The sequence below is a fragment of the Amborella trichopoda genome, chromosome 4, assembly GCF_054954075.1.
Source record: "Amborella trichopoda isolate Santa Cruz 75 chromosome 4, AtrichopodaSantaCruz75HAP2 v2.0, whole genome shotgun sequence".
NCBI lineage: Eukaryota > Viridiplantae > Streptophyta > Magnoliopsida > Amborellales > Amborellaceae > Amborella > Amborella trichopoda.
This window is the reverse complement of record NC_142339.1, coordinates 36779241-36851329: the sequence shown is the minus strand read 5'-3', so window position 1 is coordinate 36851329 and position 72089 is coordinate 36779241. Positions and strand designations below refer to the sequence as shown.

At 37.0% G+C, this 72089-nt stretch overlaps 2 protein-coding genes and 1 long non-coding RNA gene across 5 annotated transcripts; 1 reads left to right on the top strand and 2 right to left on the bottom strand.

The window, feature by feature from the left end:
• Window positions 1-22: 22 nt before the first annotated feature.
• LOC18423852 (SGNH hydrolase-type esterase superfamily protein) lies at window positions 23-12142 on the top strand. The gene is made up of 5 exons (XM_006828447.3): window positions 23-377; window positions 505-632; window positions 4105-4344; window positions 6442-6691; window positions 11760-12142. Exons 1-5 carry the CDS (start codon window positions 128-130, stop codon window positions 11984-11986), a joined length of 1095 nt encoding a protein of 364 aa, XP_006828510.1. The 5' UTR covers window positions 23-127; the 3' UTR covers window positions 11987-12142.
• Window positions 12143-34256: 22114 nt separating this feature from the next.
• Window positions 34257-46267, bottom strand: LOC18423853 (O-Glycosyl hydrolases family 17 protein). The gene is made up of 4 exons (XM_011629878.3): window positions 45945-46267; window positions 38752-40005; window positions 38537-38564; window positions 34257-34847 (listed from the first exon to the last, which is right to left on the bottom strand). The coding sequence occupies exons 1-4, from the start codon at window positions 46003-46005 to the stop codon at window positions 34694-34696; spliced, it is 1497 nt and encodes a 498-aa protein (XP_011628180.1). The 5' UTR covers window positions 46006-46267; the 3' UTR covers window positions 34257-34693.
• A 7783-nt stretch (window positions 46268-54050) lies between these two features.
• On the bottom strand, window positions 54051-68068 carry LOC148782427 (uncharacterized). 3 transcript variants are annotated; one of them, XR_016053533.1, is made up of 4 exons: window positions 67585-68068; window positions 66215-66692; window positions 61875-62305; window positions 54051-54697 (listed from the first exon to the last, which is right to left on the bottom strand). It is a non-coding gene; the product is annotated as an uncharacterized LOC148782427 (long non-coding RNA). The 3 variants fall into 3 exon arrangements; XR_016053534.1 differs by having other exon boundaries at window positions 62223-62305; window positions 66215-66685; window positions 67585-68066; XR_016053535.1 differs by having other exon boundaries at window positions 62223-62305; window positions 66215-66665; window positions 67585-68065.
• Between the last annotated feature and the right edge of the window lie 4021 nt (window positions 68069-72089).

Genomic DNA, 72089 nt, shown 5'->3' with positions numbered 1-72089 from the left:
TCAATTACCAGCACAATGGTCCTGGTATAAAGATATCCAGTGGTATGAGCTCTATCAGAAGGTTGCTCTGCCTTGCTTTCATAGTCTCTTTCTGTAAGTGCTGTCACTCACTCACTCAGAGGTGACAATGGCGACTCCGTGCTATGTGTGGTTGTGGTTATTGGTCACTTTAATTGTGACAAAGGCCGTAGTACCTCAGGTAATGGCAGATGGGCCTGTGACATTTATTTTCGGGGACTCATTAACAGATGTTGGGAACAACAATTACCTTCAATTCTCTCTTGCCAAGTCTAATTTTCCTTGGTATGGAGTTGATTACCCAGGGGGCCGACCCACCGGAAGATTCACTAATGGAAGAACAATTGGTGATATCGTAGGTGAGTTTCTTAATGCGACTGTTCTATCCTTATTGCCTCTCTGTTAGTCCTGAACTCCAAGCCAATATTTTGATTCTCAGTAAGATATGAATTGTAGTATTGATTTTGATTTGTTTGGAAAATGCAGCTGAGAAGCTGGGGATTCCATCGCCTCCACCTTATCTCTCATTGTCTCCAAGTGATGATGCCATCCTTCGAGGGGTGAATTATGCATCCGGAGGCGGCGGCATTCTCAATGAAACTGGCATCTATTTTGTAAAACTCTATGCACTAGCCCAAATGTTTTAAGCACATCTTTAGTATAATGTACATTTATTCCCGAGGGTAAAAGTGAAAGAAGGACAGTGTGATCTAGCTGGAGTATATAATAATTTTTTTTCTTTCTTTTTCAATTATTTTTTATTTTTTTTGCAGTCTTGATCACTCACAAGTAGTCTTTTCATAATACAATAATTTCAAATAAACTAGAATAAAAAATACAATATGATCTCAAAGACTTGAAGTCATTCAAAAACCTTTCTTTCAATAACAAAAAAAGATACAATCTATGCTTGAAAATAAAAGATATAATAAATAAATATAGAAGAAACAAAAGATGGTGCATGAGATTACCTCAACCAAGCTTAGGACACTCCATGTCGAATCTCATTATTCCGATAGTGTTTAGGATTTTTGATCGGTCTCTTGATTTTTTCTTCTTACGACAAACCCAATCAATGCATATGGATCTCGATCTAGAACCATCCACCTAAAGCCTCCATGCTTAGGCCTAATTCAAGCCCCTTGGCTTGATCCTTATGAGGTATAAAAATCAAAAAAGGAAGAAGAAAACTACTAGCTAGAGATGATCCCTTTGCTGCCCACAAAATCACATAACTAAAACCTAGCTTGATTTAGAACTCATGTGAGAGATTCAATCTTAATATAGCATAGCTTGGGTGTGCGCCTTTTACAATAGTTTATGAGAGAGAGGGAGTAACCTATGTGGGGCGTGCCCATTAAAGAGGCAAGAGAGAGAGAGATTCTATTTTAGAGAGAGAAGAGAGAGTAAGTAAGAGGTGTAGAGACGAGAGGAGAATGATAACTTTTATAAATTTTTCATGCATTAGGGTTTGCCATAAAATTGTGGGAACAAATCTTGATTGTTGATCTAAAGTGACTTGTGGGATGAGAGATGTGAGCCATCCATTCCCCAGATCTACCATTAAGATGAGCTAAGAAATATGCTAGAACCTTATCTTCCATTCCTAAACATATTCCAATTAAATAAGTTAAATAAAAAAAATATTTATTTACGTTCTCTAATAGTAAAAATTCATTTCCTTTCTCAATCAAACCTTCTTGATTCTCAATATTTTAAAACCACATATTTCCACGTAGGCTTCTCTATAAAATGAAAGCCAACTAGCACGAGATGCCCCACGCAATATTTACCAAGAAAAGGCAATCCCCTGCCTATAGGGAATTGCCTTTTCTTAGTAAATATTGTGGGGCATCTCATGCTAGTTGGCTTTCATAGGCCCATGGGCTATGGGCCCCACCCAATTGTCCCACTCTTTGGTGGCTACTCATGGGCCCCACCCAATTGTCCCACTCTTTGGTGGCTACTCATAGGCCCCACACAATTGTCCCATGTGATTTAAATGGACATCCACTAATTATGGAGGGTCCCACATATTTTAGAAACAATAAAAATTGATTTTTAGATTTTTCAAACTTTTTAGTTTATTTAAAACTTTAGAAATGATTTTCTCTTGTTTTATAAATCCAAATGTTAAATTAAAACATCAGAAGATTCATAAAAATTCAAATAAACATTCTAAATATCAAATAACATAAAATTAATTAAATTTAATTGATTTTGATGGGAATTGGATCCGAATAGGTATAAGATTTAATCAACGCATAGGAGTACTCCACCTTCAATTATGGATCACGATCCACACTGGCTTTCTCAAACTGACCCAGTAGTTCTCATGACCCATAGTCCACTGCAGGGGTTCATGATTGGATCGTTATAGTCAATAAATGGGCTAGGGGATGTAATCTCAGTCTGTGCATAGGGCTAATCTCTCGCACATGTACACGCTTCACTCTCATTGATGGATTACTAGCTCAATACTGCTATCTGGGAACATGCCGTTTGATGATACAACAATGAGGTTTTAGTCATGTCTCTAAAGACTATTCATCACACATAAGGGTCATACTGTCTCTCGACTTTCATCTAGGTATACTCTGACCTCATCAAGGGCTAACCCACTAAACCCTTCTTGGTTTCATCTTTATGCCCAGGTACTTTGGGTTTTTCAACTCAGCTGGCCTAGCACGTCAAGCTAAGTTCTAGTATCGGTAAATTGCATTTGCCTAGTATAGTCCACAAGAGGACCACACTCCCTTTGAATTTATGTTTTATTATAATAGCCATATAAACCCAACAAAAAGACCTACTTAGGGAGAAATTTTTAATTGTGAAATCCGAGCAAAAAAAAAAGAAAGAATAGAAGGGTCAAATTTATAAAAATACAAATAAGAGATAAACAACATTTTACTTATATGTTTTGACTTAATTTTGAAATCCCACCAAAATACACTTGTACCAAATGTAAATGGCCTCATTATATACTTTCCTTTTTTTTATTTCTTCTAAAGTTTGTAATTGGTTTGAGGAGGCTACCATCCCCAATTTTAGCTCCTGGGAAGCATCTTAGACATGGGTTTACCCAATGAAGTGATTCTCCAAAATGCTCCAGCACGAGTGTAGGATAATTTGAATAATTTGGCTACATAAAATGAAGTTTCTACATTTTAGATCTATGCAATTCCATCAAAATTATGTTTTTGCTCATCTTTAGTACAAGCATCGACGTCTAGATGGCCTTTGAAAAAAAGTGCCCCATTTTCTAGAGTGAAATATTTTAAAAATTTCTATTTTTGGGATACATCCAATTCATATTAGTATATTGCATACTATAATCCCAATGATTATTTAAAAACTTATTGTCCACGTGGTGGATGGCGGTTAGGGAAAGGGAATGGAACCAGCTGGAATAATTTCTTGGTCATCTCCATCATCATCTATTCCTTAATGGTATCTATATATTCCACTAAAAGTATATTTTAGATCCCAAATTTTGGGAATGTGCTATCTGGCCATCAACCCTCAACCAAAAAAAAAAAAAAAAAGAAAAGAAAAAAAAAAGAAAAGAAAAGAAAAGAATATTAACTCACTTTCCATGTGCTTAAAAAGAATGCAGATTGCATTGGAACCATCCAAATTTTTGACGGCATGATCTATCTATTCAAACACTCAAAATCCAGATTTTTTTCTTTAAAAATAATCATCTACTTATTATTAGATAGATCTATAAATTTAAAATAATAATAAAAAAAAAGACGTAGTTTCTATGCTAGCGTGCTTGCACAGGCGGGCAACAGAGGTGATTGCTAGATGGATGGTGGTGATTGCAAGAGAATATCTTGCAATCACCGTCGTCCAACTTACATGGATATTGGATAACTTCTCCTGGCATGGCCAATGCCTGCCTGAAACAATTAATCTAAAAAAAATCAAGTGTTCTGCCCGAGGGAGTAAATATATAGTATGTTCCCGGAAATTTATTTGGCTAAATGAAAATATACAATTGATTTTTCTTAGTAAAATGGGCAAGCTAAGAGATAAAGAAGAGAAAAAGAAGTTGTAAGAGAAGCTCACCCATGTTTGCAGATACAGAAGATGTCATTTGATGATCAGATTAATAATTTTAAGAAGACAAAGAATGCAATGAAGGTCAAGATTGGGGAGGCGGCAGCCGAGACGCTCTGCAACAATGCTATCTACTTTGTGGGGATGGGGAGCAACGACTATGTCAACAATTTCTTGCAGCCATTCCTGCCCGACGCCCAGCAATATTCGCCTGACGATTTCATCGACTTGCTCACTGCTACTTTAAACCGACAACTCATAGTAACGCTCTCTCTTTGACTTAAATAGTTGGGATAAGACTCAGATGAGCGATGATGATATTTATACATATACATAGAAAACAATGCCAGCACACAAAAAAATTGAGAACTCAATCCTATCTTGCGTCTAGTGAAACTGAGAGTCGATCCATATCTATATGTGCATGAGAGAGAACACAAACACACACATAGGAAAAAGTTTACATAAGGTTGCAACCTTAAAATGTAGAATTATAAATGCACCTCAAAAATCTATTGAAAAAGGTTGTTTTAATGTTGAAAAAACCTCGAATTGATCATCTTGATGTATGAATATGAGAAGAAAAGAAAAAAAAAGAGATTTTGAGTCCTAGAAATAATGCATTTTGTAATACATTATCTAGACCTTCTATTTTCAAGATTTTCATAGGATTATAGATCTACTTGATTTTAACCATTTTTGGAGTTTAAAATTTTATAATTAGATATGAAAATAGATTTTGAGATAATCTTAAGAATTTTTTTCACCAAAATTACATATTATGATAAAATTTGGTGGTGCACCTTAATTGGATTGTTTAAAGTTACCTTATAGAAACCAATATATATATATATATATATATATATATATATATATATATATATATATATATATATATATATATATATATATATAATTTCTATTATTGATATTAATGTAGTGTTATTGCTCTTGGCATCAAGGCAAAATTATTGGATAATCATCCCATTGAAGCCTCTAAATAATTGTTTTGAGATGTTCCAAAATTTCAAAAGCTGCTGCCGCAATAATTTGCTTTCTATGCGGCGAGAAATGCCATCATTTTTCACACACACACATCGGGAAAGGGGTTGAGGTTGTGGTGGTAGCACACCCCATACCTTAGTTTCATGTTTAGCTTCCATTCCCACTGACAACTCTAAAAAAAACAACACTAACTAATTCAAAAACAGGTAGGGGCCTTTTTTCTCTATGGAATTAGCCCAGAAAAAAAATTTATTTTCCACATATTTCATAAAAAATAAATGCAACATGAATAGTAATTAATAAGGCTAGGTGAACTTTGATCCCTATGACCACATGAAATGTGTGGTTCTAAGGGTAAAATTGTCTTAAGGATTTTGTGTGTCATATAATAAGTCAGGTTTTGCTGGTTTAAGGCCTTTATTTTCATTAACTTAATGTCCTCCCCTTTTATTTGGTTTCTACGAGGGTTAAATGAAAGCCAAACTACTGTCCTTTCTCTATCTGGTTCATGTTTACTTGGCTATTGAATTTATTTGATTTCCTTTTCTCTATCTGGTTCATGTTTACTTGGCTATTGAATTTATTTGATTTCCTTTTTGCCCTCGTTCAGGAGGAAAACTCATTTGATTTCCAGGAATTAATCTCTTTCATTCTTTTTTTCCTAGGTTTTGAAGAAGCAAAGTTTTCATCCTTGCCACGGGCTTGGGGCTCAGGCCCGAGGCGAGCTACTTGGGCAAGTCTGAGCAGACTCGTCCAAGTTATGTGCTTTTTCTAGGGTATTTTAAAATTAATTAAAAAAATATGAGTAAGGTGTGTTCATGCCTCACGAGTAATTCGATAAATTTCCCTAACCCAAAATTGGGATTTTTGGTTTTGTTAATATAATATCAGTTGATTTCAAATTATTTTCTATTTTTATAACTTTTATAATATCCTATCCTATTTTCTTGATTTGACCTAATAATTCTATCTTTTCCAATGCAAAGGCATGTTGATGAAGGTTATGTCCATTTGGCTTTTGTCGACATTTTTTTTTTTTTTTCGGTTGAATCAGTGGGGAGAGGACCCCTACCTTTGATAGGAATTGAGCATAGGACGTAGCGCTGCAATTCGTCAAACACTAACCAATTAAGCCCGGGCGCAAATCATCAACCCATTAGCATCGAGGAGCAGCGCATAACTTGAAGTTGAAATTTGTTGAAAAAACAAATTAAAATAATTTATCTGTTTTTACATTTAACTTTTTTTTAGTAGTTCAATTGTTGGAATCGAACTTGCGACGTAGTTTTGGCAATGGTACCCACTAACCAATCAAGCCTAAGTACCAAATTTGTGAATGTTTTTGTTACACAGAGGCTGTACAATCTGGGAGCTCGAAAAGTGGTGTTTAATGGCATGGGCCCTTTAGGTTGCATACCTTCACAGAGAGTGAAATCTAAGAAAGGGGAATGCCTTGAGCGTGTTAATGAGTGGGCCATGCAATACAACTCCCAGGTGTCAACTCTGCTCCGTCGCCTCAACTCGCGCTTGCCTGCTGCCCGCTTCACATTCGCCGAAACATACCATGCAGTCCTCGATCTCATTCAAAACCCAGGCAAATATGGTAAGCCACCACCTGAGGTCTGTGGACCTTTCCTGCGCAAGATAAGTAGATAAATTTTTCTCTCTGTTCATTCTCCTCATGTTTGAGATTAAATTGGATGACCAATTTATTTTAATTCTCAGTAGCTCGTTACCAACCTTGTGTTCATAGTCCGAATGTTCTAGAGTCAACCTCCTTACAAACCTTGTGTTCGTAATCCGAATGTTCGAGAATCAACCTCGTTACAAACCTTGTGTTCATTTTAAGAAAAGTACTGAGCTCTATTATCAAGTTGAACGTGGTGTTTTTTACTATCTTATGCATTGGATAAGGGGTAATCAGGGGTTTAGAGTTCAAACTATAGTTAAGAAATCTATATTTCTCACCACAGATAAGACTTCACTAATAGTTAAGTGGTTAAGATGTTGTAACTAACCACAATTGAGGTGATATAACTGTCAGTTCCTCGATTAAAAAGTAATCCTGACAATTCAAAGAAATCCCTTAAACTTGGCTTTTGTGGGTCCGAAAGCCAATAATTTGAAGGTAATAGTTGTGAACGGTTAAGATTCATGAATCAAGATGTCCTCTGCTTGGATCAATTTTAAGGGACCTATTTATAAGATGGCAATACAAGGTTCTCTTTCTTCTTTACACATTAAGGCACATCCTGCTCCTCCTACTGCTAAAGACCTGTAATTACAGAGCCTTCAACTGATGTAAATGTCCACCCCTCAACTAATCAGGCTCAGGCTTCCTCCACAAATGATGATGCTCTAGCTTAATGGGAGGATGGTTACTAGAACTGTAGAAACACATCCTTAATGCCCTCAGTAACCAATTATTGGAGTTGTACTCTGGTATGCATCTGGTGAAAGATTCTTGAGAAGATTTGGAGAAAAAATAAACAGTTAGAGACACTAGAGGGAAGAAGTTTTTGGTCAAATATTGCCTTGATTTAGGTACTTCTATAGAGCTAAAATAGTTTTTATTACGAGCTCTTGCCGTTTAATTCGTTAAAACAATCTTCCTCTCCAAAAATCACTTATGATTTCTCAACTGTCTCTAACTATCTTTAATCCATAAGCAAGTTTCCTCTAACAAAATCTCCAAGAAATATGTTCCTTTTAAGTTCAATTCGATTCCAAACATATACTAACATAGCAGGTGAATTAGTATAAAGTTCTCTTTAGAAACTTCTCTGAGCATGCTAATTAGAGAAGAATTGCACTTTACAGGGCTTTAATTTTATTTTTAGGATATATTTGTTAAAGAAACTTGATTGCATTTTGGTGACCAAAATAGAGGGCATTTAATACCTTCAAAAAGTGCATGCCATGGCTCAGGCTCCACTGTCCACTTGTTGAAGCACAAGGTCTCTATATCTTTGAAAAGCTTGAGTTCTTGGCTCATTTTGGAACTTTGTATTCATACTTCAAAATTATGAGCTTTAAGCTCATTCTGAATCATTGTGTTCATTTTAGGAGAAGGTTTGAGCTCTATGCTCAAGTTGAAGACATTATACTTTTTTCCTTTTTTTGGTAGATCAGTTTGGGAAGGGATAGGTTTTTTTGGGTAGATTAATAGGGAATTAGTCATCTGCCCATGATAGGAATGGAATTCAAGCCATCACGTTGAATCCAATATACATACATTTATTATCACAAATAACACTTAACTATCATAGTTGAAATGATATAACTTACAACTCCACAATTAGTGTAATATGGATGTCAAAGAAAAAAACATTCATATTGAAAAAAAAATGCAATTTTTTTTCTTTCTCAATTGAGAAACATTATCGTTTTATTTTATTATGTTGGTAGACTGTTTGGATGCGTTGTAATTTTATTTTTTGCATATTCTTGATCTCCATAGAGCAGTCGAAAATGTCAGAAAAATAACTCGAAATATGAAATTTTAAAGAAATCGATAAGAAATCCCAAACCCAATTTACACAATTTCATAATTTAACTATATTGATTCATCTCTCTAGATCTGCAGTATATTCCTATAAATGTACAAGGCATAAATGTTTTGAGGTTGTAAAGCATCTTCGTCTGCAACCACTCCAATAAATTTAGATAGACAAACTCTATGTTACCAAGAAAAACTTCAATCTTAAGACTCGAAGAATCACGGTTCCTAGAGATATCGAGCAAAACCTTGAATTTCTAGAGAGAGTAAGAGAAGGGAATCTAAGAGTACAACCGCTCTCTAGCAACCCAGTCGAAATGCTAGGGAGAGCTTTGTGAAATTAGGGGTGCGGCTTTCTAGAGAGAGAAAGATGAAAATATTCATTTTTTAGAGAGAGAAAAAGTCAAATTAGTACTAGGAGATGGATCTGCCTAGAGAAGGATTAAAGATGAGAGAAAGAAAGAGCAGTGAAACCTGTTTGAGAGTGGGAAAGAGGTTTTGGTACAAGAAGGATTGAAGATGAGAGAAGGAAAGAGCTGTGAGATCTGCTTGAGAGTGGGAAAGAGGTTTTTGTAGGGGAAAGGCGTGAATAGAGAAGCGAAAAAAATATGCATAGTTGAAGATAAAGAAAGAAAAAGCTATGAGACTTGCTTGAGAGTGGAAGAGAGGCTTTTGTAAGTATGAGAGATGCTTTTGTAAGTGCGACTCAGAGCGGGAAGGTTTTTGGGCAAATTTGGCTTACTGTCATAATCTAATTTGTTGGGGAATAAAATCTAATGAGGTTAACCAAACGGTTCCCAGTTGTTATCTTAATCTTTTTTTCTTGTCATTTGAAACTATTGCAATTTTGGGTACATCCAAATTGGCCCTTAATGTTGACAATTGAGTATAGCATTTTGAAGTGCATCTTGATTTTTTAAAGTAGCACATTGCACACTGTATACAAGACATTGACTGGCCATAACTCATCATCATTATTTGAGCTTGTCTCAATTATTTGGGGTTCGCTATAAGAATCGGTTTTTTCCCTTTTGCTCTATAAGGGTCATAACCTTAGTCATATCCTAAGTCACCATATCTCATCTCACTACTTCCTTCGATGTCCTTTTGGGCATTTTCCTTGCCTTTTTAGAGTATTCTACTTGAATCCTATTGTCCCTTCTAACCGATGCTATATTAAATCTATACTACACATAGCAAGCCATATTGTACAAGCAAAATGGGTAGTGGAGATAAAGTATTGTACAAACATTGTGGATTTCGGATAATGCATCGTTATTGTCCATATCGAGAAAAAAAGATATGGGATAGCAGCTCTGTGCAGTGGACACTATGTTTTTTACAATTTTTTATGTCTAAATTCTATACAATGAGCTAGAAATTTTATTTTCTTTAGTGTGAGCAGTCTGAAATCAAGGAACTTCTTGGGTAAGATTAATAACTCTAGGTTTGGTTGTCTCCTTGGAGACCTTTATAGCACTTGCATAAAGGGAAAATACAAAATCCAAAAGCCCATGACCTCTCAAATTTGAATTCAAAATTCAACTAAGTATTAAATACTTTATGTTTGTATACAAACTTTGAGATTTTTTTAAAATTATAACAAAATTAGATAAAAATAAATGGCATCATCATCTTCATCAACATCAAAGCTTTTTTCCAATTAATACGGGTTGACTACATGAATCCTGATCCGTCATTTTGCTCTATTAAAGGCCGTACCCTCAGCGAGGCCATAAGTCATTATATCTTTTTTCACTACTTCCAACCATTTTAGGCTTACTCCTTGCCTTTTTTAGCATTCCACTTGAACTAACTTGTACCTCCTAACAAGTATTGTATTGGATCTGAGCCACATATGACTAGCCTACCTAAATTTACTTTTCCTAATCTCAACTATACTCATTCTATGGTATGTTGTTTCTTGACCCCATAACGTCTTGCCCTATATAGCAAAGTTGCTCTCACAACTGTCTTATAGAACTTGCCTTTCAGCTTCATTGGAATACGACGGTCACATAAAACTCCAGTTGCACATCTTTACTTTGTCCACCCAACTCTAATTTTATATGCGATATTTTCCTCAATCTCTCCCTGTTTTTGGATTATCGACCCAAGATATCGAAAGTGAGCTCTTGTTGGTATTTCTTGGCCATCAATCTTAACTATTTCTTCGTCTCTACTCCTATTATTATTAAACTTGTATTCCATAAACTCTGCCTTTGTCCAGCTAATTTTAAAATTTTTTTATTCTATAGCATCCCTCTAAAGTTCTAACTTTGTGTTAATATCGTTTTGGGTCTCGTTGATCAAAACTATGTTATCATCGAACAATACGCAGCACGATACCTCATCTTATAGGTTCCTAGTTAAGTTGTCGAGAACTAAAAATATATAAAATCTGAAAACTTTTGAAGGACAAGGGTGTAGCACCACAAAAAATTGAGGAAGTGAATCTTAATTGATATAATTTTGTAAAATCTTTTAATTCACAAGTGTCAAAACTTTTTCAAATTAATAAACTACTTTTTTATTCATAGCTATGGAATTCAAATTATTTATGTTTTCTTTAGCACATTTTGAATATTACAAAAATAGTATGAATTTGAATTGTTTCAATTTTATTAAAACAATTTTATAATATTTACCATGAAAAAAGTTTGTGGATTTCAAACACCTAACATATGGTTGAAGAATAAAAGCTAATATAAGTGGCAGCACGTAATCTTCCTAAAAACCCAATACACCATATGCAAAAGGAAGAAAGAAAAAACAAATGAAAAATCTACTCCAACACAGGAGAAAAGCACCCAATCCTAACCTCAGTCAATGGAGGAGTATCTTGACCGAGGCGAGTCCCGGTACCTTGCCCATAAGCATCGCCATTCTTTATTCAGTGAGAAAAACAAGTGGTAGCTTTAGCAACTAACTGAAAAGGCCCTCAATTTTTCTTGAACCGTACGAACTATTTACACTCCCATTGCTATATGGAAGGGTGTCAAAACAAATAAAGTATGCCCAGGATACTAACTAGTGTTGACATGTTTGAAACAAGCTTTGAAGGATGAATTGATATTGCTTCATTGTGTGTTTAAAATTGAGTCTTCCTAGTTTTTAACCCACAAATAATAAATAGTATGTTGGGTTTGATTAGTTACGAATGAATGTGCAGGATTCAAGATATCGAACACTTCATGTTGCAATGTAGATACAAGTGTGGGGGGTTTGTGCTTGCCCAACTCCAGTATGTGCAACAATCGCAGAGAATATGTGTTTTGGGATGCATTCCACCCCACCGATGCTGCAAATGTTGCGCTCGCCAATGAACTCTTATCATATCCTCCCTTCCAAAAGCTACTCCCCTCAAAAGCTCCATCTCCTGCACCTTCCCCACACTAATCCAGGACCAATGGCTTGCCTTCCTAAGCCTTTTTCATGTTAATGTGTTCCCTCATTTCCATTCTTCTTCAGGGAGAATTCTTGTCATGAGACGGGGTGTTAAGAGGGATAACTTCAAGTCTTTTTTAGTATAAGTCATAGCTAAATTTGCATAAATGGAGAGGTTTGTGGCCCATCCTTTAATAAGCGATTGCTGTCTAAAATCATGGTGCTACATGCTTTTATTGAATTGCATAAATATTCACATTTGAAAATGAAAAATAAAAATAAGAAGGAAGAGACCAAAGTAATGTTTCAATAGAATTATAAGATATCATATAGGGAAAATTTTCTATATACCACTACGTGCAAGCAAGTTATTTTGTGCCACTCTCGCCCAGCCGTCCGATCAAAATGGATAGGTGGGATTGCTTCAGCCATATGTCATAAGTGAGCCACTAACCGTTTGATCTAGATCTGATGTTTGAAAGTGTTTTATTTTTAATTATTTTTTACATATCATACCAACATAAACTTTGGTGGGTACCATCATCTCAGTGGAGCGCACTTAAAAAACATTTTAAAAAAATATTTTGAAAAATAAAATAATCAAACTACTACTTAAATTTTTAGAGGTATTTTGGTTATTTTATTTTATCAGGAATATTTTTTTATATTTTTCTTATATGTGAGCTTAAGAGATGATTGGACATAACAAATTTGGTGTGAATATCATTTCTAGACAATTCTAAAAATAAAATAGTGTTTAACGTGACATTGTGATTGGGGCTATATCAACAATCCATTCAGATTAGCTAGCTATGAGAGGGGTGTCATATATGAATTCCCTATACCTAGTGCTATATAAAAAGTTTTTCCTACTATAAAAAGGTAAGCTATAATAAAAATAACAAAGTGCGACAATTGGATGAATTTAAGAAAAGAAAAGAACAAATAAGATGAAAGAGTTGAAGGGAAAGAGAGTAAAACAATGAGAATCCATGATATTTCAACAAACACATAAATTTAGAAAAATAGTCAAACAATTAGAAACTATTAAAATATATAAAATATTGAAACACTTTCTGCTGGAGCTATTTTTCATTAACTGTATTACCCAATCGTAGGGTATTTGTAGAAGATACAAGGGGTTAGAATCCCATCATTGTAGGGATCTATCTAATAAAAATGGAAAATAGACTATACTTATCCAACTAGATTAAAAAGTGTATAGTAATATAAAATTTAAAATTCAAGATTTGAATTTCAATTGAAAATTTTTGGTAACTCCCAACACTCCCCTCAAGTTGGAGCGTAAACATTGGGAATGCCCAACTTGCCTGCGAGAAACTCAAATTGATCTTTCCCATGAGTTTTGATGAATATATTGGCTCGTTGAGAACCAAACGGAACATGAGCAGTACAAGTTAGACCCTGTTGAATTTTCTCTTAAACTAGATGACAATCAAGTTCAATATGTTTGATTCGCTCATGGAAGAGTGGATTGGCAGCAATATATAGGGCTGATTTATTGTCACAATAAAGTATCATGGGGCCATTATGAGAAATGCTATGATCAGACAAGAAGTACTTGAGCCAAGTAAGTTCATAAGATGCAACTGCCATAGAACGATACTCTACTTCCATAAATGACCATGAAACTATTTGTTGTTTCTTAGTTGGGTTGTCTAAATAGTGCAATAACTAGTAGTCAAGCGTCTGGCCATCGAGCAACCATCCCAATCAGAGTCACAATAGGTAGAGAGTTGTAGACTACATTAGCAGAGAACAGAGTCCCCTGGCCAAGTGTCCCTTTTAAGTAACGAAAAAATCGAGTAGCAGCATCTAAGTGTAGTTTTCGAGGTTGATTCATGAATTGACTAAGGATGTGGATGTTGAGATCAATTGGTGAAAAATCAACAAGGGTTTATAACATTTACAGCTATTGTACATTCATATCAATATAAATAAGCAAAGAAAACTACACACTATCAAAGCAAAGACAGAATGAAAAATCCAGCAACATTCAATCCACATAGCACAAAGCTTTAACGTGGTTCATTTACAAATCGTGACTTACATCCACCAGAGAACGGTGCAAGACTTTACTTACTGATTTGGGAAGATTACAAAATGAAATCGAGCTCAAAATATCAATTTCCAGCAGCCCTTTCTCACTCTAAACATAGCCCAAACACAAGGCGCTAAGAACACCAAAAAATGAGTTCTCTTTAACACTTTCTCTCACCAAAATAGGGCACACAACAAACCCACAATGGAGTTCAAGCCTTTTGCTCACTTTTTCTATCTAAAACAGAGCATAACAAGCTCTCAAGAGAAAACCCAATTGTAGCCCAATCTCTCTATCTTTTTCTCACTCATTTTCTCTTTAAACAAAAGCGTTTTAATCCCTTTAAAAGAGTAAAGTTTCTACAATATCACAACCATTGGATTAGATACAATTTAATAGCCCAAAATAAAAAAGACGAAAAGTTAAATAAAATTCTCATATGTGTGATTTGTTTTCACACATGTAATAATCTCCCACTTGAAGATAAATCACAAAGTCTCTGAAATAATCACCAAAGCACTACTCTCCATCCGCTTGAGGTTACGTCTCCTCCAACCTCAAAAGACTTCTACAAATCATATTCTTTTCAATTGAGATAACATTTGTCAAAATATCAACAAGGTTCTTCTCAGTGTGAATCTTGTTCACATGCAAATCTCTACGCTTGAGGGCAACCGAATAAAATGATATCTAACCTCTATATGCTTTGTCTTGGAGTGATAAGCTGCATTCTTAGCCAGATGAATCACACTCTTCTTATCATAATGCACATCATATTTATCCTGTTTGGAGAAAAATTCAATTCTATTGTCAGTTCAAATGGACTGAATCGACCAATAGAATTGACTTTTGACCAAGGCAAAAAAAGGATTTTAAATGTTGGTTCGTTTAGATTTATGTCGCATTAGAAATATCCAAGTGCTACGACTAAAATAATGTGCTCTTATACGAGATGGGGTTGTATAACCACCCTATATGTCACAATAAATAAGTTGAAATGGAGCAGTAGTAGAAGTCAAACTATTAAGAAAAGAAAGTTGAGACTATTTTGCCCTAGGGCATACATGACAATGACAATTATTAGATAAATGTTTTTTGAATGTTTTTGAATAAGAGAATGTAAGCGAGAATACAAAGGGTGACCTAAGTGCCAATGCCACAGTCCATGAGGGTCGAGCTGTGAACTGGGGATGCAAAGACATATTTGGATCAACGAAATAGATAAAGGCCTTTGTGCTCTCTACCCGCTCCAATCGTCCTCCTCAATAACCTGAAAAATACAATAGTCAATGAAAAAGGTTATTGAACATTGTAGATCAAAGGTAAGCTTTTGAATAGAAAGTAAATTATATGAGAAAGATGGTACACATAAAACATTGAGCAAGTTATTTAATCTAAAAGAGTAACAGTGCCAATATGAAGAACATGCAAAAATTTACCATTTGGTAGTTTCACAGCAGTGCGTGATGAAAGTTCTACGGAAGAAAAGATGGAGAACAAATAATTTAGCGTCACTGTCTATGATCTATGTACCACTGAATGAAGAAAAGGTCAAGCAATAAAGATTACCTACAAGATTAGCCGAGTGGCTTGAACTACTTGCCAGTAACATTTACAAAAGATTACAGTGTTGTTTGGGTGTAAATTGAGGGCCTATTGTAGATGAAGTTGGCTAGTTGAGGGCCACTAAAAATTGAAAGAGTTGCTCTTGCTGATATAACTGTTGAGATTTTTAGGTGCCCTACAAGAACATAGGGTAAAGGATGTGAGAGAAGGTAATTCATCCTATTTTTTTTTAGTTGTGTGAAGTAAGAGGCAACTAAGAGTCAGTCTTGTTGGAAGGGGCCCAAAAATTTCTTGATTTGATAAAGTTGTGGGGCATTGCTTGGTGAAAAACGATCTTGCAAATCAGTCCACACTTGGTGGGTTGTAGAGGAAAATATAACACTCTCTATCTTTAGACAAAGCATTAAGAAAGACAAGACAAAGTCATGTCATTGCATATTTCCCATTAAGTGAAGAGATGGAGAAGAGGGCTCTGATTTAGGCAGAGTTCTATCAATAAAGGTCAATTTGTTGTTGGCATTTAAGGCCATGAGCACGGCATAGGACCATGTACAATAATTCTTCCTCATTAGGGGATGTGAAACAAGACCAGTCTCAGGACTATCAAAGTGTTGTAAAAGGTAAGGAGATTGATTTTCAGAGGTAAGGTGGTTGTCAGTTATGGCGCACAAAATAAAAAAAAATCATCGACATAATTATTTCTCTTTCTAAAATTTCAGCAACTATTTTGACTCTAACATTTCAACACTTTTGGCTCACAAAGATGTGAGAAGAATGGACTTTTAAATGAACGTTGAGAGAGAAACAATTTTTTGAAAGTTGGAACAAAAAAGAGAGTGGGGTTTTAATATCACGTGAGGCTATGGACGCTTGATTGGGTAAAAAGACAGAACAAGAAAAAATAGTGAAATTCACTAGATTGCAGTAAATAGCAATGAAATTTACTGTGAGAAGCTAATTTCAAAATTGTATGACAATGAGGAGAGAAAGCATATACAGTTTTCTTCAACAAAAAAAAGAAAAAAAGTACAGAATGTGAAAGCAAGGAGTGGAACTCATGGTTCACAAGATGCAGGATTCATAAAGAGGATGGAATATATAGCTTCCAAGATCCATGGCAATCATGCTTTGATACCATGTAAAATGTTCGAACACTTTCTGCTGGAACCATTTTTATTGATTTTATTACCCCAATCGTAGGACATTTGTAAAAGATACAAGAGGTTGCAATCCCTTGATTGTAGGCATCTATCTAACAAAAATAAAAAATATATAAAGTGGATCACAAATGAGAAGGAAGCCCTGTGGCTTTTGAATACCATACTGGATAAGCTAAAGGATATTATTGTTGATAAAGAATGTAAATTTGTACAAGTGTATGGGGAAAATAATTTCATTACTGATGAATTCGCAAAAATGGTGTTACTGCAAGTAGGCTAACTATTTAGTAGGAGAATAAAGCGTTTGTAGATATGGATTGTAATTAGGTGCGATTGTATATTTGGGTTGTTTCTATTGTAATGACTTTCCTATTGGCCAGATATGTGATAAAATCAATTCATTGAGTAATAAAGGTGTTCTATTTATCAAGAGAGAGAGAGAGATAGAGAGAGAGAGAGAGAGAGATCTTCATGAATGAATTCACTAAAAACCTAACGAAACCATCTTAATTAAAAGGGTTATATGCAATTGGATTTTGGTATATGAAGAAAACCCTCCTTTGAATTAACACGTCTTTACATATATCCTATTCAAGCTGATGCTGGAATGTGTTGACCATCTGTTTCTCCATAGGATGATCACGTTAGCATCTAGGCTCTGTAAAGATGTCAATTGTTTGTAGAGGGGAATAAATTTAAAGGAGGAAAATAGTACTATCAAGGTCATGCACACAAAGATATATAGTTTTTTTTATTCACTATCAAGGTCATGCCCACAAAGATATAAAGTTTCTTGATTCAGTTATGAAACAATGTTGTTATTAAAGGAAATTTGTGGCCTTCAAAGGCATTTGCCATTTTTTTTCCCTACTCATTTGTGCTATATATTCATACATTTCACCATTTAAAATTAATTACATAAAATTGTCAACATTCATATTATCCTTGCTATGCATACATGAATGCATTCATGAATGTGGATTCCTTATTCCTATGGTTATAGTAAATAGGTGGCTGGATTGAGTACTAGATATAAGGAGTTGGAAATTGGGATTGACCACTATACATTGTGTAACACATTGTCCTTAAAGAGGTGGTAATAATGTGTTTGAAAGTTTCTACAGTAGGCCCCAAACATGATTTGGTGCCTCAAGGAGGAATTGGTAAATGTCTTGGGCCAGATTGTGTGACTTGTGCTTCTCAAACACGTAGGCAAATGTGACATTGGGGACAACTTCTCTTATAAAGAGCTTAACTTATTATTGGGCATGCGTATTTCTAGCCACCAATAGCAGATGCTATTTTTATAACCTTAAGACACTAGATTTGCGCAACAAGGGTAAACTATTACTTCGATTCCTTGAGTAAAGCACCTAGGTCGCATAGCTCACTGAAGAGGGAGTTTGGTAATAGTGAGCCGAGGTAACTGGGATTCGCTAGATTAGATTGATACTGGACCAGATACAAGCCACACGCTTGCGTAGATATTGTGTTGTGCATGTTAAAATTGTGTAAAGATTTTCAAAAGTTGAGCCTAAAAACTGTATGAGTATATAGACGAGTTATAGGTGCTTGTGAGCCACATGTTTTGCTTACATCAAAGCATGCATATGCGAGAGGAATGTTCTTAATTGAAGTTTCCTAAATACAGAGTACGAGAGTAGTTACAAAACCAATTCACACTGCACTTGACTTTTCTTGATTGAGCCACATGTTTTGCTTACACATGACATTTCTTGATATAGGTTTGTCTTTATATGTTCTCAATGCTCTTAGGAGGCTCTTTTGGGTGATCTTATGATTCATGTGATGCCTTTTTTTTTACTAAGGCAAATGAGTATTTATAGGCCAAGGATTGGAAAATTAGGGTTACTCCCATCCTAGAAACTTGGGGAGCAAGTTTTGGGTTAAAAAACCCCTCAAATATCATGAATTTGCAGAAAATGGTTTTAGGGTTAGACCATAGTTCAATCCTCTTGCAATCTAGTGGCTAGGCTTGGTATTGCAAATTCTCCTAATGTGCGACCCATCATATTCTTCCAATGTGACTTATTTTATGTGGTCTCATGTCAATTTTTGTTTTTATGCAATGGTGGGGGAATGCATTTTGGAGCCTCATGACTTGAATCCAGGCAAAACTCTTTCGAACATTGAAGTTTTAAATTGATTGAGCTAAGCCGCCCATTATGTAGCAAGCCTATTTTAGGCCTGATTTGATTTTCAAATCACTTCCAACTCTTTTAACTATTCCTTCTAATATTTATATAATTTTTGGAGAAATAAAAGATGACTTATGGCGTCAAATTTCACATGAAAAAACCAAGGATGAGGAAAACAATTAGGATTGGCGGTGTGGAGTCACACAACTTTGTTATAGACATCAAGCATGTCAAACTAGTGGGCATCTAGGCCCATTTAGCCTTTCAAATACCGGGCCAATTGAATTTAAAATGACCTGAAAGTTTCAAAGTGGACTTGAAATCCTCTAGATTAAAAACTTGCCGGGTTTCATCTTGGTCAGAAATCATTGATATGAGCTCTCTCTCTATGGCGGCCTAAACAAAGGTTCATTCAAACCAACAACGATCTAGCATCTGTACATAGCATGACTGCGATCAGAATATCGAAACTTCATAAAAATTGGAGGAAAAGTATTCCTAGTCATTTATTGAAATCACTCGAAGTTTCATCCCATTCTGAGACTATAAAGTGTTGATAAATATTTCAACTGACGAGTAGTCTACCTTATAAAAGGGTGTATGTCACACAACTATCTAAATCTCATGAAAAGTTTGTAGTAGGCATCTCCTACCTTCATTTGAAGATTCCCCACATTTACCCTACCCTTGATTTGAAGATTTCCCAAGTTTTATTTGATTGGAAGTTGATTTGATATAGTTTTTGATGGACCAACTGTTTGTATAGCATATCATTTCGCAACTGTCCAGATGTGCACCTGGCTTTATGCCTTCCTTGGAAAAACTGGTTTTATGTAGCATTTAGGGTATGCAAGAACTATGACAGTTATCCTTAGGGCTTCTAGTCATATTTGAAGGTAGACATGCCCAACGTGTATGGTCCTAGGGCTTTGTACCGTGTTATGGGGTGATGTAAATATGATGTCTGGCTTTTTGCTGTATTGGAATGTGTTTATTTGCGAAAGATGCGAAATATACCCAAACATATGCATGGCATGAAAACTAGCTTGCTTCAGATACTGATTTAGTGCTAAAAAATATGCACATTGCTCCATCTAACTCCCAAGTCACCAAATTGGTTGCAAGAAGAGTCGAGTTTTATACCCACGTTAGAAACTCCCGATTTTTAAATTTGATAATTTTACCATAGTGCCAATTTACTCTAGAGACATTGCATATCTATTTTTGGTGTGATTTTATGGATTTTATACAATTCTATCAAACCAACTGTATTTTCAATATTTTTAGGGCTTCTAGAAGTATTATTGAGAGTCAAATTAGAAATTCCTCCAAATCATGTTTAGAAGAAAATCACATTACGAGAAACCCCTTGCATGCATATATGTGTGTTTGCATTGAGGGGCATCCCTCACCATATGTAGGATTATCAATAATAGGGCTTAAGTATAGCAGCGGAACCACCGTGGCAGGTTGTTATGGTGTCATAGATTAAGTCTTGCAAGGTCTTGGGACTAATGTGGGTCTTGAGCAAGATTCAAAAAATATCAGAGGAACATCTGTTATCATATTTTTCTTTTTACAATTCCATGAGTGAGAGGAGAGAGGTACTAGACTAAATACTAGTTGCCATCTTTTGCACTTCCCATCTTTTTCACATCTGAAGATAAAACTTCTAACATTCAAAAGCAGAAATCCAACATATCTGTTGAATAAGGCCTTGAACATCTTTGATTGAGATACATATTTGAAGTTATGCTAGCTACTTTTATAGAAATGAAAAGCATGCTTGCTATAAATAATGAAAAATGGTAAGTATAGGCTTCTAGGGATTATTGTAAATGTAACTATGGGGTCATTATAAATGGTAAGCCATACCAAACCCAACCATAGGGCATATGCACCAAGCCTCAGGGACAAGTTTTGATATATTAAAAATTTATGAATGGCAAAATACTATTAGTTCTATGTCGATGAATTTGACTAGGATTTGAATAATTAGAACATTGTGAAATAGTTAAGAGAGGGTTGTGATTTGTTGAAGCACTGACCTTTCAGTTAGATTATCCTTTTTTATTTTTGTCTAAGATACAAATAAGTTTGTCTACTCTTGAATTTAGATAAGAAATTACAAAGACCAGTTCATCTTTACTGGAATCATGAAATCCATGCTAATATCCTATAATGTATCATAATTGATAAGATATCCAACATGTTATAAATGTTATATGCCTTTACCGTGAAAGGTTTTCTCATAGTACTACAAATTCGGGATATTTTTTCCTGGCACAATTAGCAGTTATGAACCAATCATTCCAAACTGCTTTTTTTCTCCTAAATGCATCAATTCTTAAATGGCATTTTCCAACCCATTGTATTTGATTTTCAAAGATGCATCGAGTAGTTTTGAAGTATTAGCTTCCACCCTCTCGAATATCATTTTTTAGGCATCTGGGCCATGATTTATGTGAGCACACAAAAACGAGATCCCTTACTTATTTGTCTCTATCGTACTCTCTCTCTCAATTTCAAATCTCAATTGCTTTAGTCCATCTCTGTTTTCTTATTAATCTGCTATTGAAATGCATTTTTCATTTTCTGCAAGTTTCTTTCATCTCTTTTGTTTTTCATTGATTTACGTTGACATTTAGGTCTACATTTTTGCTACCTTGACATTGAGCCTATACTATATAGTTGGGATGAGGCTCGGATGATGAAGATGATGATCCATCCCTCTTTTTTGGTCTTTCCAGTAGAATGTTCCCATCTTAATTTCTCTCTCTATGTTTTGTCATTTTCTTACTCTCAATCTTAGGTCCTCTCTCACATAATTCCTATCTTGCATTTTGGATTTTTCTTACTCAACTTAATTATGGTCCCCATTCTCTTCTAAACATCTTTTTTGTACCTCTCTCATCTCCATAAAGGAACCCATATTTTGATATCAATGAAGAGATAATTGAGGGGAATCTATTGATGCCTTCAAAACCTCAACTATTGGTATCTAATATTTAACGATTTCCAACCGCTCCAACTAACCTTCTAATCTCCATTTGGATTCCCAATCTCTCTGTTTGTTTTCTAACCAAAGCTTGATCCAATCCCAAAGAGTGAATCTATGATAGTTATTTTACCTATTCCCATCAAAAATTAAAATCTTTTGCTAGTATTGGCACATCGACAGTGATACTTACACTGGAGCAACAACAATCTATGCTAACACATTCTCAATTAACCTCTAAACCCCCACTGTCCTTTTTAGGTAAGTATATTTCTACTCCTTGCTTGATCGACTCACGAGCTTCTCGTCATATGACAACTAATGAGTATATCCTAATCGTCTATAAGCCCTTTTCCAATAGTATACATACAACTAATAGAGCCACTATAAAAGTTTTAAAATTTGGCTTTATTTCTCTTACCATTGAGAGTTTTAGTAAATTGAGGGTTTTTTATGTATATGATGTCATCTCTATTACCATGAATCTTCCTTCTATCGGTCACATCAGTTGCTCAAATTGTAATATTGTCCTTTCTCTTTCTAGTTGTTACATACAAGATCGATAGTCATGGAAGTTAATTGGGATTAGACATAAAATTGGATATCTATATTACATGGTCTACCTTCATATGCCAAATCTTTATGTTTGTGTTGTGTTTACTGATGCCACATCTTTGTGGCATCAATGCCTTGGTCATATCTCTCCTTTAATATTATATCTTTTATTCTCTTATGATGTTTTTAGTATTGTTGCAAATAAAAACCTTGCTGATTTTAAACATTATGAAACTTGCAAACTTGTAAAATCTCATTCTTTATCATTCATTCAAAGTAGTTCTATTTCTTATATATTTGATCTTGTATATATAGATCTATAGGCGCCTATGCCTATTCTTTCAAAAAGTGAATCATGTTATTTTGTAACTTTTGTTGATGATCACACTAGATATACATAGATTTTCTTTATAAATTAATTGCGTTAAACTTCACAAAATTCTATTCGTTTTTATTATTATGTAGAAACCCAATTTTCTAACAAAATTAAAGCCATGTTCTGATTCGGGAGGAGAATATGTTAATAGAATGCCTCACTAAGTGCCAGTTTGGATTTATCCAAAATTGGAAGATTTGTTGATTGCAATCCAAAAATCTTGTGAGACAAACTTTGAATCGTTTGGATAACCGCACGATTTTGCTAGAGTTTTAGATTGAAAGAAAAAATACTTCCGGGTCAAGGCAAAAGTTATTGCTCAAGAAAATTCAAGTTAAACTTGAATTTTTTTAACTTGAATATTTTTGGATGAAAATGTGACCTTCTCTCACCCCGTGCAAACCCCACACCCAGCTTTCTCGCTATTTATCTATTACCCAACTCTCTTTCTCTCTCTCTCTCTCTAATTGCAAACCAAAAACCCAACTCTCTCTAGCATCTTACTACCCAATTCTCTCGCTTTCTCTATCTCTGTAAGAAGCTTCTCTAGTTTTACTAATGGTTTAGTGGCACCAAGCATCTGTATTGACTAGAGTCCATGATTGATTCAAGACTCTTGCAGAGTACACAAAGTGATCTAGAGAGATATAGAGTAGAGAGAGTGGGAGAGGTGTGTGATGGAAGCTTGACAAAATGAGAGAGAGAGGAGTGTAGAGAAGCTAAAAAGAAGGTTATAGAAGAAGGAAGAGAGAGAAGAGTGAAGAGAGAGAGGTGGTATAAGGAGCTTTACCATAGCTAGAGAGAAAAAGAGAGGATCGAAGAAGAAAAAATATACAAAGAGCACCATAGGTTTTTGGCAAGCATCTTGACACTGCAACGTGTCCGAGTGACAATGGCAAAGGTGACTCTGCAACTCTTCTTAGGGACTTTCTTCTTTGTCGAAGCCTTCTCCATTTCCATGGAAATAGAAATATATGACATCCTTTTCTTTAAAAGCTCCATAAAGACTCTCTAATTGGGCACCTTTCATGAATTCACCCTGCAATTTTACTGGAATCATATGTGACGAATTTTTGGGGTGCGAGAGAGAGAGAGAGAACCCCTGTGGTCATCAAAAATAACACAAATCCCAAATTTGCAGAGACGGACAAGTTCTCGCAGAAAGCCCTAAGGTTCATCAGCATCAACGAAAACCCTACATTTGGAGCAGGGGTAAGCTTAATACACTAAACCAAAATGTGTAGACAGAGAAAAGAGATCAGGAGAGGCAAGAGGGAAGGAGGGAGAGACCATTTGGTGAGGCTAGGGATTGGTGACAGAGTAATACAAATCCATAGTGGGGGCTAAAATAAAATCCTCGTGTAACACCCAAACGACTTTATAAGAATAGAAAAAATGTTTTGTATTTTTTTCCATTTCCATTTGAAAAACTTGCAATTTTTATGAATAACAAATTCTTTTTATTGTACATCCAAACTGGCCCTAAGTGTTTGGTCCTTGCTTTCAGAGCAAAATAATTGTAGAGCGTAAAGATTGTCATATTTTAGATACCACAAGGGCACTTCTATCCAATCCTATCCCCAATGCTTTTTGTGCAGAAGCTACTCATACCACAATTTATCTTATCAACTATAAGCCAACCTCCGCTTTATCTGGGTGGTCATCTTTCGAAAAACTGTTCGCTCGGTTACCTAACTATTCCCTTCTTATGTGTTTGGTTGTACTTGTTTTTTGTTATTTCCATTGACTAAGCGAGACAAGAAATCTCCCAAAACTGTAAAATGTTAGGTTATTCTAGTCACTGAAAAAGAATCAATCCTATGATTCAGTAGCCAATGAATTTTAGGTATCCAGACATGCGTGTTTTTAGCATGTTCCTTTCTTTTAGAAAAAATCAGTTTATAGTTCATCCTCCACCCTTTTTGTCAAGCCCCTTTCCTAATATTGTTCTTATAATATTATCCATGTACTGAAAGATCAGGAAGAAGATCAACCAACTATTCTTGAAATTTCTAATCTGACACCCCCGCCTGTTAATCTTGTTGAAATCCATGCCATTAGACAAGGCACCCTTGTCTCTGTCACACGTACATGTTTTGTTGATTACAAAACCTTCTTACCTCAAGAATTTCTTGCTTTAGGTCATTTTTATTCTGATACACAAAGTGTGTAAACTTCATCGAGCCATATATGGATTCAAACAAGCTCCCCGGAGTCGGTTTGAAAATTTTCGAAGTGCAATGGTTTCAATAAGATTTCCATAAATCTATCATGGTCCAACCATATTTTATGTCTGAAACTGCTCAAAGACAAGCTATTTTATTACTTTATTTGAATGATATGATTATGTCTAGTGATGATATGGATACTATTTATAAAATTAAGCTAAAACTCAATCCAATATATGAAATGGAAGACTAGGTTTTCCTATGCTATTTCCTTGGATTAGAAGTTGCTTACTCCCCTCATCATTGTCTGCTCTCTCAGGTTAAGTATGCCCTAAAAATTGCCTCCCAAAGATGCCTAGATAATGATAATCCAATATATGAAATGGAAGACTAGGTTTTCCTATGCTATTTCCTTGGATTAGAAGTTGCTTACTCCCCTCATCATTGTCTGCTCTCTTAGGTTAAGTATGCCCTAAAAATTGCCTCCCAAAGATGCCTAGATAATGATACCAAGTGAGTTGATATCCCCACTGAACTCAATGTCAAACTTCAGGTTATGGATGGCAAACTTCTCCCTGAACCAACATTTTCCAGATAACTAGTTGGAAAATTGTAACTAGTTGGAAAATTGATATATATATATATATATATATATATATATATATATATATACGAGGTTAGCCGACTAACTAACAGCTACAGTGCTAGCCAACAACCCATATTGAATCTTGGCTGATCTGATAGTCACAACCTCATTTTATATTGTAAGTTTTATTTTTATTTTATAAATTCATAGCACATAAAATTTTAGGCATACATTCTTCTCATCGGGTAGACTTAATAAAAATATTAAAAAAATAATTCGTAAAAAATAAATTAATCAAAATGTCCTTGAGAATATTTTAGGGTATTTTGGTCAATTTGTTTTTTACAAATTATTTTTTCATGACTATTGGATTGGTCCAAATTCAATCTAAGTTGTTGGGCTAACACTGTAGTTGTTAGCTATATATATATATATATATATATATATATATATATATATATATATATATATATATATATAGCTTACTTGAAAGCTTTGAGCATGGCATTTTTGTAATCCTAATGTCATTTTAAAGTCCAATCATCAATAAAAAAAAAGTCAAAATAATCTTTTTGAATTTGAAATTAAATTTTTGAGGGATTTTAAAAATACCGAAATACCTTTTTTTTCAAAGTACATGAAATACTTATAGTAAAAAGTCATTTTTGACCATTTAAGGGTATTTTACGGTAAAAACGTTTGAAGTACTAAATTCTAGATTCACCATTAGTATGGTACATTCTAGAATAACCCTATATATATCACAATTTCACGCTCAAATATTACTTATGCAGTTCATTTGGTTAGCCAATTTCTTAATGCTCTTCAATTTATCCATTTAGTTGTTGTACTACAAATAATTTGTTGAGTCAAGAATACATGCATTGAGCTTTATTCTTCTCTTCTTCTTCACTTAAGCTTTAGGCATAAAGTGACTCCAGATTTTGTACAAATGCATTTGATGAATGTATACCACATAGATTCTTTATTTTTCTAGGATATTCTCTCTTATTATGATAAAGCAAAAAACAAGAAAGTATTGCTCAATCAACAACTGAAGCTGAATACAAAGCCATAGCACAGACTACCACTGAGATTGTTTGGCTTCGTTGGTTGTTGGTGGGCATGGGTGTGCATATTGCTTATCACATGTCACTACATTGTGATAATAAGGGTGTTATTTATATTTAAAGAATCAAGAGTTTCATGGCATTTTAAAGTTCATTGTCACTTTGTTCGGCAAAAATATTTGGCTAGCTTTCTCTCTTTTATGTGGCCTCTTCAAAGCAGCTTTCTTACTGTTTTTTTTTTTTTACCAAATCTCATTTTGCGCATTATTTCTAATAGTTTCTCCTCAAACTCTTGATGATTATTGTAAAACTGTGCGGAGTTTGTGGGCACTTGTAGAAACTGTATATTGCATCATGTGGGCACACATAGAATAAACCAGTGTTTTAAAAAACGGCGAGTCGAACCGGACTCGCCCTGTTCGACTGGGAAATCGCAAAAAGTGGATCGTATCGGTTAAAAAATCGAAAATCGTCCGGTTCTAGAGAGCACCGGACGATTCAGTACAGTGACTCGCCGATTCACTGTACGGAATCGGCGAGTCCGAACAGTGAATCGGCGAGTCACATACGGAATTTTTTATTTTTTATTTTTTATTTTTTATTTATTTATTTATTTATTTATTTATTTTTATTTTTTTTGTAATCCATGATAGATTTTTTTGTAATACTTGATCAACTTTTTTGTAATCCATGATCGAATTGTTTTTGTTTTTTTGTAATCCATGATCGAATTTTTTGTTTTTTTGTAACCCATGATAGAATTTTTTGTAATCCATGATCGAATTTTTTGTAATCCATGATCGAAATGTTTGTTTTTTTTTCTTGTAATCCATGATCGAATTTTTTGTTTTTTTTTTTTTTTTTTGTAACCCATTATAGAATTTTTTGTAATCCATGATCGAATGTTTTGTAATACATGATCGAAATGTTTGTTTTTTTTTGTAATCCATGATCGAAATGTTTGTTTTTTTTTTTGTAATCCATGGTTGAATTTTTTGTTTTTTGCTTTTTTTGTAACCCATGATAGAGTTTTTTGTAATCCATGGTTGAATTTTTTGTTTTTTGCTTTTTTTGTAACCCATGATAGAGTTTTTTGTAATCCATGATTGAATTTTTTGTAATCCATGATCAAATTGTTTTTTTCTTTTTTTGTAATCCACGATTGAATTTTTTGTTTTTTTTTGTTTGTTTTTTTTTGTAATCCATGATCGAATTTTATGTAATCCATGATTGAATTTTATGTAATCCATGATCGAATTTTTTGTAATCCATGATTGAATTTTTTGAAAATTTGTGATTTTTTTTTTTTAATCCATGATCAAATTTTTTTTTGTAATCCATGATAGAATTTTTGGAAAATTTGTGATTATTTTTTTTTAATCCATGATCAAATTTGTTTTTGTAATCCATGATAGAATTTTTTGAAAATTTGTGATTTTTTTTTTTAATCCATGATTGATTTTTTTGAAAATTTGTTATTATTTTTTTTTAATCCATATTATTCAAAGAGAAAATGAGAGAGATGATGATTCTGAGGCCACCCTATCCCAGCCATATTATTCACATATCGAGTCCCAACAGCAACAGTGTAAGGATGAGCACGACAGTGCTGGTGAGCATGAAGGATGGACAATCTTCGGGGACTTTAGATTGGGAACACAACAAAACACTAACACTCAGGGATTTGAGAGTAGTCAGACGCTTGCTAATATCGATGATTCGTTTTTAGATCGAATCAATGAATTGTTAAATGAATTCAATCAATGGCACCAGCGTGACCAAGAAGAACAATAACGTCGTCTATCATTTTATTTTTAGATCATATGTTATTAATTTTATGCTTTATTGTAGTCCATGTATGTTGATATACTTATTCCATGATAATTATATGTTTATCCTTTTGTGTGATGTAAATTAAATGCTGAATGGCGGTTCATGCAGGGAAAGAACATATCAATATTCGCATATTCATTCAAAAACATGAAAATTCTTAATGGAGTACCCTCATTTCTTATTGAATTCCTAAAAAACAATATTTATAATGAATTTTAATAATTTTTTCGGATTTTTTTTTAGCTTTATTCTGACCGATTCACCCGATTCCCGATCTGGATCGCCGATTCGTCGATCCGAATCGATTTTTTGGAAACCCTATCCGGGTCACCGATCCGTTTTTTAAACCATTGGAATAAACATATAGAATCAAGGTAGCTATATATTGCATGTATATCCATGTAGGCCATTTTGTACATACCTCTTCAAAGGTATATATCATGTACCGTAATGCCAATTTCATTATGAAATAGAATACAAATTCTCACAATTTAGATATACTTCTTTTATTTGGGTTTGGACGATTGAGTACGATATGAGGAAATAAAAAATATTGTCCTGCGAGATACCAAAAATAGGGTGAAAAACTGGATTTTCAACAATTTGGAAATCACTGTTTCAAACCACTCAAAAATATCGATTCAGAGTTGTAAGTTCCAAAACGATGCGTCTATAAAATCATTTCCAAGACAACCGATTTGGAACTTTCAGTTCCAAACCACTCAAAAAAATTAGTTTGGAACTATCAATTATGAACCAATGTGTACTTGAAAATCGAAGACAACTTGTTCAGAATTGTCAGTTTTGAACTGGTCAGAAAAGGACCTTCGTTCAGAACTACTAGTTCCAAATCCTGCATTATCCGGGGAGAAATTTTCGCGAAAAGAAAATGATTGTGTTAAATGTAAAATATACAAGATATTTTTTAATTCCAATAAATGCAGTTGATATAAGCATTAACTTTAGATATTCTAAGATACGGAAAATCCCTAATTTAATTTTTGGGATTCATAATTGCATGTTGAGGATGAATGCCAATGCCCAAAAAAAAAAATTTGTAGAAGTCATAGCATTGCTAGAATTTTTCATTTATGTCTGTATAGCTAAACTTTGGTTTTATTTGTGGATATATCATGTTGGATTTTTCTTTGGAGTTTTTTTTTTCTTTTTCAAATATTTGATCTTCAAAAGCTACCATCAATTGCCCTGAAGATATAATTTATATGGCACTTTATTCAATTAATCTTGCAGAAAAGTAAACTCATAGCTATGAATCCTAAACAACTGCGAACAACTACGTTGATTGTTCGCTACAATTTTAGCTACATGGGTGGTGTGTTATATAAGAACAAGCCCAAGTTTACTTTCTGCACATAACATAAGTCAATATGATTGACACCATGTAACTCTATCCGAAATGTATAACGATACTAGTGGTTTAAGGGCTTAACTTTCCGCGTTTTCATAACCTAAGGGTTTTGGGGCATATTGGTTAGGTACCAAACCTTTAGTATTAGAGCAACCAGTGCGACCTAGATTCAAATCCTAAGAAAGGTCTAGCTGTGGAAGGGGCTATTCATGGAAAGGGTTACCTAAAGAAATAAAATCAAAATGAACACCCACTCATAGAGTGAGAGCTGCCAAAGACGTTGATCCTAAGAAACGACTACCTATGGAAAGGGCTGCCTGAATCGAGTGAGACTCCGCCATAAAGTGAGAGCCACACCACAGAGTGAGAGCCCGTCGACTGCGAAAGATGGTATGTAACGATCCTAACTAGTTTAAGGGTTCTAACTTTCCGTGTTTCCATCACCCAAGGGTTTTGGAGCGTATTGGTTAGGTACCTAATAGAAGAAAAATTTGAAAGAACTCCATTAGAAATATTAGAAGTAACAAAATGAAAGTTTGAAAGAACTGCATTATAAATATTGGAAGAGGATATGAACTTGAACTGAGATGAAAATTTTCGAAGTAACGTTAATCGTGAAGTTGGTGAGAAATTGCAAAATGATATTGCAACTCTAATGGATCGCTATCAAAGCAGAGAATAGGGTTGCTCAATTTCATGGATAGTACAAAATAGAGAAATTATCACAAATATATTTTACTTTTTGTCTATTTAGAAAAATACTTTTAGCTTTCATAAACCTCGTCCACACTTTTTTTTTTCAATTTTGAGTATTTTTTTATCAAAATAACCTTCACGGTAGTCGTATTACCATGAAGCCAATTACGGTATTTTAATTATCGTAAAAACTAATCCATGTTAGTACTTTAATTACCATAAAAACTAATCCATGTTATACGGTTATACGACATTTTATGTACCGTAAAAACTAACCTATGGTATGCAACATTTTAAGTACAGTAAAAACTAACCCATGTTGTACGGTATTTTAAGTACTGTAAAAACTAACTCATGTTATACGGCACTCAAAATGCCGTAAACTCATTTCTCCTGTCCATTTTTTTATCTCTTTCATCTCTCTAATTTTTTTTATGTTTATCTCTTCTTTCTCTCTAAGTTTTTTAATATTTATCTATTTTTTCTCTATCTAAATCTTTTCTCTCACTAACTCTCTTTCTTTCTCTACTTAATTCATCAACTAAACAAACACGATTCCAACTTGATACAAATCTGACTCCTAATTTTCATAGGGGATGGGGTTGAAGAGAGTTTTTATAGGGGATGGTAAGGTATGCACAGATTGTTATACAAATCTCCTTGGAGAGAGAAAGAGAGTTAGAGAGAGAAAATAGAGATAAAAAAAGGAAAGAAGAAATAAATATTAAAAAGAATTAAAGAGAGAAAGAAGAAATAAATATTAAAAAGAATTAGAGAGAGAAATAAAAGATAAACATAAAAAAAATTAGAGAGATGAAAGAGATAAACATAAACAGTAGAAAAGAGTTTACGGCATTTTGAGTGCAGTATAACATGGGTTAGTTTTTATTGTACTTAAAATGCCGTATTACATGGGTTAGTTTTTACTGTACTTAAATGCCGTAAAACATGGTTTAGTTTTTACTGTACTTAAAATGCCGTATAACATTCTAGTTTTTACGGTACTTTAAGTACCGTAATTGTGCTTCACGGTAATACGACTACCGTGAAGGTTATTTTGGTAAAAAAAAAAGCTAAAATTGAAAAAAATTGATATGAGAGAGGTTTGTGAAAGTTAAAGGTTTTTATCTGAATAGACGAAAATTAAAGTATATTTGTAACAATCCCTACAAAATATTATATATTTTAGGTAAACAAACTCAATATTTGTATTTGCAATTACATTTGCTTTTTCATATTGTTGCTTTAAATATTAGGTTTATACCATTTTTTGCAATTGAAATGAATGACTTGAACAAGGATAATTATATCACGTATAACCCCTCTCTATAATTGCAATCCCAAATAACTCCACGGGTGTACCAGAAGCCCTTGGATCCTCAAGTTAAAGGAATTTAATGTTTAATCTCATCTGTACCTTCTTTTTTTTTTCCTTTTCTTTTTTTTTTTTTTTTTTTTTTTAATTACAATATTTACTTCTTTTTTTTTCGAATAATTCTATCATATAAATAGAATTTGAAATGCGTCTTTTAACCTACTTGTGAGGTAAACAAGCTGAGAAAGAGAGAGGTGGGAGATCGAGGTTAGGAGAAAGAGGGAGGAACGGTTTCACGAGTGAAGAAGAGAGCGAAAAATTAGGAGCTATTCTAGGGTTTAGATGACGGGATGAGGAACATTTTATATATTGTAATTTGGACAATGAATTCCGTGAGTTTTTCATAGACCTAAAGGTACATTTGGAATTATAATTACATTGGGAGTTATACTTCCTTTTACCCTTATTTTATTAAGCTTTTTATGGTTTTTTCTTAAACCAACTTTGTAGTCACAATTTTCTTACATGAGGTGCCACCCGCTATAAAATATATGTGACTAGGCATTTAATATGAATGAACATTTAGGATAACTTTATTCATAATGTCATAAGTTTGCTTGTATTTGATCTTTTGATTGGATAACTTCGAGTATTTAATGTTCATTTTCTATTATATGAATTAATTTACAATGCGCTGCACACCTCACGGGCCACACCTAATAAAAATAAGTAAAAGATATTTCTAACAAAATTGCCAATATGCTTCAAGAACTTGAAGGGGTGTTTTTTATATTTTCATAAGGAAATTTTTTTTTTATTTTTGTTAGGTCTAGAAGGAGAGGGGACACCTAAAATTAACTTCTAAAGAAAAGATTAAGAATAAATTAATATTACACATGATATTATGATTGAAGCAAGCTATCACATATATTTTATGTGTGGGTGATGTGGCCTGCAAAAGTTTGGTTTCCCCTCCGTAAATGACTCATGGATCTTATTTTTCATATACACCATATTAATTATTGGATATACAAGTAGTGACTACTGAAAAATCTTACGTAGTTTTCATTGGATTTAGCCCGACATATACATCCTTAGAAGGGAAAGGGGCTGAGGTCGTGCTTTCTATTTCCATACCATTAAAAAATTAAATTCTCAACTATTTCACAAGGGAGCATATCATCTCCATTGATTACCAAAAAAAAAGAGATTGTCTAAAAAAGACCATTTATCTTTTATACATGGAGGTCACAATCATTTTTATTCTTTAAATTTTAAATTGAGTGGTTGTAAGATGATCATTGAATATACAAAATTCTAAAAAAAAAAATATATTCTTAGAACTCGTGACTCACCCCAAGCCCTTCAATATAACTTCGAGTGAAAATGATTGTAACCTCTATGTGCAAAAAAATAAATGGTCTCTTTGTAAACAATCCCAAAAAAAAAAAAATCTTGATAAAAATTTCACCAAGTAAATGAAATAAGGGATCATATCTTTTGCATACTACAAAATTCAGCGAACTCCCTTCATAAAATTCTTTCTCGATTAAGAGAACGAGCACATTGTTTCCTGATTTAGTACTCGTTCACCTCATGTTTTTTTACGTAATCATAATGATATTCAACTTACCTCAAGAAAATGAATGATTAAATTTTTCTCTACCAAGAATATTGTTCTGAGATTGTCTACAAAAAGACTATTTATCTTTACAACATAGAAGTCACAATCATTCTTGCTTCTCAAATTCCACGCCACTTAAGAGTGTTGAAAATGATTGTGACCTCCATATACAAAAGATAAATAATCTTTTTTATAACAATCTCTATTATTTTACATAATCTAAAAACATTATATATTTACTTTTTATAAAAAGAGGTCACAATTATTTACAACCGTTTGATATAAAATCTGATAGCTTGAATGTATCACAAAATACGTGAATTTCTTTTGAAGTTTGAGCTTGGTCGATGAAATAAATGCGCCCATCCAACTTTACATCCTATCACTGTGTACCACTGTGTACCATTATAAAATAGGAGATATAATTATTAATGATAAATAAAAATTTTATCATTTAAATCTCCATTTTGATAGTCCTACGATGGGTGGGTTGTTTTCAAAAAATTTCCTCTATCGATATCAATATTTAATAAAGCATTTAGTGAATGATTAAAAACATACTAACTTTCCAGATCTCATAAAACAACTTGTAACTTGTAAAACAAAATACCAGTTTTCATACAACGGGGTTTCTCTTGTCCTAATATGGTTATAACACATTATTTTGTCGAAAACCAAGCAAACCTGAACCAAGAGATTAAGTTGCAGTAAGCACTATGAAGAGATAAAGAGTAAGAAGCAGTTCTTTCCCTAATTTCAGCAGTTACTTCCCTAATTTTTTATCACAAACAAAATAGATTGGGTACAACAACACAGCCAAGAATATGTAACTAAAACCAACCAAGAAGTGGTGTGGAAACAATAATAAGACCCATTCGGGATGTGAGAACGATCCACATCAAGCTGTCAGTCCAAGTGTAAATTAACACCTCCAGTCTCACTGCTTGTGCAATATCAATGAATCAAAACAGGCTCTTCTCTTCGGCCAAAATCATCCAATCCAACAACCACAACCGCCATCATGAATCAATCCAATCCATCAGGCCTCATCAAAACTGGTTGTTGCTTCTCAATGGAAAGACATAAAGGGAGGGGGAAATTAAAGAAGAAGAGAGTTTCAAGCAGATGAGAGCACTTCGAAATATAAATGTACAAAGACTTCTTGCGATAGATGGATACCGCCTATAGGAAGAGAGAGTTCCATAGCAGCAATCCCAGGAGGATAGCAGACCTAAAATCCACTCTTGGAGGAAGTTGGGGTGCGGCAGAGCCTGCAGTGGCATTCGTCGATGGAGCCAAAGACGTTATGTTTCCAAATGTACCATTCTTACCACCACTGCATAAACCAAAAGCTGAGTTAGAGAGGGAGAGGGAGGCACTTTAAATGGTCAAGTAAAACCGAGGAGAAAAAACAGGCAACTCCTGAAGGATTGAGTCACTAAAATGCAGTAAAGACATTTATACTCTTTACCAATAATCTTAGACTGAGATGCTTATCCTATCATGTTAAACAAAGTCACCTAAACAAATCAGGCATTATGGTGGGGTAACATGGACATAGAATACAAGCATAAGCTGCATAACACTAGAAAATGTGAACGAAAATTGTTTCATGCGGGCTGAACCGCATGACTACATATGCGGTCCAAAAAGTGTAAAGCATCTATCTAAAAGATGGATGCAAGTAGGTGTTCCATCTAAAAACAATGGAAACTAACGGTCCAAATGTTTTCTGACTAAATTTATTATTTCTAGTTTTTAAAATTACTTATTTTTCATATTCAAGATCTCCATGTTAGATATTACATGTCCTTAAAAATTAAGTCCAAAAATCCATCTCAAAAAGAGATTTATTAGTAGGCCTGCATTTCTACATATGCGGGCTTGGCCACATAGAAACCGGGTCCAAATGTGAATGCTATTAGACTTTTCTGATATAGAAGAAAGTCTGATGTGCCTGCGCATATTGGACTTTCTGTTATGTACAAGAAAATCAGATATTGTAAAACATGCTACAAACATCGAATTGCCCCCACCCAACGAATTCCTCCATGGAATGGTTCAAATCACTCACATATTCCTAAGGAAGCGCCCTTGGTTTAATGTTACACTTCAACATCACCATACCACATACATTCTGCAATACATTAATTTCCACACTACATATGTATATACACATATATGCACAAGGAATATCTACACATTTGAACATACAGCAGATCTACATATATGGAAATATAACTATACAAGGCAGTCTATGACCCTACACCTACAGTAAGGGGGTGGCAACAGGACAGGCCTGGGCCTGGGCCGGGCAAGCCCTAGACCTAGCCCGGCCCTGGTCCCTATTGGGCAAGCTTGAGCCCAAACTGGCCAGGAATGGGCCGGCCCAGGCCAAATAAGATAAATGTAACATAAGGAAAATAAGGGCCGGGCCGGGGAGAAATGAGCCAACCCTGGCCTAGGCCTGTCCCAGCCCTATCCTCAGTCTGTTGTCACCTGGCCCTAGCCCGGCCATTGGGCCACATAAACCGGTGCATTGCCAGCCTATGTGCTATATGCATATCTGCACTGATTCTCCACTAATCTCTCCTCCGAATCTAAGTCAAATATAGTTGGTGGGATTGGTCTAAATATCAGGGAAATGACATGGTCTTACCTACTCAAGGGGAACAGAACGACTCTTTTCCTCTATTATAAATTATAAATGACATTAAAACCACCTCATTTCCTTCCCTACTTCTCTCTTGAAAACAACTTGTGTCTTTGCATTGCGAAAGAGGTAAAGAGATTGAAATGGATATTTGAGATGAATCAAGGGCGGATATTGAGTTGGGATTATTGATGAGAGAGAGCAAATACTATGTTTGAAACAGAGAAGAGCGACAGAGAGGACTGTAAATGTAACGGATAGTGAGAAAGAAGGCTTGAGATTAGATCGCAATTAGCGAAGTAGAGACGAGATATTGGGTTGGAAACATGGAATTGATACAGAAAGTCCGATTTGGTTTTGACAATGGAAGGAGAGGAGAGGCGGAAGGTTCAAAAGTAGCTGTTGGTGATTCCTTTCCACCTCCATTCAACACTTCCATCCATCTTGTTTGTGTACGCTCTGTAACTCACTGAAAGTTTTACGAAGAGATTCCAATTTCGAAGAACCAGCCATGCTTATATTCTTGAACAATTATAAAGCAACCAAAATAACCTCTATATTATCCAATTTGGTTTTCTTCTATCTCTGCAACGATAAGCTCAGCTTCACTACAAACATCAAAAACCTAATTAAAGCTTGTTTGCCAAATTTGGAAATCTATTACTTTTGCCATATCTTATGAATGCCAAGTTTTAAGTACTCAAATTGTGATTATTGTCTAGGTGTTATATCTATGATTGGAAGGAGTTTTAGTTAGTCTCAGGGTCAAGAGAGAGAGAGAGAGAGAGAGAGTGGGGGCGTGCATGTGTGCCTGTGGGCAAAGAAAGAGGAGAGTGGGGTTTAATGCTCTCTCTCCAGGAAATGAGAGAGAGGTTCTGATGTAAGGAGAGAGTGTTTGCAATGGAGAGAGAGATGGGTTATGATGTAAAGCGACGGGGTAGGGAGAGACTGTTTGTGAAGAAGAGAGCGACAGGGGGAGAGAAATGAGGTTATTTCCATGTCATTTCTAATTTATAATAGGGCTAAAAGGGCCTTTTCTTTGTACAATGCTGCAACATGGGGCCTGTGAGGAGGGGGGGTTGTGATGTAGAGAGAGAAGGGCAGAGAAAATGAGGCTATTTTTATGTCATTTCCAATTTATAATAAAGAAATTTATAATAAAACAAAAATTGTGTTTTGCTTTGTACAATGGCATGGTTGGGGGAGATAAATGAGGTGAATCTTGTCATTTTTTCATTTGTAAATGGGAAAAAAGTCTTTTTCTTCCTACAATGGTACATTAGTGGTGTATAGGGGTTGGTGGGGAGAAAACATAAGTTGAAAGGGGGGAAAAGGTTTTCTAGTAGACATGAGGGGTCATTTGGTCCCTGAAATAAGGCACCATAAACAGTAGGCTCCACTGCATTATTTATCTTGGACCATTGTTGGGGTGGGGGGGATGGTCCAGGTGCACCTGTAACACATAGGCCATAGCATAATAGCCACATATTAGTTGAGAGAGCTGCTGGAAGCAGATTTCATTGGGCCATCCAAAGCCCAAGCTGTTCTATTATTTCCGAGTTCCAGGTCATGCAAATCAACTGAGGCTGGGAGGTCTCATCACATCCATAGCCCAACCATGCCCCCTTCCCCCCCCCCCCCCCCCCCCTCCCCCAACCCCAAAAAATCCCCGTCCAATTGACTGAACAAATAGGCCTATCGACCATCAAGTGTTAGGAATATACAAGAACAATCCTAACTGCATAGGTTATGGGATGGGATTGGAGTATTGGACAACCGAGTTCACAAAGGCCTAACGTCAGTTAATAAAAACCAAGGAACATTTTTGAGTTGCAACAAAATCTTTGCTTTTGCATGGTCTTGCATGTATATACATATCTTAAGAGAATAGGACTAAGAAGAGTAGAAATAAACGTAGCACAAATAGTCAGGAGGAGGGTGAACCCGAGAATGAACAGGACTAGGAAGGTTAAACTGGAAATTGATTCGAATTGCTTTTGCATACAAATTCGCTATTGTTTGGAAATATGTGAAATCAGTGATGGGATTCAAATCCTAAGACATCCGCTACTATTACTGAGGGCATTTATTATGTTGAATAGAACTTCCATGCGAACTATCGGCATAGTTTTCTGTTCATGAGTGAGGGACATTAGGCCCTAACATGCTTTTATCAATTGGTAATTTCAAATAATAATAAGTGAACAAACAAGTGCCATATGAATAATTTGAGAAAAAAAAAAAAGAACAAAAAGATTAAGCCACAAAAGAATGAATAAGAAGGATATGCCTGAGAAAACAATGACCATGTAAAATCTGTGTTAACAAGCTTTTGAAGCTGCAAATAAGGGCTGATTAAAAATGGTTCATACCTGCCAGGGAAAGAACAGGAATCATGACCTGCAACCATACAAGACGCTATAGTTTAGTTATACTCACTCAAAATTTCTTAACCTCATTAAATGGAACAAAGAAAACTCAAAAATCAGTAGCAAAACCATAACGCATACTAAGAAAGGCAAACAAATATAAATCCAAAGGAAATACTTCAGCAATAAAACAGTGCAGAAGTAAATAACATCTTTACTTGGGTCAGTGGTAGTTACAGTGGCCACCCCTTTGAAATCGCATGTCCCAACAGCCATGCCCATCTTGTGATAGTAAGTATCAAACGCATATGAAGCATGTGACTCCACATTGTCAGGATCATAGCATGGCTGGCCCTGCAGCAGTGGTGTGCAGTCCACCTTCCCAGGTCCGCACGCCCAATCTAATGCAGCCTGCAAAAGCTTCTTATCCGCCCCACTAATCGCAACGCAATAAGTTTGGTTTGTGGTATCATTTGCAAGCACCACCCCCGAATCTGTCAAATGTAGAGTATAAACCGGTGACCCATCAGCGTTAAACAAGCCCCAGTTCTTCTCTGACATAGGCCCCGGCCTCGCATCCTCGTTGTATAGCTCATAAATGTAAGTGCTCACAGGCACACCAGGGTGCTTCGGCGTGCCTGTATTGTTCAATACATGCTTCACTAGATTGCTATTGTATTGGTCAGCATTATCAATTGTGGCATCAGGCTCATTCGAGTCACCCCCTGATGGCCACCCCGATTCCAAAACCACAATCTTAATGTTTGTGAAATTGAAATCCGCAATCGCGAAATATGCAGCATCAATCACAGCATCAAACACATTAGTGTAATGGAGAAGGGTATTCGCGTCAACTGCTTCCTTGTTGGGAGGTAAGGGGCGAAAGAGTGCATAATCAAGCCCTATTATGCCATTGCTTTGCATGTAAACATAGTACGGATACACATTGAGCATGAAGGGTGCCCCAGTCTTTTGGAGGAAGGAGAGCATAGGGACAAGGACCGGGGTCCATGTGCGGTTAAAGAAGGCTTGAGAGGGTGGGAATGAGTCGAGGATGATATCCGACGAGTGTGGCGTCGAAACCTTGACCTGACGATCAAGGTTTGCTGCCACAAGGGCAGAGTGGAGGAAATTCATTGCCGGGACTAGGACAAGGGCGGCATTTGGGATAGAAGTGAGGACTTCTGAACCAACGGCGATGCCGGTGATGTTGGTGGCAGGGAGATAAGCGGCAACATTGCGGGCAACCCAGTTGGCAGCAGTGGCGTTGGACTGACCGACGGCAAGCAGTTGGTTGTTGGGGACAGAAACGACAACACGGATACCCGTGTTGGCAAGGGCGGTGAGCATGGCACGGTCGGCATCGTAAAGACGCGCGTCGTGGATCTGTTGCTTCTTCAAAAGGGCTACCACTTGGGTGGGCGAGGGCATGTTGGTTACATCGGTCCCGACGTTCACACCCACAAATGCTCCTGCAAAGCCATGCGAAAAGAGTGAACATGTAATTGAAAGTAGAAAGTGTTTAACTATAAGGACGATACAACACAGAAAGGGGAATCCGCCATGTGATCTCACTGAGGAGCCAGTGCCGGACTTTGGAGTGGGCCAACAGTTCATCCCTTCTCTTGGTTGGGAAGGATAGATGATAGATGCCTTTGCATAGCATACAAATTATATGTATATACTATAAAATTATGTATATGTATGGCATACTATAGAATTACACGTGGTATAATACACAGATAAGGAGTAAAGATGAAAAATGGAAGAATGGGCCTAAGGCATGGGTGGCAAGGTGCTACAACATGGGTTCCACTCCTACAAGTCCCAAGTTAACATTCAAAAATAAATAAAATAAATAAAATAAAATGTAAAGATTATTAAACTTGGCAAACAATTGAAAAAGCATGCGACCATATAACGACTGGAAATAAAACAGGGGGCAAGGTACTGCAATAGGCAACTGATGCAAATCTTCTGCTAATGTTAAAAATAGGAAGCATGTATAAAAACATCCAAAACAAGGGAAAATTGCGAGGACTAAAAATGAATACTAACTAAACATATGGGAAATTAAACAGAGATACACCAAGTGCATAACTGAAGACACAAGAAAAATTGTCAGTTAATAGAAGAACACTGCTATAGCTAAATGTAGTTATATCAGCCTCACAAGAAGAAACTGAAAATAAAACGAAAATGACCAGCAAAATGCCAAAATTAACCCAAGATTTTTAATAAGAGTTAAGATATAATAATGAAACAGCAAACATATTGCTGATTTTGGTTGGGAAAAGCATATGTCTATCAAAAACAACACCAAACTAAAAACAGTGGAACTAATAAAGCAAAAACCGTTGTATACATATAGATGGTCTTCTTTGACAATGGGCGAGTTATGCTCTTTTACAATGGATAGACTTTGCAACGCTACGTCCTAGACTCAATTCCTACCAAGGGTAGGGGCCCTCTCACCACTACCTCACCCAAAAAAAAAAAAAAACTCTTCTTTTGAGAATGGGGTTGGGGTTGTGGTGGTAGCACCACTTGTGCCCTATCTAAGGTCTAGGCTTCCATTCTCACCTAACACATTCAGAAACCACTAACGATTTCAAAAAAAAAAAGGTACGGGCTCACCATCCCCACTGAATTACCCAAAAAAAAAATAGAACAATGGATAGACTACTAGATTCATGTGCAACATCCCTTGAGTCAGATCAGGACCCACTTCAGTAACTTATGTGTTGGTTAATAGGATCAAGATACACAAGATAGAAACCATAACATAGAAAACATAACATCATATTCCTAGCCAGTGTTTAAAACCCAATCTGACCTACTGAAACCACTCCGCAGCTGAACCAATGTGGATCACTGAACCGGATTCAAACCTACCGGTTCTTTGAGGGAAATTGCTATAGAAAATGAAAAAAGACAAAACAAATAAACCGGTAGGAACCATGCAAGTCCAGTTCTCCACAGGATCCCAACCGGCTTGTGTGGTTCCTATCGGCATCACCGTTTTTTAAAACATTGTTCCTAACAGATAGCAAGTAAGATGTAACAGAATAGGAAATCTTTTTAAATAAAGTACATGCTTATGTATTAGTTATGATGCATGAGGTATCAGACACTAACAACAAAGACTGAAAACCTTTTAGGGTAAACAAAATGGCTCCAGCAATTGACACGCCTTGGTTACACCTCACTAGCTGTTACATATCTACATTTAAGGCTTATATTTGTTTTGAGCATGTTCGTCTATGAAATGGTTAGAGAACAGCCAAAGTGATCTATATCAGGAAGCACAAGTTACCATGTTTTAACACAATTCAAAAGTTTAAAATGTAGCCTTGGAAGCTGCAGAAGAGAAACAATAATCACAAAGTATAAATGACATAAAAAAATGATTTACACTTATTGGAATCCAGGTATACCTCTTGGAGAGACAATTCTTCATCACCACGAATGCATGGATGGGATATCGAAAGAACCTTAATTGCACTAAAAGTACAGACAGTCTCATGGGGAAAGAGCCCATTGGAGATCATTAAGCTTTTGATTCCATAACTGGGAAAAGTAGGAACCTTTATAAAGATAAGAGTCCGGTGTTGTACTAAATGTAAATGTCCATACAAAGTAAGGATGATGAAGCAAGCAGTAAAACATAGAGATCACATGATAAACCTTGGAAAATGAAATAAATTAAAGATCCCAATTCCCAAGTGGCCTCATGATGAAGGACCCTCACACGGGCATGTAAAGCTTCCCTTGGGAGGGGGATCCCCAACAAAACATTTGGTATGAGGGAATGGCATGCTTGATCGAGCTCCACTGAAGGAAACAATAACTCACTGTCAAGATAATATGAAAACAAGTTCAAAGATTATGGTAACAAAATAAGATGAGTAAATCAAGTTAAACCCCTGAGTGTATGAGAGCAAAAGGCATTGCAAAACAAGTACTCGCATGAACCATGAACACAGAGGGCCAGCCACAAAGATTTTTCCTAGTAGAATACTGACCTAAAGGCACAAGGAACCAAGTTCTTTACCTACAAAGTGGTTAGGAATGAATAGAAAAAGGTAAAATGTGAAAGCATGCATGAGCTATGTTTTTGCAGCATAAATGAAAGCTCCACTACCTGACTCTATCCTCTCAGAACTCCTCTACTGACTGACGCCGGTTTAATAGGATTAAGATACAAGTGTAGAAGGGACCAAAATCCTTAAGAATGATCCTGACAGTGAACGTACAGCATGGAGAAAATTGTAGGGGTTGTGATAGTCAGATGGGTTCTATCACTTTGAGACGTTAAGAGGCCAACTTGGCTTGCCTAAAACACAACGGTTGCCATACAAAAACACAATGGTAGTCCGGGCCTTTTATATAATGCTATAAAACCCAGTTTGCAGGAAATGTCAAGTGTTCAAATCTACCTCGTTCAAAACAATCCGACTTACATTGTGTAAAAGAAAGAAAAGAAATCACAAGAAAACTAGAAAATCATGGTTAGAAAAAGAAAATTGTTACTTCAGGAAAATAACAGATTTTTTCTGAAACGGTGACATGGTTAGGGCACATTATGTCAATCTACTTTGCAAGATAGTATCTCAGTACCATCAGATTGAGCTGATTTGGATCTTGTTAGAAAGATATGAATATGTAGTTTCGAAACAGCACATTCAGATATCTTTGAATTCATTTGAGGTACTAAAATTGAGACGGCATGAGGCATTATTTCTAAAATATATCGACCGATTCTGTGCACAGAAAACTTAACTTCCAAAATCTGTGACTTAAATTTGAAAAAATAAATAAAAAATTATGTAAACTGGAATTTAGAATTTAGAGTTTATACTTTATAATTGAAAGAAAGTGTAAAAATAATACATTGGAAATGTCTCGAATAATTCTCCTTTATTTTATTATTATTATTTTTGGGTAGATGAGGTCAACTGTTACAAGATCTTTGACATGATCCCATGACTGACAAGGACAAATTGTTAAAAAGGCTAAGCATTGTATTTTCAATCTAAAATTTTAGAGTTCAATAATCTCCATCATGACAATGATCTAAATTTGGAATTTTACTTTTTCAAAAAATATAAATTCTATTTTTTGAATTCCTTTCCTCACCATCTATTTTAACTTCTAGAGGATATAACATTTTAAGATGGGTGTGGTTTCTATAAGGATGCAACCTTAAACAATCCAATTAAGGTGCACCCCCAAATTTTATCATAACATGTATTTTTGGTAAAAATAATTCTTAGAATTATCTCAAAATCTATTTTCATATGTAATTATAAAATTTTAAACTAAAAAAATGGTTAAAATCAAGCAGATCTATAAACATATGAAAATCTTGAAAATTGATGGTCTAGATAATGTATTGCAAAATGCACTATTTTTGGGACTCAAAATCTTTTTTTTTCTTTCATATTCATATATCTCGATGTCGAGATGATCGATTGGAAGTTTTTTAAACATTAAAACAACCTTTTCTGATGGATTTTTGTGGTGTGCATATGTAGTTCTACATTTTAAAGTTGCAACCGTATATAAACTTTTTCCTTTTAATATGTCCATATTAAAGATGAACATCAGATAGAAAAACGACCGCACGGTAATAAGTGAGTCAGCTGACTCACCAAATCCGTGTCCATATCAACATATATGCAGCATTTAAGGCCCTGGCTTCCACTCTAAATTGCACCAAATATAAACAGCAAGCACTGTAATCAATAATGAATGCCCCACTTTGTTTTATTACTTGTCAAAACAAAACAAAGAAGACCCCACTTTAACCCAAAAAAAAAAAGGTGGGCACATCAATCAAGTAACAACAAAGTGCCATTTCATTAATACTCCTAGTTGAACTGCAACGGTCACATTTAGATAGGTGAGTTGCTCTCTGACAAAGGCATATAATAATGGGGGCATCTTCGTCATTTCAACAGAACATAGGAGCACCAAAAAGAAATCCAATACTCTTTATTATTCTATCATTAAATTCGCATAAGATTATGGAAACAGTAAATAATTAATAAAAAAAATCGACAAAGAGCTCAAAAGAAGACAGGGCACAGAGCCATAAGACAGATGGACAAGTGAATCAAACAGTATGGCCGAGCTTGCGGCGCACGTGCCTACGACGACACGCACGAGGACGAGAGGATTTTGAATCGGGTGGCTGAGATCTGGATTGTGTCAGCACTTCCCATCTGGGCCGTTCATTTATTATAAGTCTAAAAGCCCAGCTTCCTTTTGCAAAATGAATGATGAACCCCATTTCAACCGACTCACCAAATAGGGGTAAAACAGTCATTTACCGAAACATGAGAGTCTGCGAAAAGATAGAAGTCCTTTGACGTTGTTTTTTTTTTTTTTTTTTTTTAATAAAGGGTTTGGAGATGTAGAAATAGTTGACAATCTCAAACTTTCTGGAAAGAAAAAGAAAGCTGTCCAACCTTTTCTCAAATACCGACCCAATCCATGATCATTATTTTGAACCTACTTGGGTGTTACTCAGCCGTGGGATGGGCATGGCCCGGGCGCCCCAGACCGGCCCTAGAAAAGTAGGGCATGGGCCACAAAGGAGTCAGGCCAGGGCCAAGCCATTTCAGGCTGGCCTGGTCCTCTTTTTTTTTTGTTTTTATTTTAAATTTTTATTTTTTTAGCCCGGCTGAACCTTCTTATGAACAGGTCCCTGACGGGCCGGGCCGGTAGTCCCTTACTCATCTTTGTCGAACTGCAAGTGAGGCATTTGAAATCCAATGGTTTTCGTTGGAAAAGCAACTAGAAAAAAATAGAGTAAAAATGAGACCTCTACATTAAATGCAACTCTTGTTCTTTATTCCCAAGAGCTCAGATATCTCTTTTTTGAGAAAAGTCACCAAAAGGAAAAGGTACAACCAGGTCAGATTAGGGTTGTTTAAGTAATTTGAAAAAAAAATTTGGGCCTTTTCGTCCATTTCATTTTTTTAAGAAGCCAGCAGCGCCGGCTCGAGCCGCGCACACCCAAATAGCTTCGAACATAATCAATCTCTAAATCTTCAAAAATAACAGAGAAATGGATTAAAAACTTGTATATAAAACACAAAAACACACAAAAGTGAGGTCTAGCAGTACTCTTTTGACTCTGTGATGACGGCCATCAAAATACTTAGCATCCAAGCTTAATCCAGAAACAAATGCACATAAATGTCTCTAATAACATTTTCCACAAAACCTAATGCAGCAGAGGATCAAGTAGTGAAGCTCATCCATTGAAAGGAAGTACCGTTTTGATACATATGAGAGAAAATAGTGATAGAATGAAGCAGGAATACAAGAGAGAAAGGAATAACAGATTAAAGCCCAAAAGACAAGGGGGATTTACGGAGAGAGAAAGAGAGAGAGAGAGGACCTTCATCAGCAAGGGCAATGACAACCGCAAAGAGTAGGAGCAGCAGAACCGAAGGCGCCATGGCCCTGTGTTTGTGTGCCTTCTGGTACAAATCGAAGTTCAAACAAATCAGCAAAATAAAGAGGGGAATGAATCAGACGGAAACAAGGAGAAGAAGAAGCAGGGGTTTGGGTTAGAAAATGGAAGAAGAAGCTCTGGTTTGGCTTAGAAAAGGGTAGTGAGAGAGTGAGAGTGTGAGAAAGAATCAGGAGAAAGAAACATAAATCCAGAAAGAAGAGGGCGCATTTATTCTGTCAACCATTTCTCACAATATAGATGCCAACGACGACCCAAGACGCCCTTGTCATTTACTTAAATGACAGGACTACCCAAGCATTTCTTTTTAAATTGTTTTGTTAATTTTCACGGTTTTGACTATTTTGCCCTGGTTACACACGTGGGGTTACAATTGTATCCTTGTCATTTCGGAGTTGAGAGTTCCATACGCGGATTTTGTAGTTAATTTAAATTTTAAAATATAATTAAAACCTAAATTTTAAAATATAATTAAAGGGTGTGGTTTGCATAAGGTTGCAACCTCAAACAATCAAATTAAGGCGCATCTCTGAATTTTATCGTAAGATGTAATTTTGGTGTCAAAAATTCTTTGAATTGCCTAAAAATTTATTTTCAACTCTAATTATAATTTTAAACTCAAAAAATAGTTCAAATCAAGTAGATCTATAAACATATTAAAATCTTGAATTTGGATGGTTTAGATAATATGTTGCAAGTGCACTATTTCTAGGACTCCAAATCTTTTTCTTTTTTCATATTCGTACATCTTGATGCCAAGATTATCAATTAAAGGGTTTTTCAACATTAAAACAATATTTTCTGATGAATTTTTGAAATGCAACTTTAATTTTACATTTTAAGGTTGCAACCTTATATAATCTTTTTCCATAATTAAACCCTACGTCTATTATCATATTCAATGTACTATCCGGCCAATTAACCATGTGAGTTGGGTAAAGCACTAGGGAAGAATTTTATAAAAGATTGAAACTTACATGAGATTGTCTCTTCTTATTTTCATGAATTGTATTTGGCCAAGCCTGGCCCTAAGAGTGACAAGGTTGGACCTAGTCTAGGGCCGCTTCAGGGAGCTAGGTTGGGCTTAGGCTGGCATGTAAGGGCTGCTTCAAGAGAGCATAAAACAAGGCTAGGGTTTTTCAAGACACTTTTAGGACCTTTCAAGAGCATACCATAAATGGCACCTCCCTTGGTCAATTAAGGGATGGCCGGATGGGTGTGCCCCTCCCTATGTTCCTTAGGTATATATCACCTATTAGATAGAGAGAGACTAGAGAGATGAGTGACGAGGAGAAAAAATGGTCGAGAGAGGTGGCTCTAGAAGCATAGGGTTTCAAATGTTAGAGACCTCCCCATATATAGCCTCCAAAATGCCTTATCTGGTTATTATTTATCTTGGCTAAGAGGATTTTAGGTAAGTTTTTAGTTAAACAATACAATCAAGTGAAAACTCATCTTGGGGAAGGAACCTTATCCCCTGATTCTATGACCCACGTCCACTTCTAGACACCCTAGAAAATTCATCTTTTCGTTTTGACAGAATTTCCTCTTCTCTCATAAAAAGATTGGAGGAATTAAAAGTCAAAGTGGTTTGGATTTAAAGATTTAAGCCCCAGCTCCCCTGAATAGCCTGATTTTTCCTCCACTACGATAAGGAGCTAAAAGATTCACCACTTTAATGCATATTTCAAAAATTAAAATTTTGGTATCTAACTATATAAAGGCAAGCCCAGATCTATGAATAGAAGATGTACGAGTATCTACAAGACATAAATTATCAACAGGTTCTCCAAGAACATTGAAAATTCATCCGATAGTAGCTTTGCCAACTGGAACACTTAGAGGAACTCCCAAGTCAATCACTTCCATTAGACAGAGACTCATGAGAGTTATGGGGGATTAAGTGTAGAGCAAATGCTCATGGAATCTGGATGATGCATGAGACGGATGGTGATAGAGGCACCGGCATGGACATCCATGTTGTCAGTGTGGATGGTGCGGTGTGAATAGACAAGGGATGATAAAATTGATTGGGTGGTGAGAGTGAAGAGATGGAGTGGAGCGTGAAGAGATGGAGTGGCGAGAGATGGGGAGATGAGGATGAAAAATGGAGTGGCAAGCGGAGAGTGAAGAGAGTGGAGAGGGAGGCCAACGGCTAGATGGAGAGAAGATGAGGAAAGGAGAAACATAGAAGAGAGGGGAAAGAGTGGAGATTGGCGGTCAGGCTGCTGGTCTTGTGAAAGAAGGGGGAAAGAGAATAGAGAGAGAGAGAGAGAGAGAGAGAGAGAAGATTGGGGGGTCTGGTCCCCCTTTTTTGGGCATGGTACCCCTGCCCTAGGGCAGCTTTTGGCCTCAAGTGAGGCGTTTGCCACTAGGCTAGGCCATATCTTCACAATGGACATAGCCTCGTGTCATTTGGACACCGTTTGGGCCTTCAAAAGGCCGTTTGAACGATAATGGCTTTGGGGAATTTTAGCAAGCATGCCTTATTCAAGGGCAAGAATAGTCTTTTGGCGTCTTGCCTTTGACTTTAATGCCCTTCTTCTTTTTCCAAATAATCATTCTTTTCACATGGACTTGATGGGAATAAAGGCATTTTGAGGAATTATGGGAGAAATGACCCATTTTTACTCCTTGCCTATGTATAAAAAGGGGTGAAGGCCCTCATTTTCACCATTCTTCCTCAATTTTTCACTTCTTAGAGAGAGAAAGTAGTGGTGACCACCCCTTTAGAGAGAGAAAGACCAAGCCTTGAGAGTTAGTCAGAATTTTGACTACCCAAGTCCATAGCAAGTTCCTCTCGAGTTCCTGATAGTGGAAAGCCTACCCCATTTCTCTTTCATTTATTTTCATTTAGCATTTTCTTCTTTCTTTCCATGCTTTTGTTCTTTCTTTTGTTGGATGGGAGTTCTTCTTAGGTGTAGTCTAGGCGGGCCCATTAGTCTCACGACCTTTGAATCCTCTGGGGTGACTTTGGCTAGCCAAAAGCCTTTCATGTTGTTAGATCTTCATTTTTCAAGGGAGATGCTACCAAAATTTTGTTGCCCTTCGTTAGGCTTGCCTTTTTATGAATTTCGCAATATAAAACAAACTTGCTCTGACCATTTCTCTTGTATCTTGGGTAGGCAAAGGTGCCAAACAATAGGATAACTCATCGTGCGGCTAGAGCTCTAAGGTGTTTGTGCATGAACCCTCGGTGACCCATTGGGAACTAGGAAAGGGTGTAAATATTGACATCTCCTCTAGTTCGGGTCATTTGATCGGTCTTCCTCCTTGGTTCATTCGAGGGGAAGCTGAGCTTGAGAGGATATGGCTACATTTTCCTTATCAGATTACGGGTTTTACTTTCCTTAGTTTTAATATCCAGAATTTCGAGACTAGGAGCGAGATACACAGAGCCATCTATCATCTCATGGGCCGTGCTTCTTTTCATGAGCTAGCGATGCTCTTTTTCCTTTTGAGGGAGTTAGTGAAGAATCTCATGGAGTTTGGCATTCCAGACATCGGGTCGCTTCAAGAGGAGGTGGTCAAGTTGGCTCGCCAGGCGAGGGAGGTCTTGGAGATAGAAGACTTGGCTTTTGTGGAGAATGCTCCATCTATTGAGCCTTTTCTTAGGTTTTTCTCAGAGCAACCATCTATCATTGCTTACGTCGAGGCAGTAGTCAAGAGATTAAAAATGATTTGGTGGTCCGGAAGTTTCTATCCTTCCTTTGAAGAGCATTTTTCCAAGATTGGGAAGGAGATGGCTCGTGCTAATATTTCACTCCTTGATAATGAGAGTGATATGCTTACTCTCGAGATACATATAGGTCAGACTGAAGCTTTGTTAATCTTGGCCAGGGAAGAGATGAGAGATTCTTCGTCTTCCAAACTTGAGTAAGGCGAATTCCCTCCTTTGGTGAGGCATGCAGGCCTTCTTAAAGTATCAGAATTAAGGGACAAACTGAGGATAATACAATGAGTTTTCTCCAAGCTTGGCGGCAGGAAGGAATAGATTTTTTACTACCTTCTCCCCTTCTGTTTTTTATGCTTTTGTGTTTTGAGGACTTGAGCGACCTTCTTAAAGTGTCAGAATTAAGGGACAGACTGAGGATAATACAACGAGTTTTCTCCAAGCTTGGTGGCAGGAAAGAATATATTTTTTAGTACCTTCTCCCCTTCTGTTTTTTATGCTTTTGTGTTTTGAGGACTTGAGCCATGTGATGCATTTACTTTCTGTTTGGAATGACTTCTTCTTTTCTTTTTGTTATGTAAAGCCCTTAAGCCATGACATGTAATTTCCCTTTTTGCTTAGGAATCAATGCACTTTCTTTTCTCTTACCTTGATTGTCTCCTTTGCTTGTGGCTGATAATAATGAAAGATTATATCGACGACGTTCTAATCAAATCAAAGACTAGATCTGAAGATTTCACTAACCTGAGAATAATTTTCAACAAACTCTAAAAGGATTAACTCAAATTGAAGTCGCAAAAATGTGCATTTGGAGTTGAATTCGGCAAATTGTTAGGCTTCATAGTGAGCCAATGGGGCATCGAGGTGGACCCTGCAAAAATTTTAGCCATCATCGAAATGCCTCCTCCCCAGAATATCAAAGAAATTCATGGGCTTCAAGGTCATCTCTCAATTGGTGGACAAGTGTGCACCATTCAATAGGTTACTTAAAAATGATATACCATTCATATGGGATGAGGAGTGTCAAAAGGCTTTTGACCGGATCAATGAATATTTGACTATGCCTTCCATCCTTAGTCCACCAAATCTCGACAAACCCTTATTCATTTACCTTGCAATAAAAGACAAGACTATGAGGGCTATGTTCGGGCAATATGACGACCAAGGAAGGGAAAATAACATTTATTATATTAGTAAAACTATGGTTGATTATGAAACAAGGTACACGGACATGGAAAAGCATTGTCTGTTACTTGTGTGGGCTACACAAAAGCTGAAACACGACGTCTTGTCTCATACTGTTAACCTTATTTAGAAAATAGACCCACTCAAGTACTTACATAAGAGACCGGTTCTTAATGGATGATTGGCAAAGTGGAGAATGCTATTAATTAAGTTCGACATCGAGTATGTGACATAAAAATCATTTAAAGGACAAGCCATAGCTGACCACTTACCCAAGCAGGCATTACCTAATAACATTATTGTTAACACAGATCTCCCAGACAAGGATCTCTTCACAATTGAATATCCAACTTGGGAGCTATACTTTAATGGTGCATGAAATGAGTATGGGGCATGTGTACGAATCATATTATGCCCACCCGAAAGAATCATGATGCTGACAGCTATAAGCCTGGACTTTCCATGTACCTTCCCTAATCAAGAGTATGAGGCTCTAGTAGCTGGAATCGAGAATGCCATTGCAATGGGGATTCAACAATTGCGGGTCATAAACAAATCCCTCCTTAGTATCAGCCAAGTCAAGCGGAAATAGAAAGTCAAAGACAAAAAATTACGACCTTACCAAAATAAATTTGATAGCATGATTAGAGTTTTTAAACAAACAACTTCCCGATATGTAGCTAGGGAAAACAATCACTTCGACAACACCTTAGCCACCCTCGCGTCAATGGTGGATATCCCTAAAGAGGTTACTATACAACCATTTTACATTAGGTATAAGCACGACCCTTCTCCGCTAAAAATAGAAAGAGAAAAAGAACAAGACAAAGGCGAGGTGGTTGAAGAGGGTCTGAATGCGTTGATAGAAGAAAATCCGTGGTTCCATGACATGTTACGCCTACTAAAAGATGGAACGTATCCTGAAGGGGCCACCAAGAAAGATAGAGAGGCTCTATGAACTTCCTGATCGGAGATGATGTCCTCTAGAAAAGGTCTTTCGACAACATCATTCTCAAGTGCATTGACGAACCAGAGACAAATCAAGTTCTGTTCGATTTGCACAATGGACACGCTGGAGCAGCTACCTTGGCGCAAAAGATCAGACATCAAGGTTATTATTGGACCACTATCGCTGAGGACTATTGGAAATTTATCAAAAGATGTCCCAAATGCCAACTTTATGGGGACCTCATACATGCGTTGTCCATGCCACTTAACACCACCAGTGGGGCCTTTTACTATGTGGGAGTATTGATATCATTTGAATGATTACTCCAAAAGCCGCAAATGGGCATTGATATATATTGACAGCTATGGAGTACTTCACGAAATGGGAAGAAGCTATATCATTTACCAAGATCAAAGGTCAGCATGTGGTTCGCTTCATAAAGAACAACATCATATTCAGAATTGGAGTCCCATTGTCAATCACTACTGATAATGCGACCAGCTTTAAAAATGAAAAGGTAGCCAAGTTGTACTAGTTTGGGATAATCAGAAATTTTTTACATCTTACTACGGCCAAGCGAATGGTCAAGTTGACGCTACAAATAAAGCACTCTTGAAGATCATTGATAGAATAATTGAAAGTGGCAAGGATGCATGAGAAGTTAAATGATACAATATGTGCCTACCAAACCACAGAAAAAATCTTACCCGCATGACCCCCTACTCGCTAGTTCATGGTATGTAGGTTGTACTACCTATTGAAGTTGAGATACCTTCCCTAAGAGTGCTTGCTCATAGAGAATCTGATGTGGAGGATAAAGCAGAAGCATGTGTCGCCGCTCTTAACATTCTAGACAAAATACAACTTTGTGCGTAAAAAAAAACATCTTAGCATACCATTGTAGGATCGAGAGAGAATATTAAAAGAAGGTCATTCTCCTGACAATTCAAAGTTGGGGATTTAGTTCTTAAGAAAAAATTTCACTCTCCTATACACCCACACCCATTAGGAAAATTCAAACCTATTTGGGAAGGGCCATTTGTAGTAACTCATGTATATACACGCAATTCCTACAGTATCAAAGATCAAGAGGGTCGAGAATTCGAGGACCCCATCAATGCCACGTATCTCAAAAGATATTAAGCGTAATGGGTCCAAAAAAAAGAGTTATAGTGAAAACATCCAAGTGAGGCACTACATCAAAGAAACCCTTAAGTGCAATCTGGAGAATGGATATACTTAAGACTCTTTAGCAACAACTGTGGGGACAACTACCTTAAAGGAAAAAGCAAAATAGAAATAGTATTAAAATCATAATGAAAACCTCCAAGAGAGGCGCTATGGCCAAGAAACCCTTAAAGCGCAATCCAAAGAATGAATACTTAAGACTTTTTAACAACAAATGTAGGGATAGTAACCTTAACAAAAAAAAAAAATGAGCAAAGCACATTGCATACGACAGCTCTTGAAAAAAGCATAGATTGGAGTGGAAGACCCTCGTGTCCGTAAAGGGTCCTAACTAAACCATCGTTGGTAGATCAAAGAAGGAAATAGGATTTGGAAGATCTGAGGAAATTCCCTGAACACAGGGACAATATCAAATGCGTTCTAAGGCAGAAAACCATTGGAATCCACAAAAAACACCCCTGATACGAGGGGGAAGAATTCCAAGGGTCAAGGAGTACTTGCAACTTCATGACATCCTCATGAAATCGCCGGTAAATCCGGTTTATAAAAACCATTAACAGGGATACAAATAGATAATAATGAAAAATCACGACCCAAGGGACAGCATGAGGCAAAAATTGTAAGGCCCATCCCTTTATTTAAAAATGTTTCCACAAACCTTTTAAGATACACACACATAAAATAAATAAAAAATTTAAAAAGAAATCACTTTCAAAAGGCCTTTCTCAAAATAAAATCATTTCCAAAAACATTAAAGAACTCCTTCCATCACTACATAAGGAAAAATTGTTAATCAGTCTCGCCTTGATTTTTTAAACCAACCTCTAAATCTTGCGTCACAAGGGCATGAAACTAGTCAAGCACTCAATGGTTGTATGAGTATACTGTCAACTATCCGTTATTGGGAATGGGTAAACCTCATCAATGGCGACACTGTCTAGTGTGGGAACTTTCTTTCTCTCAACTAGAATCCCTAAGGCAAAATGGGGCAAACTAGTCTCCATGTGTGTGTGTCCCACACTCGATGGTCAAATAATTGACATAATGGGAAAAACCCCCAAAACAAGGGCATTGGGCTCACGTGGCATAGTCTAAACTGTTTGTGCAAATACAAAGTGTCCCTCTTAATATTGATAAACCCATGCATACACTGAGATTTGTGCATCACCCATCTATGAAGTAAAAAGCAGAGTTGCAATCAGACATAAGTTGTACATAAAAAATAAAAGAAATTAAAAATTAAAAAAAGAGAAAGAAAGATAAATGTTGGTGGGAGGGCCGGGGGGGGGGGGGGCAGGGGGGGGAAGGAGGGGGGACGAGAAAAGAAAAGAATAAAATGTCCTAAAAGGAAATGTATGCACATAACTATGCACAAGTAAGATCATCCATACATGTGCAAAAAAAAAAAAAAAGTACAAAATGTCAAGAAGCAGAAGGTCACACTCTCCCTGCTCTTCAAGTCTCGACTGCACCCGCCAGGAGCCCTCTATATTCTGTGAGGGAATTGGGAGTCTGTGATGGAGATGGGGCTGGAGGTGGACGAGGCTCCCACACCAAAGGAACTTTCAATGCACGAGAAGGATCACCACTTGCCTCCACCACATAACTGCTTAGCATGGATGGTATGTCTTCTACATCCTCTATTTTCTCTTGAGCATCACGAAGCTGCTGCTTAAGCATGTTCTAAAAATAAAACGAAAAGAGAGAGAGAGAGAGAGAAAAAAAAAGAGAGTCAGATGTGTTAGCAAAAGTAATGGAGAAAGCAAGTGAGCACCATATAAAAATAAATAAATAAATAAATAAAGGAAAAATAAAAGAGAGAAAAGAAAAGAAATGTACTCTATCTAATTGAATATGAGCCACAGTAATCTCGAGCTTCTACAACCATCTCTTGGTATCTTGGGTGACACTGGGTGTTGATATAAGAATAACCGACAAAGGAGCCGATGTCGATCATGCTCTCTCTAATTCAACTCTCAAAGCATCATGCTCTGCCTCTTCTGCGGCTCTCTCTGCTTGAGCTCCATCGAGCTCGATTTGTAGGGAATCTCGCTTAATTAACAGAATCTCTCTCACCTCTGTGACCACCTCAAAAGACCATCGAAGGCTCTTGAGCTTTGCTGCCCTCCTTTGTAATAATTTTGCATGCTTGCCCTTCACCAACGTCCTGACTTGAATCTCCTCCACAGGTCGAGCTCATAGAAGGATGTTCTCCTCATGACAAGGCTGGCAGGTCCACTCTCCCTCTAGATCTAACAATCCCTAGCTATCGAGCCACCTCCTTGCCGTGTGCACATAAGGTAGCAACATCTCTCGAGGCGGCTCTGTGTCTCTCCTCATAGTTAGCACATGGGATCTCCCATGTGTAGCTTCCTCTCCAATGACCCTGGTGGCCCTGCCACACCACTCCTTGATCCAAGGCTCCATATCTGTCAGGTAGGATGTCTGATCAGTAATTCGGACCTTGGAAGGTTGTCATGGAAGTGTATACTCGAACAACGACTGAGGCAGTCCAAATTGACGACAAACTATCCCTAGGAAGTAAGGCTCCACGGTGTCCATGCAAATCAGGTGGGCAGTGGTCTGAAAATTCGAGAGGAATCTGCGTAAGCTAGAGGAACATGTTCGACTCTCATTGGAATCCAGTCAATCTGGAAAAGAAAGAAGAGAAAAGTCAACATGACTCCTGCATAGCAAGGAAAACTCAAAAAATGAGGGAGTGAAGTTTTATAAGACTCGTCTCCCAGACACTCAAAATGTCAAGGAAAAGAGACTAGAATGATCTTGAATGCGACTCGTCAATCTTCCATACGTTGAATGCCCAATGGTAAATAATAAGAAACTGGGACACTAATCGCCCTGGGTCAGGTGGGGAATCGCAATGTACTCCCATGCCCATACCTAAATTAAAAAATAGAAACTCAGCAAATCATCAGAGTTGTCAGGCCTGATGAAAGATCCTAAAACCTAGGTTAAATAGATGGGGTCCCTAAAGAAAGATTGAACAAACCCGTAGGAAGTGCACTCTCCTTGAGGTGACTAAACGTAACCACACAAGAATTGCTGGTGCCTATGCAACCCTCTCCAAGTATCTCAAGTCCCTCGTCATCCATAACACCATCAATCAGACACATCCTTTCGAATAGTCAGGGAATAAAAACGATCTGAATAAATAAGCTAAGAATGCTCGCAAAACCCATTCCTCTGTCAATGAGAGCTCTCTGAGATTAGCAGCTGGATCTATCTCCTCTCTGAAAATCTTGGTTGACTCCTCAATCATGGCTTGCTCTTTAACATCGTGAGCCTACTCTATCACTCTTGCAATTCTCTCCCAGCAGGTGAGGGTATCAACCGCAATATCATCAGCAGGGGAAGTTGCCTCTGTCTCATGCAACATCTCCTCCTCCACTAGTGCCTCAGTCGCAAGCTCTAGTACCTCCGAAACCCTAATGTCTAAAGCAATAGGCTTCAATACCTCTGACCCCTCAAGCTCAGGAGCAGCTACCTTCATTATATCAAGATCTTCCAACTCAAGGGCACTAGGCCCCCCATGTCTCCCTGCTCTGCAACTGATGGGGTTCCCACAACTCTCATAGCCCTAACTGCCACTGTAGTCATAAGCCAACTAGGCTCATTGTCTCCTTGACTAATACCCTCTCATTGGGTCAGTGAAGGTCCATCGGTCTTAAGTCATCGGCCGCGAGGTGCTCTACTCCCTCGCCCTCAGACCCTCGACTACAGAAGTCTCTCCACCACCATATATCTCAAACTACCTCCCCAGGCGGATCTCGTCCTTTCCCCATTCTTTGATCATAGAAAATGGCATGTCTATAAGCATCATTACACTCACTCTCATAGGCACTAGCAGCCTCTGAAGGAATACTAAGAAGGGGCTCCCCATCACTTCTGACTTCACAGATCTGAGTCACATCCTCTAAGCAGAAAGTGTTCTCGTCACAAGGGAAGGGAATTGAGTTAGTCTCTGATCTAAACCGGAAACATAAATTGGTAAGCAAAGCTGGATTTATAACAAATGGCCTAATCCTACACACATCCCAAAGGTCTATCCTACTGTTTACGCTCTAATCTATGTCGATCTCTGGGATGAGATCTGCTCAAATCTTAACACGAACTGAGTTACTTTTGAAAAGGCCATCCTAAGCAATCGGTAAGTGATGAGCGCTCACCTTTGGTCTATCTTATAGTCAAACAGCTATAGTGATTTCTCTATAGCCTTAGACTAAGGTAGTAGCATGAGCGTTCGCCTGGAGTGAAATACTCGATTAAGTATGCTATGCCTGGTTCCACAGAACCCGACCGGCTTGAGCCCTTTAACCGGCCGTAATGGATTAAGCCCCTTAGTTCAAGGATAAAGGTAGCATGAGATGTTTGCCTTTTGATAGACAGATGGGGAAGGTGAAACGAAAGAAGAGGTGTTGGCTACTGATCCTTTCCTATGTCCTGGGCCGCCTGAACGATTTCACTCTTCCTGGGCCTCCTGAACGATTTCACTCTTCCTGGGCCTCCTGAACGATTTCACTCTTTCTTCTGGTATGGACCTTCGAAATCTAAACTGAGGATCCTGGTGTAAAAAAGTAGGGGTTATAATAATTCATGAAGGGCATAATCATATTCTCCTAATTCGATGGGAAATATAAAAAGAATTTTTCATGGTTCTAGAAAAGGTATTTTTGTTCTAAGTCCTATTTGATTGGTTTGGTTGTACCGTAGCAGATAGTATTCGAGAAATGAAAGAAAGAGAATAATGGAAAAGTCCAGGTTCGTGGTGCAACTATTACTACATTACGTTGCCGCATTAGGTACAAGGGTTTCTTCCATGTACTAATGCTAATACACCTGCCCTTACTTATTACTTCCCGATTCAAGCCTACGCTTGCTTTGACTATATTCCTATCCTTACTTCCTTCTATTCCCTATCTCAATTACCCAAGCCTAAGGGAATCTAGTACTCTTATTCCCTCCATTTCTACCTAGTACCTACAACTAAGGGAATCTAGTCTAGTACTCTTATTCCCTCCATTTCTACCTAGTACCTACAACTAAGGGAATCTAATACTCTTACGCCTTTCATTCCTTTTACTCATATAAAAGAAAGCAGACTAAGACTAAGGAAGTTGATACTACCACTTTACCGCGACTTCACATGGTGGCGTTCCTTTTTGAAATAAATATCGCGACTTCGGTCTTTTTCAAGAAAATCATCACGTAGTATATCAACAAAACCCAAAGTGACATCCTGTGATCTTCACCACCTCCACTTCTTTCATATTCTTCTTTGGTTTGGCCGCTAGTTTTCAATCCACCCAAGAGAGTTCCCCCGCTTCTCGTGATGAGCGCAGCGCAGCAAAGGGTGTTTGCACCGGAGGAGGCGTTGGAGACTCGGTCGTTTGTTCTGACTTTGTGGTCAGCCCGCCGAATATCTTCTTAGCGATTTGAAAGGAGAACGTCTCGCTCCTATTTCATCTAGTATCACTGTCAAACACTCGCTTCGTGCTATAGACTTGTAAGGCCCTTCCGGTCCGAACTTCCCCATTGGACCGGGGAAGAAGTTCTTTAAGTCTCCTTCCTGGATACCATCATACTAGTGGAAGGATGAAGTTGCTAGTAAACCGAATATGTTTCAAAACATTATCTACGACTACAATGAGTACCAGGAAGCTTTCTTCACAACCTTTCTCCATGATAACGGCCGTCAAAACCACTACTGGATTCTCTACCTGGAAAGCAATTGAAGCTTTGATTCCACACCTGGATGGTTTATTGAAGAATGGTGGTAAAGGTATGGCCCGAGGAAGTCGAGCGCCATCTAAAGAAGAGCTTCTCTGCGGTTTCCAAGCCATGGGAATGAATCTGGAGGCCAGAAGTGATCTTCAGCAGAGATGGAAAAATTCTGAAAAGAAGATACCTCAGTCGTCTTCGTGTGAGTTTGTCAAATGCTCGACAAGCTGCTACATTAGTGGCGCATAAACTATGTTCGTCAACCAAGTTTGTTCAGTGGTCGTAACGTACTTGGTTAGTGGGGAAAAATCGGGCCGGGACTCAAAAGAATTAGGCAAAGTGTTGTGTTTGTTCTTGAACGACGGAAGTGGCAAGACACTAAGGGAGAGTCCTTTCTTTTTTGAATCGTCGAAATTGTACGACGAATAGGCCTTCTTGTTCCAGGCATACGACACGAAGACGTAATTTCAATCTTCAGGCCTTTGGTAGTAGTAAAAAAAGAAAGAGAAGAGCTAAGATTCAGGAAAGGATGATCTTAGGTTAGGGTATTAGATTCCATTTGTTCAATGTGAGTAGTTTTGTTTTTATCCCCGGCGCCTGACCTCGTGATTGCCTTCCTTTAACCGCCCCGCAGAACACCCCGTCGGATCATCAGTTCAATTATGAATGATGAGGAAAGAAAGGCCGGGAAGGGTTGTCTTTATGGGGGTGAAAAGTCTGTATGTCTCTGGGGGCTGGGGGCAATCTATTTAGAAAGGGATCAGTCTCTATCCATCCATCCGGATACTACCGTAGGCTACCACGTCAGTCTATTCAGGTGGTTGGTGTATTAAAAAAATGAAGCAACATGCTCAAACATGAACAGTTGGTTGGTGAGCTAGCTGCATTTCTTGTGAGTCGACCTATGCGCACGGGCAGACAGCGGAGGTAAGATCGACTCGAGGGCCACATACGTACATGAGCCGCGTGTGTATGGTGCTGTTAGCAAGTTCAAGGCAGCGCAACATAGTTGTTCCTAGTCTCTGCCAACAAGTGAAGTAAGCAGTCAAGTGAAGTCTACACTGACTGCCTACAAGTGAAGTCAAGTGAAGTCTACACTGACTGCTTACAAGTGAAGTCAAGTTCAGTTAAGTGAAGCCAGGGTTAAGTGCAGTTAAATGCATATAAGAGCAGTTAACACTAACTGTTATCAAGTGAAGTCAAGTAAAGTGAAGTTTAGTCAGGGTTGGGAAAGGATCAAGAATTTAAATCTGTCTAGTTCCGTCTTTTCGAAAAGCACGGTTGACTTCTAAGTGCAAGAAGGAACTAAAAGCGTACGGTTCAGAAGTAGGAAGTCAAGCCAGTCAGTAGGCTTTTGGGCAATTTAGCTAGCACTCGTGACGGAAGCACTCGGTCCAGGCTGTCAGTCTTTAAGCGGATGGAAAGCTTGTCTTGTCCTATCTATGCTCACTACCTCGTTGTTTGACAAGCAGTTCCCCTCATTCAGTAGAGCCTACTTTCGCCCATGGTTCGCGTCGCTATCGTGTCGTTCGATCATCTACAAGTACCTATAGTTAAGTAGACTCAGACCGATAAAATGGAGGGGAAGAGGTTGGGGTTCAACACAAGACAAGGTGCTTCCTTCATATGTATATTTAATTTATATAAAGGTCAGAAAGAGTCGGCATATGCAGCATCCATTTAAAGATCAACATATTCAAAATCAAATATATGTGAATATGTATTGATTTCTCGGGGGTCAGGGACAAGCAATTCCATAGTGGAGATCAGGTCGTGGAGAAGCAGGCTATGCATATAGAGCCAATACGGCGATTCTTCGTTCGATTGTTCTAGTGAAGGTGGCCGACGAGTATGTAACTTCCATTTCTGATTGGCCTATCGCAAACCAACTTCTCTGACCACTCTGTTGTTTGATCTTTGTTATGAACTCGTTGTAGAACCTGTTTAGGAGGTTTTTTATGCGCAATGCAATGAGATTTTTACTCTGGAATAGCCTTCCATGCTCTTGATCTTTATGTCAATGTTAGCTCCCCCCTCCCCAACTTCCATTTCTGATTGGCCTATCGCACACCAACTTCCCTGACCGCTCTGCTATTTGATCTTTGTTATGAACTTATTGTAGAACCTGTTTAGGAGCTTTTTTATACGCAATTCAATGAGACTTTTACTCTAGAATAGCCTTCCATGCTCTCGATCTTTATGTCAAAGTTAGCCCCCCCCATTCCCCATAGTAAGCTATATATAACGAACGAGTTCAACGTTATAGCTTGAGTGCTAGTTCTCCCTCTCTAATAGTCACAAGACGAAAGGAAGTTGAGGACGTTGGAACTCCGGTAAGACTTTCAAAGAACAGATAGATGGAAGGCACAAATATACCAAAGGAGCGCGGGCCGGCGGACATAGGGCTATTGTGCCTATGCCAGTTGCTTTTCATGCTCTACAATTCTAAGTCTCGTTTGTCAATCTTGTGTTGTATCAATCAGTACCTGAATGACGTCACTTGCAGGAGAAAGGAATAGACTGAATTTACTTACTACCGGCGAAGACTACTTATTTGAGAGGGGGGCTTGTAACTTGATTAGAGAAGGGCCGCTGGCAGGTTCATTTCCTATAGCGAGCATCAGAAAGAGATTCAATAGCTGACAATCCATGAGGGGAAACGATTTGATTTGATGCTCGTATAGAATTCAATCACATATTGTGGTCCCAGAAGTGGTACAACTACCTCATCCCTCTAGGGAAGCCCTATAGCTTAAGGCGAAACTTACAAGCTTCTCACTTACCTCAATTCTAAGCGTAATTCGAAAGGTTTACTTTATCTATGTATTTCCCATTCGATATTCGGTTGGTTATTGTTTTAAATAACTCTAATTTCGCTCTCGCCGCTACTTCCGAACCGTCTCCCCGGGACTACCAGTAGGTTCGGTTGTTGAATATCGTGCAAGTTAGGTTGTGGTTGTATTGGCCGCAAGCGGAACGTAAGCACTGTAGGTGTGTGTTGACCATGCACTCTCGTGTCGTGTAATGTCATATGTATGTATGATAGAGGTGGTGTGGCAATTGATCGCAATGCAAATGGTTATCAGCAAGATTCAATGAATGAATGAAGCTATGAATGTACCCTGTGGTGACTCGTTCCGTAGGCAGTGAATAGAGCTTATAAGCACGGAGCGAGGCCTTACGACACGCGTTGGTATAGATGATGGTCTTCCTCTGATGTCTCCAAGCCAGCCATACTATAATACATATGCGAAGCAACCGATAGCAGGTAGCTCTGTTCTCGCCTATCGATAGATAACACGTTGCTTCCAAGCTCAAATTGAAACTGAATTGCTACTTGTTTTTCTTTTTATTGATAGAGTGGTATTGTCACACCCCAAGAATTTACAATACTATTATTCCTGAGATGTGACGGACAAAACATATATACATATATTGATAGGACAAATTTACAGTGGCGAGGTCTTACATAGTAAATAAAGAAAGCTAGCACAACAACAGTATCTTCCAAGGTTGATCTTGACTAGCACTCAAAATGAATCCGTAGTTATCCTGAAAAAATGTTTACCATAGTTTGATGAGTTTGGCTACTCAGTAAGTGATCATCATAATCCTAAAAATAATCATGATTGAAAGATATCAATATTTTCCAAAATGAGATCTATTAACAGAAATGCATCAACAGTTTCACTTTCAATAAATGCATAATTAAGTATAATCCGAGTAATTGAAATGCTTATAACACTTTTAACGGCAGTACATAATTCAAAGGATTTCACAAAATACCCTACTGGCGTCCCAAGTAGGTCACCTATATACCCCATCAGCGTCTTGATGGGCCCACTTAATCCCTATCGGCGTCCCAGATAGGTCCACTTAATCCCTGCAGGTCCACTTATACCTCACCGGCGTACCGGATGAGTCCACTTAATCCCTACTGGCGTCCTAGATAGGTCCACTTATACCTCACCGGCGAACCGGATGAGTCCACTTGCATACTTAAATTATTTCTAAATCTCTTTAAACATTCGAAAGCAGCAATATCATGTACTCAACATATCACTGAAACCATTAATATGAATTTCACTTAAACCATTAATAACAGTCACTCTCTATAATATTTCAAAAATAACCAATCAAATATTTTGGGCTCAAATTTAGAAAGGTAGCAGTTTGTAAAGGCATTCTAGCATAATTGCAAATTTAATATGTATAGAAAAACTCTTATAAAAATTCAAGAATACGGAATTATCACAATTTATGGAATATCAATTCACAAATAAACATTTCACAACAATACTATAATCAATTGCAAAAATGTCAATTTTTAAATAATAAGGCAGTCATTTGCACATGAATTTTACAATGTCTAAATATTCAAAACAGTAGAAAGAAATATCACAATTTTACTAAAAGCAGAAATATCACATTTATTTCTAACAATAGACAAGAAAAATAAATAAATTTATTTTTCTAATTTACAGTATTCAAAATTTCTAATATAGATAAAATATCACAATTTTTATTAAAAAGATTATTTTTCAAGATAATGAGGTCACGTGCGCATAAAATTTATCGCGCCTAAAATTCATGATAATAAGCAGAAATAATTATTTCATTTTATTTTTTAAAAAGAATGGATTATTTTTCGAGACAATGAGGTCACTTACACACAAAACTGATAAAATAAAGATCCTAGACGGAAATATCACTATTTATTAAAAATAGACTATTTTTCAGAAAGACGATGTCACTTACCCACAATTATTTGAGAGGGAGCTTCCGATAAAAAATTCGGTTCAAGAGAGAAGTTCACTGTGTTTCGACCAGAGAGAGAGATCTCAAAATTTTGTTTTAGGGTGGGAGTGCTCACATCCCCTATTTAAATTCTTATAACGTATTATTATATTATTTTATTACGCTCTACCTCATACCTGAGGTGTCGCGTTAAAAGTCTACTTTTATCGTACGAAAACCATGTCCGCTAAAGGACGTTGCCAGCTGCAAGCAGCATGAGGCAAAAGCAGGTAAAGCAAAAGTTAAACCAAAGTAAAAGTTTTGAAAATAGTGATGGTCCCCAAGGACCATCATACTCAATCAGACCATCACCTATTAAAAGCATCATTTCCCCCTTTTTTTTTTTTTTTTTTTGTTTTTTTGAAATTTTAGGATTGTTACAGGTATTCTCCACCCCTGTCAAAAAAGTAGAGGGGGAAGAGAGAAGGACAACAAAGAATTGACAAGTCTAATGGGAGAAGAATTGTTGACACGTTGACTGCCTTCGAGACTAGAAAAGATAACCCAAGTGGTCTAACCCCTGGGTCGGACCCCAACCGAAAGACGTTAGAGAGAGTGGGGTCTCTTTAATTATGGACTTAGAAAAATCCCAGATTTATACAAATCCGGTCTTTTTCTGAGTCCACAAGCAATGCCAACTGCAAATCTGTATTTTGACCTAAAAAAAATGCTTCTAAATTTAATTAAATCTAGTAATACATTAATTTCTAAAAAAAATTAAAAAAAAGCGGATAACTAAATGACAAAAAACAAATTAAATTAATCAAAGAGAAATATACTTAGAGAAATATACTTACCTTTAGGGACCCGAAACCCAAAGTTTCGAGCATGGATCGAGCCGCTCTTCTGATTTGTACTACCATCTCATTTTTTTAGATGTCTTTGCATGCTAGAATTGGTAGATCTAATATTCTTTGACCTAGTTCTAGGGTTCCTAAAGTATGAAGAAAAGCTGCGAATTTGAAGTAGGGTCTCCCTAGGTTTTTTTAAGTATTGGAGAAGAATTTCCTTAGTTTTCTCAGGGTTTTGGGATCTCCAAAGGTTGAATATGAATTCTGGGATTTTCTGTGATTTTTTGGGTTTTTTCAAATTTTTTAGGAATTTTTTAAGGAGTTTTCCTATTTTTAGGTATTTTTGGGTTATTTTTTAAATTTCGAGAATTTATAAGGGATTTCTTTGTCTCTTTTCTTGATCTTTCTTTTGGGTTATGGAGGGGGGTATTTATAGGATTTAATTCGTGATTTTTTTTGAATTTTTTTGAATTTTTTTTCTTTAATTTAGTCTTATCTAATTAAAAAAAAAACGTTTTTACTGCATCACAAAATGCCTTTACTGCATCATTAAACACCTTTACTGCATCATCAGGTTGAGTCTAGACCTGCCAGGCCGCGTCACAGTTAGGCCTGTAGCCCGATACTTGGATCTCAGAAGGACTAAATGGTCATTTGTTAGATATTTTTATTTGTAGATACGATTCGGGCGATTTTTTTACCGTTGGAAAGCTCTCAAGCTCTACTTCAAGTTGGGATAGATTTTGGGCAGTTTTGGAGCAATTATATTGTGTCTATATTGCTTATGGGCTACTAGAGTTTGTGTGGTCCTTTAGGCTCAGAATCAAGGTTTTTAGAAGTTCCCATAGCCAGAATTTCGAAGGAGGTGTCTACACCTAGTAAGAGTTTGTCTTTGTTTAGGGTTCAATAACTAATAGCAAACAATTGACATCTAGAATCTATATAAAATTCATGTAAAAGATAAAAAAAATAATACTAACAAAAAGAAGAACGAGGAAAAAGAGAAAAGATCTCAAGCATGCATATGACATCATAAAAATCCAAGCATGGGCAAATTAAAAATGAAGGACTCACCAAAAGGGGCAAAAATTAATACGTAAAACACCCTAAAACTGTGGCAAATTAATAATGAATGACTCTCCAAAAATGGGGTAAAGATTAACAATATTTCATCCTAAAAATTGGGGCAAAAGTAATAAAAAAATGAAAAAAAAAAAAAAGGATGACAAAATTATCCCTAAGAAATTCTTAATAAGAGCAATATTACGTTGGAAAGGTTGGATGCCCAGAAAAATGGTCCCAACAACCCAAATATTTTAGGGCCAAAAGGACCCGTGGTCTAGATGCCAAATACCGTGGGGTCCAATCAAGCTGGGCCCAAACGTCAGGCGTCTGGCACAGAGAGCCCATTGCACAGTGGCATGTCCGAAAAATGGCATAAAAGGTTTGAAAGCGAGCAAAGATCGAAGGAAAACATCCATGGAGCATTCTATCTAACATTTCAAAGGCATGTTCCGACAAACTGTAGGGGTAGAATTTAATATGCTTGCGTCAAATTTGAGGCAAAATTCTTGGGGCAAATCACAGATCCATATGTATTCTGTTCAAACTGACAACTTTTGAGCCAAACAACAACTAATGTTAAAATGAAAATCAACCAAGAAGAGCATGCATGAGTAAACTTGCAAAAATGAGAAAATGGAAAAAAAAAAAAAATGGAGGATTTGCCCATACGAGCAAAAATGAGAAAATGGAAACAAACGGAAGAGGATTTATCACTAGTTTTCAAGAAGAAAATGGAGTAAACACTACAAAACTTTTGATGAACGGAAAAGAGAAAAAAAAGAACAAATGTGTTTTTATAAGGGCACACCTTTTCGTTAGCCTTGCTCTTCGAAATGTGCTTCAGACTCGAGTTCTATTGTAGAACCTCAACAGTCATCTGCGATTCGTTGGCGTTTGAGAAAGTGATTAGCAGATAAGTTTTGGTGGGCATGGTGATGAAAATGGTAGAGGGAAAGATGGGAAAGTGGTAGAAATGGAGTCCACCGATAAGTATCCTAGAGAGTTGATAAAGGGGTTAAAATGAGGCAGGAGAGAAAACGAAAACAGATAAATGAATTTTTTTTTTTTTTTTGAGAAGAAGATTAAAGATTGGAGGTTTGCTTTTTGTAAGAGAGAGAGAGAGAAAGAGAGCGAGGAAACTGTTAACAGAAGTAAAAGGGCGTTTGCACCGGTTTAAATCCAGGAAGTGCAGGCCGCGCTTTGTGGTGTCTGCATATGTTTCGCAAACGGCATCTACTGTGGCGCTTAGCACGAATTTCCTGAAACTTTCCAGAATGCCCTTGGGGCTGCAAAATTTTAGAATTAAATAAATAATAATAATGATTAAAATATTTTAGAGCCAAAGGACGACAAGATTTTTTATGAAAATTTTTATTCATCCACATAAAATCATGGGGATTATTACAAGAGTGTGGTTTGTATAGAGCCGAGGTTCTAAACAATCAAATTAGAGCCCACCTTCAAATTGTGTCGAGAAATGTGGTTTTTATATTGGCAATCATTGTGATAGCGTTAAAATATATTTTCATCGTTAATTATACAATTTAAAGTTCAAAAATAATATAGATCGAGCAGATCTATGAAAATTTAAAAATCTTGAAAATTGACAGTCTAAAGTACCTTATAAGATGCACTATTTCCAAAACTTGAAATCCATTTTTTTTTCATGTCCATACATCTTGATGTCGAGATGATCAATTTGAAGATATTTGAGTATCAAAACAACCTCTTCTAATGAAATTTTTGAGGTGGACTCTAATTTAATTATTTAAAGCTCGGCTCTATATAAACTTTTTCTTTATTACAGTATTCAAATTGGCCTCAGAGCCACTGCTTTAATTGTCCTAACGGACTCAAAACTAACTCAAAACCTAAAACGTCAACAGTCCCAATGGACATACAAAAGGAAAGAAAATAAGACTCGAAATTAAAAGGCCTATTTTTCCTAGTCCAAGGATTTGGGTTCTTCATTTTTTGGCTAATGAACCGCTATGAAAGCTGCCCATTGCTCGCGTTCCACCTCGGCCCCTTCTATGGTTATTTTTGCCGATTCATCACGAGGCGTACAGAATTTGTTTGATGATGTTTCCTCAGCAACAAAAAAAACTATTTGTTTGATAGTTAGATCTTTTGGATAGTACTTCTATCAACTAAAAATTAATATAAGAGGTGTCATACCTAAGACTCCTGTAATGGAAACGGAGAAGATGAAGGTCATCAACTCTGGCCTCTCCCATGCTGTAGAAAACCACTTTTGAAACCACGGGACGATCAAAAGGTAACCTTGAGCTTGACAAGGTGTTTTCCTATTAAGCAAACCTTGAGAGATGTCAAAGGGAAAGCTTTCGGAAAAGGGTATAAGTCATGAGAAAGGGGGAGGAGCAAGCTCCTTATCTTCCTCCTTAGAGGGTTATCTTATTTCTTGGGAGGCATCTTGATCAAAACCAGTAACGGGTTGAAAATAAAGAGAAGGAGAGTCTTGAGAAGAAGACACTTAAAAGATTGGGAAGCATCATCAAAAGATTAAAAGTGGAGTCCTGGTAGGAATTTCGACTCCTAATCTGAATTGGAGCAGGAAAAATGAAGAAGATAGGTCAAAGAAAAAAAATTTCACATGACATGGCATCTAGAGCAGGAGGCCCTGAATGCAGCATAATGTGGCATTTGGAGTAAGGGCCTTAAACATCGCATAACGTGGCGCCTATTTCGGAGCATGATATAATTAGTTAAACACCATTGGATGTGGTGTTTATTTAGGATATTAAAATGTCTGGTACCATGACCTCTCACGCACCCACTTACCCTCAAAAAACTTACCAGAACATTCTAGAAGCTTATGGAAAAATGAAAATGTTGGAATCAGAGTGCAGGTACCCAATTTTATTAAAAAATTTTAAACAAGTTTCTAGAAAATGAATTTTTCCATAGAAAAGGAATTCTAGTGTCAAGAAAAATGAGGATAATCTTCCAAAAAAAATTTCAAAAATTATCCTCCTTGGCACGAGCCTAAACTGCCAACCACTTTCAAATAAAAATAACTTTTGAAAGACAGTTTAAAACGTCTAACCCTGTATGACGTAAAAGGTCAAGTGTATCCAGCTTAAAATGTCTAGACCCGTATTACATAAAAGATTAGGTATATCCAGTTCAAAATGTCTAGTCCCATATGATGTAAAAGGTCGAGTGTATCTAACACGTCTGGCCTCGTAGGATGTAAAAGGTCAAGTGTATTCTTTTCGGAAAAATGTCTATCCCCATTCAACATAAAGTGGTTGCGTGCATTTAAAACGTCTACCATCACATAACGTTAAATTGTCGGGTTGATTACGTCCATCGCTGCATGACATTAAATTTCTCATGGGGAGGGCTTTATTGTTGCAAAAGCTAAAACTACTAATTAACTTCATTTTTTAAAAAATATCGTTCACTTTTTCAAAATTTCTCCCATGTGTCTAGTGTTTTTGAAAATCTTAATTTTGTTTTTAAAATCATACGCCGAACTCCTTATTCTTTTTCGAATATTTCTATCTATTTTTCAAAATTTCTAAAAAAAATGTTTTCTAAAACGAATGAGTTGGACAACTCGTAAATGATGCTACTTTGTTGCTGCCATCTCTAAATCTATCTGAAATTGATTGAACATCTTTTTTAAAAAGTGAAGCTGGAAAATTACGTTAAACATTCCCAGTGGCAAAGCCTTCCTATGCCTTAGGGAACCCTAAGGGGGATTAAGGAGATATAGCCAGGTTCATAAATTTGAGTTAAGAAATGAAACCCCTAAGGTTAAGTGGCAAGGCTAGAAAATTCGGTTCGGAGTCCGGACTAGTGTGAGAAAACCATCTCGAACAAAATTTAGGATAAAAAGCCTAGGGATGAACTTGCACTAGGTGGATGTGTGGGATGAATGCGACGTCTCATGTTATAGCTCCAGAAAAATGACTGGTATGCCCTCTGACCATTTGAGATTAGGTGAAATGTTAAATTGAAATTGTCAGCAAGTGTCTATTTCTTTGCCGCTTGCTTATTACTCGAAGAACATGGAGCGCCAATGAGGGGCAATTATAGACACTTCATTTTGAATTTGGTTATTTTTTCCTAATTTTTTATAATTTTTAAATCCCTAAAATTGCCTAAAAAATAAGCCTAGTAGATCCCTAGGGACCGTCCTACCCAAATACACTATAGATCACCCTTGCTACAGTCCATAGTCCCTTGCACCGTAGTCCCAACCTTCTAGAAATCCTAGAGAATCTCCAAATAAGCTTAAAACCTTAGGAAACTATTTTAAAATCTAAAAAGTCATCCTAAACACTAGAAAATAGGAAAATTGACTTAGGATAAAAGCTTTCAGGATAAGTTAGATAAAAAAAAATATGGCATTTGAATAAATATCAAGAAGATCAGCAAAATCTCGAAATATTAGCCGACCATAGTTAAAACGTCATGGTTCGTGGCATCTGGACCATAAATCCTGAAACACCTCAGTACGTGGCGTTTAAGCCCTGAATCCCCGACACCTCGAAAAATTAGTTCTCACATACCTAAGAACCCTAAACAGCACGATTAATGGTGTCTAAACCAGAAACCCCCTAAACACCATATAACGTGGCGTCTAAACCTGTTTGACCAGTCAACTTAAATTTTTCATAGTCATGCAGTACGAATCATTCCCAACTGACTTAGAACTAACTTTTGAATCCTATATATGGTTTCTATTTCTGGTCATTCAAGGAAAAAATACGTAGTTTACCTAAGAAACCTAATTCTCAGAGAAAACCTAAAAGTTTAGAAGCCTCATCTTTTAGACCTAAAACCTAGTTTTCTAAACCCGAAATTCCAAAGAATAAACCTTAGTCTAGGTCATCTAACTATACCTCCAAACCCTAGATCCTAGAAGCCATGACCCTAGATCTAAGCTACAATTTCCTAGATTCAATTTTAATCTCTATTAACCATCCATAACTAATATTTCCAACAGATCTCAAAGAGAATTTCAACCAAGTTCAAATGAGAAAATTCAACACACGAGGTGTAAACAATCTGTGGTCCTGATACGTGCGGCACCACCAACAGTGGGCATCCTAGACTTTCCTTTTCTTCTTTAATTTTTAGTTATTTTTATTATTTTAGGTCGACTTAATTTTGCAATATATTTTCTTTATTTTTGCGAAAAGATCATGCTGACATTACTAATGATTTGAAGAGAAATCGGCCTTTTTAGGTTAATTTGTCTTTCAATCGTAATTTGACCATTCCAACAACATCTCTATAAAAAATTTAATTAGCAAGTTTATAGCTATAGATCAGGGGATCACATATTTGAAACTCTCTTGATTTTGCATTCTAAACAAACATCTTAATCATATTTCCACAACACATTTCAGAGCAACCAAATCTCTAGCGACCCTACATGGGATGAGTTCACCCATCATCTTGGGTAGAGTCTAGAAAAAATTACATTCTCTCTCTAGAATCGAGCTTCATGGTAGTTACTATCTTGTTCTCTCTCGTTCTCTCTCTCTTTTTCTCTGCTTTGACAATCAGTCCTCTATGCTTTTATACAGTCGTCAAAAAGGGTTCCCACATGGCTGCCTTCAGGTTAACCTTTTTTGGTCCAGACATCATGGTGCCATGTGCATTTCCAGCAAACAATCACTCGACTTAGTTGCCTTGTCAAAAGAAGTGATTGGATTGATGCATCAGTCGTAGAAACATATCGAGGTACGATGGTTCATAAATTAAAAGTTGAGGTTAATGTCGTAGTAGGAAGCAGGCCTCTACGAGTCACTCTAGCCTACCTTGAGAAGCAGCAATGGATTGTGAGTCGCAATAGACCGCCATTGGTCACCCAGAGGGTGGCCCTAATGGGAACCGCCCTCACGCACATACCCTCACCAACGGCCTAGCCGTCAGTGGTCACTAATAGGGTGGCCATAAGGCCACCCGCCCTCACTCACACACTGCCATCGGCGGCCTAGCCCCGGTGATCACTCACAGGGTGGCTCTAAGGCCACTCGTCCTAACACCCACTGCCATTGGAGGCCTAGCTGCCAGTGATCACTCACAGGGTGGCCACAAGGCCACACCCCTCAATCACACATCTCTCCAGTGGCTTAGGTGACTCACAAGCCACGAGGCCATCCCACTTCTCTCTCACTCAATCGGCATCCTAAGCCGTCGTTTGCCTCACACCCCAGCAAGGTGGCCCTAAGGCCATCCCACACCCTCTCTCACATTATTGGCAGCTTAGCCACTGGTCCCCTCATCCCTTTCAGTATGCCGATGGCGAAGCTGCTAGTGCACTCACTAGGGGTGACCCAAAGATCACCCCACGCCCACACACTCCACCGGTCCCTCACTCAGTGGTGGCCTAAGCACTTCCTTGACCTATGTCCCAATTAACAGATCAAACTTTTCACTCATAAATCCAATAGTTGTGTATTGGTGCTATTATAGGTTGACGCACTCGACTTTGTTAAAAAATGCTTCTAGAGGCCCCAAAATGCATGTCGAAGCTCGGACTACTTTTTAGGACGAGATCACAAAACACTGGTTCCAAGGTGGGTCAACTATCGTAACCTGGATGGAACCAAGGCTGGGGCCCCTCTAGCCTCACCTTCTAATGAGGAAAATCAACCCTTTTCCAATCCCATTCACCACACCTACGCCCTTGCCTTTGGGTT

Bases quoted from the DNA above. Each gene is read 5' to 3' on its own strand.
- LOC18423852 (XM_006828447.3), top strand. From the start codon at position 128: ATGGCGACTCCGTGCTATGTGTGGTTGTGGTTATTGGTCACTTTAATT. The intron at 4,345-6,441 runs GTAACGCTCTCT...TTTGTTACACAG, and splicing joins CTTTAAACCGACAACTCATA to AGGCTGTACAATCTGGGAGC. The intron at 6,692-11,759 runs GTAAGCCACCAC...ATGAATGTGCAG, and splicing joins TCAAAACCCAGGCAAATATG to GATTCAAGATATCGAACACT.
- LOC18423853 (XM_011629878.3), bottom strand. From the start codon at position 46,005: ATGGCGCCTTCGGTTCTGCTGCTCCTACTCTTTGCGGTTGTCATTGCC. The intron at 40,006-45,944 runs GTCCTCTCTCTC...ATGGCTTTGCAG, and splicing joins CATTGCCCTTGCTGATGAAG to GAGCATTTGTGGGTGTGAAC. The intron at 38,565-38,751 runs GTAAAGATGTTA...GTATGGTTGCAG, and splicing joins TGTAACTACCACTGACCCAA to GTCATGATTCCTGTTCTTTC.